The following is a 72,089-nucleotide window of genomic DNA, read 5'->3' as shown; positions in this document are numbered from 1 at the left end:
GGAGGCAAACCCCTACAATAGAGGTTGCTCTGCAATCAATCGATGTCGTGGAGGAGGATAAAGTATAGACATTTTAAAAAACGTTATTCGACTATAGATGTGTAAACGGGGAGACTTGTTTATTGATGGAATGTTACTAATAAGATATGCTAATTATGAAAGCATTTCAAAGAAATATAAGGATAAGTTTTAAAAATAAAGCCTCAATACGTCTCACACAAATCTGTATCAATTTTTCACTACCCATGTCGTGAAAAGGTACGAAGTCATACATAAGGCACTAACTTACAACTGCAACTTTGTATTCGTTCTTTGTTGATTGAGCAAGGTCTCCATGTATAAACGTTTGATAATTAACCTCTTGTGATATGAAATTGATTGAGTTTATAAATACTATTTTGTTAACTATAAGTATTACTTGGAAAAAGTAAGAGAACGACAAACTCATTTGGTTAACGATAAGTACTATTCGGACATTTCATTTAACATAGGCCAAACTTCTTTGTTCTTAATATGTTAAGTTCGATAACAGTAGTGTACTGGAGGTGCTTTATTTAGTTAGAAAATGGTATGAAAAATAATCCATTCAGGACCAATCTTGTCATATTTAAAACATAGATTGTGTAATAGACAAGCAAGACCTAATATAGGATATCTCAGTGATAATATTGATATTCGTTTTTATACAGAAATGACAGAGTTTCATACAAGCTATTTGGATGTTCAAATTTGAGTAAAAGAAAGTAGGCAATCACTACCATCACTACATTATTCTTAACCTTAGCTTGTGGATCTTGATTGACAACAACAGTTCGTAAACAGTAAAGAAAATTTTATTAACTCAATTAACAAAATTGATAATGACTAACTTCCAAAAATTCTCCCAAGTTAACTTACCCAAAATGGGGGTTGAAACAAATTCAACCTTGATTGGAAAAACAAAATTCACAGGATATGTCCTTTAAATTACCCAACTGAAACTTCAAGGAAAAACTCCAGGTTCTATTCATAATAAATTTAATTTTTAGCCCAAAAAGTCACCATTTGATGGCAATACACAAACACAAATGTTCGTTTTTATATCCCCGCCCCATGTAATGAAGAACATCTGTTGTTTACATTGCAGCCTTGATCGCCTTTTGTGCCTTGTACTCGCATCATTTTGGTAGTGACCACCGTAATTTTTCATCGCACGTAGGAGTGAGGCAGTAAAGTGGAGCCATTTTTTGGTCTGTTTTTCGTCCTGTATTGGAGAACTTGTGTACCAATGAACAAATATACCCTTATCTTTGTTTAATAATGAAGCATTATTATTTCTCTCATGTTTGGCTTTCGCGATTAAAATTGTAATCTATGAAGTTGTTGTGCTTACTAGGTGTTCAAAATGTCATTTCACGAGGAGACGCGCGATGAGCGACTAGGCGGCAGGCACGCATCCACTTGGTCGCATGGAGTGATCTTTGGGGCGGGGCGTGACATGAATAACAACTTTTCATTTATACATTAGATAAGCTCTACTCTTTTAACAAATTTCTCTCTTCTTACTAAAAATATAAGGTATCGTTTATAGATTTATATTTAACTAATGACAACAAATTATGATTGTGTGGCTCATATTTTTATATAACTTTTTGACATCAAGACAACTCACAAAAAGTACCTACCTAACCATCTACCTATTGTAGTTCCCCACTTTCCTGCATCATTGTATGTGTTCTCAACCATAATGGAACTTATAAATGTCAGAGAAAACTAATAGAGAAATCATCTAACGAATATACAAAACAATCGCAAGAAGATCTCGTGCCGACAATAAAAAAAGCATGAAGTCGTGGTTGATATGTTTGGCCTTAATAGGCATGTTGGTCGTGGGCCAAGAGGTAGCAGCAGAGACAAAACACCTTAAATTTATCGATCCTTGCAATCAACCTTCTCCACCTCCAACTTGTCCTAATAGGGACAAAGTGGAGGAGGCAAACCCCTACAATAGAGATTGCTCTGCAATCAATCGATGTCGTGGAGGAGGATAAAGTATAGACATTTTAAAAAACGTTATTCGACTATAGATGTGTAAACGGGGAGACTTGTTTATTGATGGAATGTTACTAATAAGATATGCTAATTATGAAAGCATTTCAAAGAAATATAAGGATAAGTTTTAAAAATAAAGCCTCAATACGTCTCACACAAATCTGTATCAATTTTTCATTACCCATGTCGTGAAAAGGTACGAAGTCATACATAAGGCACTAACTTACAACTGCAACTTTGTATTCGTTCTTTGTTGATTGAGCAAGGTCTCCATGTATAAACGTTTGATAATTAACCTCTTGTGATATGAAAGTGATTGAGTTTATAAATACTATTTTGTTAACTATAAGTATTACTTGGAAAAAGTAAGAGAACGACAAACTCATTTGGTTAACGATAAGTACTATTCGGACATTTCATTTAACATAGGCCAAACTTCTTTGTTCTTAATATGTTAAGTTCGATAACACTAGTGTACTCGAGGTGCTTTATTTAGTTAGAAAATGATATGAAAAATAATCCATTTAGGACCAATCTTGTCATATTTAAAACATAGATTGTGTAATAGACAAGCAAGACCTATTATAGGATATCTCAGTGATAATATTGATATTCGTTTTTATACAGAAATGACAGAGTTTCATACAAGCTATTTGGATGTTCAAATTTGAGTAAAAGAAAGTAGGCAATCACTACAATCACTACATTATTCTTAACCTTAGCTTGTGGATCTTAATTGACAACAACAGTTCGTAAACAGTAAAGAAAATTTTATTAACTCAATTAATAAAATTGATAATGATCTATTAGTAACATTTTAAACATATTACAAATATAGTAAAATCTAAAATTTTATGATCTGTTAGTAGATCAATATTTGGAACATAGTCTATCATTGATAGACTTTGATAGATTTTGTTATATTTTCAAATTTTTTTAGACTTCTATCATTGATAGACTTTGATAGATTTTGTTATATTTACAACTTTTTTTAAATGTTGCTATATGCTTAATTATTTTTAATTTAATTTTTATATTTACCGCTATTCCAAGTTTTAAACATAAAGTATAATAGAAATTAAATTCAAAATCGTAAACTTGTGGGATTTTAAAACATAACAATAAAAAAGAAAAAGAAAAACATCCTCAAAGCCTCAAAACCAAAAGAACAAAAATGCGTTGTTTTTAATGAGTTAGACATAGGTACTAATACTCAAAATTTCATCAGAACTCCACAACTAAGGAGAGTTGTTGTACTAAGGACATCATATAGTTTTAATTTAAGTTGTACATCGATAAGCATTCAACAATGATAATAGTACTTCCACAGTTTCTTACAACTACGTTCTAAGCTCAAGATTATATTTGAAATTCAAAGTACGACAATTTACAACTCCATCTTCTCTTTTTGCATGCACTCAAACTCTTAGATCATCTTCACACATCAACACACGAGACAATAACTTTAAACTAAATACATGCACGGCGCAGCATCAACGATTGAAAAGTACGTACGTTCATCTAAACCCTCTGTGAAATATAATCAAAGAGAAATGTAGCATTTCCATTGCTATTTTGATTCAATGCTTTGTATAGAAGCCTTCAACTCCATCTGAACAGAGGGCCTTGAAGATGACAAAACAGTTTCTTTCCATATAGAACTCTTTTCATTTAAAACATTGGTTGCATCTTGGTAAAGCTCATATACTGAATTTGCGTTCTCATTCAACTTACTTGTCACTGAAACACATTTGATTTCTTCTGGATCTACCAATAACTTGTTATCTCCATCTTTCCACCCAATCAACTGCATCCAATCAATTTTTAATTCCATCACTTTAAACACTATAACTAATACATAATTAAATTGAGATTAAACTTTGCATATAGAAGATTCTTGTCCATGTTCAATAAATATATATATATATGTAATCAATTTTTTTTTTTTGTTGTAACAGGAGGTGGGAGAGATTTAATAATAATCTATTTACCTTCGGTGATATCCCCAATACATTGGTGGAATAGAGCCTGGCATTATCAACAAGGTCACAATATCTGGGAAAAGCCTCTGAAAATCTTTTGTGGGACTTCAATTGTGAGTTCACCCTCACAGCCCTCCCAACCATAACTGCCCTCCTTTTTACCATTACAAAAAATGAAAAATAAATAAAATAAAATTCAGAGAGAGAGTGAAAAAAACGGCGACAGACGATCGGTAAATTTATGTTTATTATATAGTGTGGTATCGTACCTTATGCCTCTAATAACAGCCAAATGTGCGTCACAAACAACACCAACCAATTCGATTCTATAAGGCTTTCGATCTTTCTCGACAATCCCGTCGAAATCATATTGTTCTTCTTCTTCTGGACTTACTTGTTCCCAGTAATTTTCAATGACGGTCCCGTCTTCGTTGACTTTGTAGCCAACCCCCATACGATACCGGTGTTTATGAACATTTCTAGCCATCTCAATCGTTTGGTTCACATATGGCTCCCATGCAAGAGTACCGTCCATGATCACGTCTCTACCTTCATTTAGTGCAGTCACCAACAATGACGATGCTGCGTCCGTCGATGATTGGTGTACCTGTGATTGATGTAGTTGAAGTATTAAGTTAAATTTACCAACTTCTTAAAACGTTCTAATAATATATTGATTCTTGAATATTTTTGACAAAATTTATCAACCCTTAACAAAATTTAGTTTTGTTTTCATTACATCTCTCAATTTCAATATTTTACACTGGTTTATCTTGAGACAATTATACTATAATGCTCAATTTTGGTTTTGACGTTAATCTTCAATTTATTAATATAAAATAATTGTGATGTGAAAAAAATTAATTAGTAAAGAAAGAAAAAATAATGAAAATAAAATATTTAATGTGTTGGATGATACATAATTAAATTTACTTTCATCTACTAGTTTAAGGTTTTGGGTGAAGAAAAATTTAATACTCTTAAATAGAGATTAATATTAATCGAAGGGAAACAACAAATACAAGGGTTTGAGCAAGTGAACCAACCTACTTAATACCATCTTAAATTACTCATTGATCAAAAATCTTAAACTAATGGATGAAGACAAATTTAATATAATGAAGATGTAGAGTTTGATACATACGAGTTCCGATGTCTGAAGCATGTCATCAGGGCAGCCCATGGAGTTAATTGCTTTATAAACAACGTCGCTTTCTTTGAAAGCGTCTGCCTCTACCACCACGGCATTTGGTTCCGCGTCCAACCAGAATGGTCTAAAAAATTAGTATAAAGTTGATTTTTGTAAAGTTTTATTCAATTTAATTAAGTTTGTAATCGATACTTTCAACTCAAATTTTCTTCTTTTGTTATTTATGTTTCGACAATAATGGTTTTAAAAAAAATCAAACCAAACTTTAAAATTTTGTTTTTGTTTTTAGAATTTAACAAATGTTCAACAATTGTATTTAAAAGATATGCAAATGAAAATAGACTTAATCTTAAAAAGAAAAAAAGAAGGTAATTGTAATTGTAATGGATGGTTATTTGAGGAATAATAATTAAGTATATAGTAACATTTTAAAAAAATTACAAATATAGCAAAACTATCGTTGATAGACTTGTATCACTAATAGACTCGTATGATCTATCGGTGATAGACCAATTTTTATAATATGATCTATCAGTCATAGACTATATCATTTATAGAATTTGACAAATTTTACTATATTTGTAATTTTTTTTAAAATATTGCTATATACTTAATTATTTTGATTTTAATTGCTAAATTTACAAATATCCCAAAAAAGAATTGGTTATGAAAGGTGGGGTTAAAAATGGTATCTAGATATGAAATGTTTGAACGTACTCTTTGAGGATGTCTTTGGTGACGGTGCTTTTGCCGGCTCCCATTCCGCCGCCCATGAGAAGGAGAACGGGGCTCCTCTTGTTGAGGGCCACCGGCGCCATAACGTCGGTGCATTTAGAGTCAGCTTCCACTCCGTTGCTGCTGCCGCCGATTGCTTTTATTTCTTCCACTAGAGTCGATATAACCCTCGTCACTTTCAAGTCCTTCGTTACCCTTTCGAACCTCCGTTTCCTACACCAATAATAAATAATAATCCTTCATTAACTTAACCTAACCTCAAGTACTGTACAAATTTTAATATACCTACATTACAACTTTTTAGGTTAAAATTACTTTTTATATCATACTCTCTAACTATTTAATTAGTCACCAATATATAGCCTTAGAGTCTGATTGATGTGCTAATTGATGTGTTGGGACGATTCATTGTTTGAAATTATGAGGTTTTCCTTTATTGTTCAATGTGACTTTAAACTTCCTTCTCATTGAAATATGTCAAATTAACTTTAATCATACAAGAAAACAACTCTTTGATAACTATGTTTTGATGTGCTTTTAAAAAAAATCCAATCGAATTAATATTAAAAACATATTATTTATAAGTATATAGTAAAATTATTTAGGGGAATTTACATCATGATTTATTATAGAAGGTAAAATTTATCAATATGTATAAATATTTTCAAACTCATTTAAAACAAATTTCCTATTTTGTTACTCATTAATTAAACAAATTTATTAGCACTCTAATTTAATTCCAACATTTATTGATCATAAAAGGGAAGAATAGGAAAATGAATAACCTTGTGGCGGCCATAATAAAGCTTTTGAGCTTAGTTTTGTGCTCCGATTCATCCGTCAACGCCTGCATTAACCCAACAAATTAAAGATAATTAATTAATATTTGCTTATATGTTTAAAACCTATTTGTTGCTTAGTTAAAGGTATGTTTAGGTTGCAGATGATTAAGTTAGTTTTGGAAAAATTGTGTGACCTATAATAGATTTGGAAAAAAAATGAGTTTATAAAATAAAGTTGTTTATGATTCTTTTTCTATCCCTTCCTTTTCTCTATGGAAATGTATCAAACTTGTGACCAGTGAATAGCACAAAACCAATGCATCTCCGCCCACTTAGCCAACAAGCTATCAACATCGGTTAGTATAACATTTAAAACCAACTTTTTAAAAAATGAATTTTGAGTGTTTAATTCTTAATCTTCCTAATTTATATGAAATACTCCATCCAACACCTTCGACTATCTATACTAACCAATTTTCAACAATTCTCTACTGACTGTCGTCGACCAACATTCGACTACTGTTTTTAATGACGGTCGTTGGTGAACCTTTGACCATTGTATTTTACTCGATTGTTGACAACCAATGTTTGTCGATCGTTTTCCCTATTACTGCTTCTGACCAACTTTCGACCACTGCTTTTTGACAATTATGATTGGTCAAACTTTGGATGATCGTTTTCTAGCTAGCGACATCTATAGGAAAACTATCAACCACTATTAATGGTTGTCGGCAAACCTTGGGTAACCATTATCGATCTACCTTCAACAATTTTTCGTGACAACCATCGTCAATCAACTTTCGAAGAACTTTTTTATGGCAACTATTTTCATTCACTAGCAATTAACTTTCTTGTATCATTTTTCTTGCAACCGCTGTTAGCCAACCTTCGACATCATCGATCATTTTTCAGTGACTGTTGCTAGCCAACTTTTTTAGATCATTGTTCGACGACCATTGTTGGTCAACTTTCATTGGTCATTTTTCAATGAAAATTATTAGTCAACTTTCGTCAACCGTATTTTGGTGATCGTTGTTGGCCAACTTTCATTGATTGTTATTCAGTGACCATTGTCGACCAACTTTCATCGCCTAATTTCAGTGATTGTTGACGGTCAACTTTCGTTGACCATTTTTGTGATCGTTGTCAACCAACTTTCATCGATCATTTTTCAATAATGATTGTTGGCCAACTACGAACGATAGTTTTTCGGTGACCACTGCCGATCAATTTTTGTCGAATGTTGTTTGGTAACCATTGTCGGCCAACTTTTGTTGACCATTTTTCTTGATCGTTGCCTGTTGACTTTTGTTGATCATTTTTCTTAGTAGTTGTTTGTTAACTTTTGTTGATCATTTTTCAGTTGAATGTCGTCAACTTACTTTTGTCGACGATCGTTGTTACCAACTTTTGATTATCTTTTTACAATGAATGTCCCCGACCACCTTCGATCACCATCTTTGATGACCGTTACCGAACTCCTATCAAAGTCTCTATAGACAAATTCTTTTATTATAATTTGAAATTATATATTTATAAAAAAAAACTTTTAGTATATATATAATAAAAGGGAATTTTTAAAAATAGAAAAATTTACAAACTATGCCTATAGCAAAATTTAATCCAAGCCGAAAATGAATAACTCAAATTTTAACTCATGCTTATCCATCTTTTTTTGCTATAGGATGTAAATAGTTTCTATCTTCTCCCTAAATTCTCCTCTAACAAATCCAACGAAATTTTACCTAAAATACTCTTTGACAAAAAATGTTTGTCTTTTAAAAAGTTTGTTTAAATAAAAATGAATTTTTGAAAAAAAAAATCTTAAATCATTTTAAACATGCCCCTAAGAAAGTAAAATAATTACATCAACCCAATTGGATTTAATTTAACATGACATTTTTTTTAAACATGCCCGTAAGGGACTTTCACTATTTCATATTAAATATAACTCAACAATAATTAACATGATATTTTTGTCTATTTGAAAGATTAGTTATCATCCCATAGTTACTGTACTAAAAAAACATATAAAATAACACCTATAAATTTTTAGTTTTTTGAAATTGTATGGGTGTTTCTCTCCATTAGTTTAATCTTACTTTTTATTTTTTATAAGTAAAAGGAGAATTTTTTTACTAAATTCTAAATTGGAAAGTAGATTTTTAAAAGTTAATTTTTTTTTTTTGTTTTGTTTGAAGGTTTGACTTTTGAAATTACTTGTCAAAGGAAGATAATATACCAAAGAAATCTATATATGAATGAAAGAAATTTTTATAAGTTTGATTTGTAAAACGTTTAAGAGAAGGACTATCCAAAAGTTATGATAATCTACCTTTCGCTACTATAATACTATTTCATGCTCTTCAATTAGCTACCTTACCTAACCTACACTTTGTATCATTGATCAAATAATAGTAAATAAATAGAAAATATAAATATAGAATAATGTTTTGGCATAAAATATTAAAGAAAAGAAAGAATATGATTAATATCATGGTTGGCCATATACTAATATTATTTCATACTTTTTCTTTTGTGTGTGGATAACGTGAGGAAATGTAACACATTATTTTATTATTAATACTAATTTAAAAGAATAATGTCACTCAACCACTTCAATAAACTACTACCTATTCATCTCATTCTCATGTTCAAAAGTGGAGTTTTTCTTATAAATGTTTTTGGGGCAAATATCAAATCATTATCTCTTCATTTTGAGATTTATCTAATTTAACTCATAAACCAATAATGATGTTAATTTAAATTCGTTTGAGTGTATCAATTTAAACTTCTTATTTGAAATTTGTATCAATTTTATCGTTTTAATCTCAAAATTTTACAAAAGAATATCTGGTATTTTCAAATAAAATATAATAAAGGATTTGAATTTTTATAAAATTTAACTTTAAAAGTTTAGAGTTTTAAATTAATATAATTATTAATCTGACATTTAATTAAATTCATACAATCTATTTAGAGTTTAAATCAATCACTCCCAAAATTTAAAGATATATACCAATATTTACATTGTGCTTTTTAAATCTTTTTAAAATGATTATTCTGACTTTTTTTAATATAAACTATAGTGTTTATTATTTATATAAAAAAATCATAACAATTAACTCAATTTAGAAAATAAATTTAAAATATAGTACAATAATAAAATATATATAAAAAAAAAAAACAAAGTGTTGGTTAGTAAGCTAGTAAATTTAAAAAAAAAATCAAATATATCCTTCAATGTAACTATCAATGATAGAAGTTATCATCTATAGTCACTATTAATGACAGTAACTTGGTACATTTCTCAAATTAAAAGTTATGGTGATCACATTAATAAATAATAGCAGATATCAAAGATAGATGTTATCAGTGATAGTTTAAGAAACCGATAAGAAACATTTGAAATAATAGTTTGACATGAACTTTTTAGTTTTATACTTATTTTTGAATTTTATATAATATATATTTTGTATTTTTATAACATATATTTTATTACTTTTTTCTAAAATTTATGGACTGGGGCAAAATTTGTTTTAAGTCTTATAATATAAACAAAAGAGTCAACTTCTTAAGCTATTTAATTATATAAACATATTATAAGATTATATCCAACTCATTAAATAATAAAATAAAAAAATAAAAAATATGTTTATATAATCACAATATCAATTACAACAATAATAAATTTATTCCATTGAAATAAGAGATAATTTTAAATATAATTTTTTTAAAATCCATATAGGATGTAAATTTATTTAATTTGTGTAAATGTTTATTGACATTTAAAACAATTTCCGTTAAAAATATATAAAAAGATATATATACCTGTTTGGGTTGAAGAAAAAAAGAAAAGAAAAGACTACTCCTCCCACTCACTCTATTCCCTATCAAAACAAGGTTCCTCGTCCCATCAGACAAAATTGGGCATCCCACGGGACCCGCTAGCACAGAAAAAGAATATGGACAAACCTTATTTATTGCAATACAGATCTGTTTCTGTTATTTTGGAGTTTTAACTATATTATTGTGTAAATATTTTCACAAATTTTGAATTTTGGGGATAAAAAAGTTGTATTGTGGGAGGGTGTGTACCTGAGAAACCATTTGAGGAGCTTTATCCCAATGAAAAGCAAAATAGGTCAAAATACAAGTCTCCAACTCTTGAATGAGCTTCACATATAATGAATCTGCATTATCCTTTTCACGATCAACCAAATAGTCATATATCCATTCTTCACAGCCTTTCTTCTTCTTCAAATAATCATTTATCAGCTTCCCCAACTTTGGACACTCTCCCGCATCCTTAAATCCCAATTGCCTTGCTGCACTCCCAAACACAAATTAACTCCTTTTTTAGCTCCTCCATATTCCAACCACAAATATCTTGTATTTTTGTTTCTACTGACTTACGCTTTTTCAAATTATAAATCCCTAATATATTTAATTCATTATTAGATATTTTCTTTTTATCTTTTTTTTTTTAAAATGTGTAATGAAAAAGAAATTAAATCACTATTTTTTTTCTCTCTCCCGTCCTACATTCATAATTTCGTTCGTAGGTGGAAATTAAAACATAATAAAGTTCCATACCTAACCTACAGACCTGTTACGATTTTAATTAATAGTAATAGAAAATAATATAATATATAATAAAAAAATTTTAAAATGTTGAATAATTCTATTGTTTTTATTGGCACATAATTGTGTGCCTTCTTCTTCGTTCCTCCATCTCTCTCCACAAAATTTGACCATATGACAATTTGATTTAGAAAATTATTTGTGGTACTTATTTTGCAAGAAAAATAATTAAGCAAAGCCCACCTTTAACTATATTTATATGTGATAAACGAATAAAAATTTTAAAGGAAAAAATTGTCTACAACTAGTGCACCATAGTCTTTCTGATCACTTTGCAATACCAAATGAAATTTGTCTCTATAAAAATAAAAAAGGGAAATTTTAATTTGATAGTCAACTCTCTGTCTTGATACAAGTTTTTTCACCCTTTTTTTCAGTTGTCATCGAAAGTTTTAGATTTTAATTATTGCAAAGGTAAAAATACATCAAAATTTTAGATTTCTTCTATATAAACATGGATAAAGTATAAAATTTTATTATAAAAATTCATTTGGGTATATTTAAAAAAAAAAAAAAAGAGGTTATTTTTCTAATGTGGATTAATTTCAAATAATTGAAAGAATCCAGAAAAATAAAAATAAATTAAATAAAGATATTGGGAACTTACCAACATAGTCGGGGAACGCCTCAAAGGTGGCGGCACGGCCGGATTCTGTCCGTCCCATGACCGGTACGATTTTTTGATCCTCAATGAAGCTAGGCGAAGAAGACCTTGACTTCCAGCCCCAGTGATAATGTGTTCCAGCAGCGGCCACAACACCGGCCAACGACACGGCGATCATCCGTGCCTGGTTCACGATTCCTCCACCATTTCCGCCGAGATCTGAACTCAAAAAAGAAAAAGAAAAACACTATTAATCATAAACCCACACTGGAGGGACAAAAAAAAGCATTTCAGCTCAGGGCAGAGAGGAAAAGAAGAAAATTACCGGGGAGCTTCATGTCGGAGAGAAATCTCGGGCGACGGCGAGTGTTGGAGTGTAAGAAGAAGGATTGGGAGAAGAAAACTGCAAGCGAGGAGATGGGTCTGAGTAGGAAAAACAGCTAATTTTAATTTTTCCAAACAAATGGACTAGACTGTCAGCTTTATACTTATCCTTTGTTTTCTTTCTCTATTATGATTTTTTTATGAAAAGTTTAAAGGTTTTCATCTCTAATTTAAACTTAGATGTTTGATTTTTCAATCTTAAATCTAATTAATAAAAAAAGTAAGGATAATTCGCCTAAAGTAAAACTTGTATTAATTATGTAGCTAGAGGGTGTGTGGTTTAAATTCCTCTGTCTTTTATTGTACTAAAAACATTAAATTTTAACTCTTCTTTTTAACTTTTCAAATTCTTCAATAGGTCATTAAATTTTAAAATTGGAAAGAGAATAATATTTGATATACAATGTTATAAAATTCCAAGGAACAAATAATAAGACACAAATAAAAATACAGGAGTTTGGTGGTAGTCCGATTTGGTACAATAACACCTACGTCTAAGGAACAATATATTTAGAGAAGATAATTACAGTTAAATGGTTACAAAGTTGAATTTATTTATAAATAAATGACTATTACCGTGACAAACAAATAGTTAAACTTAGATGTGAATGATCATTTAGACTTTGTTCACGTGTGAGAATCTTCCTCAAACAAAAACACTCCCAAAAGGGTGAAATTCTCTCCCAACAAAAAAAAGTTCTAATACAAATATATTTGATAATTTTCAGTTTTCTTTTTTAGATTTGCATCTAACAGAGCCTTTAACTAACTAGAGCTTAAATTAATTGTTGGTTTTCTTTTCATTTTCCATGTAATGAATTTTGACATGTTTGATTCTTTTTATTTTTTATAAAAAAAATATTAGAATTCATGAATTTTGAAACTGAGTATATATTTGGTTTTCAAATTTCAATTTTTATATCTAAAAAATCTTCTGCACTTAATAAATTCTTAAGTATTTAAATTTTATAGTTAAGTCATTAAAATTTGAAAAACAAATGTGATATAGGTTTGTAAAGAGTTTTAAAAAAATACAACAAATCGACCAAATATTTACACGGCATAAAACAATTTTTAAAACAAAAAAAGCTCACGGACCCACAATGTAAAATACAAAAATTACCTCAGTCAACACGCGATAATTGACCGCACACACTCGATACACGATCATGTAGATTTTGATACACAACATCGGGCATACCATGTCCTGAGATGAAATAATTTTGCCTTTAATTCATTTGATATTAGGCACACAATGCACCAGGATGGCTCGAGATGAAAGACACAAGTGTAGATCTACATGATCTTGTACTTCATTTTAAACAACGACTTTCAAATTTAAATGATTGTGTATCACGATACACGATCTCGAGCCTTAGTGACACCGAGATGAGATGGGATGAAAAATTCTACTTTTATTTTATTTGATCTCAGGCATACATTGTTCCAAGATGTCTCAATATGAAAGATTTTTTGTCTTTAATTATTTGATTTCGAGCCTTAATTGCATCGAAATGGTATGAGAATAATAATCGCAAGGACTTATATGAAATTTATGAAAAAATAATCGCGTGTCATGAAATTTTCTTATTTTGTCGTAATCAACCGTAAATATTTTAAATTTTTGTTACGTTTACGTAAATCTTCTCTAGATTAAAAAGGTTTATCTAGGAATAAGATACATGTGACCACCAATTATATGTAAAGTTAAATTTTTAAAAAGAAAAAGAAAAAAGAAAAAAAGAAACTTATAGACACATTGGCAAAATATCAAGATTTGTGTGATGGAGCATGTGGTGCATTTATTTATTTGGTGTTGGACTCACCTTAATTCATTGTTCTTTCTTAGGTGTCTTCTTTTTTCCTTTGATCTCCTAGAATTGACAAATATAATGACCTAACATAAAAGGGAGGCTGTGACCACTAGTTTCTGTGGAGTTGATCCAGTGTTTGTGTATATACTTTGTTTTAAATATAATATGTGTCCTTTTCCTATATTTATTTTCAACTTTATTTTTTTTTATATAATTATATACATAAAAATTTTTCAAAATAACAATACTTTCACATCAAATGAGTAGAAATATAATTTGCCTTATTATGAATAAGAGGAAATCTATCTCTTTGAATACATCAAGGAGTCACATGATGATATATGTTGTAATAACCAAATATAAACCATTCTAACTAATTACAATTTAATTAACTTTTTAACTGCTATTTGATATAACAGATGTACAATGTAAATTTAAAAAGCCCATCTTGACCAAGAAACAACCATGAAGAATTGAAGCATGTAAACAACCATGAAGAATTGAAGCAGGTAAATCCTTTGTAAACATATCAACTGACTGAAATTGAGACTTTATTTATTGGCAAAAGTCTAGGGTTTAGGGCTTGTCTCTTATACAAAGTGTTAGTCAATTGTTGTATGTTTTGTCCTTTCATGGTCGGTGGGATTAGAAGCAATGGTGATAGTAGCTTGGGTTGTCAAAACTACAGCTCGAGCATGCATGAGATTTGATTTGTAAATCATGCATAAGTCGATACAACTATAAGACCTCACTCGACACCATGACAAGAGCTCCATATCGACTTCAGAGGATGATCGTGATACAATATCTTGTTTTCTAGTCTTCCATGTGATGAATAAGTCTCCCATATAGTTATCAAAGTCTGTTACCAACTTTCTAGTGTGTCTGAACATGAACCTCAATCTGAATCAACAAAGACTTTCAACTGAAAGTTATTTGTTGATTTGAGTAAAACACTTTGTCCAATAGTGCTTTTTGATATCTAATGAGATAGTGTGCACAACATCGGGATATTCAAATTGTGATCAAGCAACATAGTGACTTAGTTTATGCACTATATATAAATCAAATGTCTGGTAGAGAGATTTGTAAAAATAATAGCCTGTCAACACATCTTCTGCTATAAACTGCATCTTCAATAGATAGAAGTTTCTCAGAGGAAGCTGTTAATCTGAGATTGAGCTGATTCGTTGGACAGTGTGTTGGTTTTAATTTGTTGCCATAAAGCCACAATCATCAACAATTTGTAAGATATCTTCATTGAGATATGTATATACCGAACTTTGAATGAGAAAGTTCAAGTACAAGGAAATATTTAGCATTTCCAAGGTCCTTAATTTAATTTGAACTTGGGTTGAAGGAGAGCTTAGTACATGAATGTCATAAGAGGGGCCAATAAACAAGATATCATCAACGTAACGTAGACTTAGAGAACTACAACATGGAAGTAAACTCGAAGAAGCATTGCCTTGAGGCTTGTTTGAGACCATATATTGGTTTATAAATCTTACACATGAAAGGAACTAAATGAGCTTTCTTTTTGTAAATTTAAAATGATGTATACTTCCTCGAATAAATCTTTATTGAAGAATGTGTTATTGGCATCCATTTGGTATAAGGACCATGCAAATGATGCAACAAGGAAAAGAAGGACCTTCACAGATGCAATGTTGGCCACTATTTGAGAAGGTATCAACAAAATTTATCCCTTCTTGTTTGCTATAGCCTTTGGCAAATAAGAAGGCTTTGTAACGTTCCACAGCCTCATCGACTTTATATTTTACTTTATAGAGCCACTTGCATCCCACTACATTATGACTCGGTGGAAGTGGAACACTACAACAAGTCAGGATTTTCTCAACTCAGGAGGGCGTCAGTGAAGGTAAAGAATGGTGTTAGTTAAAGTTCTTATGACGTTATCCTGCACATCGAAACCCACATATGGAGACCCATTCCTGATGAGCAAAGATGAAAGCGTCGCGAATTCTCGTCCCCCGATGCCTATTTTGTCAACGATGGAATCACGTTAGGAAAACTATACTCCAACGTCAGCATGTGACGTTGAGCATAGGACTCTGCCAACGTATCTCCAGACATAAAAGAAAATAGATCTTATATATTTTGTTACCCGACGTAAATATTTTGTTGATTTGTTATATTTATGAAATTAATTAATATGTTATTAACTTATTAGTATAAATTATTGTTGTTGTGATTATTAATATTGATAATGGTAGTGAGAAAAAGGAAAAAGGTTTGGACAAATTATTGTACATCACCTATTTCCCCGTCCATCTATTCATTATTGTCGTTGAAAGATATAATTACACAATCCCACGTTTTCTATTTTTCTTTTCTTCTGTTTTATTATTTGTGGGTTTCTCTTCCCATTATTTGATCTGTCTCTATCTATAATAATAATAAATAACTAAATAAATGGAGTCTTTAATAAACTATTTGTTAAGTTAAAATCAATTTTGGTGAGCTGTAAATAACTCTTTTAAAGTCTATAGCAATTTAATTTTATTTTAGAAATGCGATAAAAGTGATGGATAGTATCAATTAGATATGTGTTTTTTATAAAATTTATTGTTAGAGACATTTTTCTTAATTCCTTCTTTCATAAAGATTGAGGACTCGAGGTCAAGGTCGAAGTCGAGGTCGAGAAAGGAGGAGATATTTAGAGGACCCTACAGAATCCAATTGGTAGATTGACATGTTATTATGATGCATTTATCAAACCAATTCTCCTACAATTTCTTTTTGCTATTTAAAGAAAAACATTTTATCATTCATACATGTGTTTCTAATTTGTTTCAGTTGGATATGATTTGATGGCTTTTATTGGCATTTTCCCCAGAAGATTATAAAAAACAAAAAACAAGAATTTTCTTTTGAGTGTTTCAAAATAGAAGAATTTTATAGCTATACTTAAATAAGTACCCCTTCATTTATTTTAGTGAACAGAAGTTAGTTGGTTAAATCATTATTTACATCTAAAATAGATTATCCATCTATAACTTTCATAAATGAAAATTGTCAAAAATAAGCCAATTTTGGTGGGGTTGATGACTTTCAAAATTGAGTTTGAAAAAAAAAAGTTGAGATTTAGGATAAATTGACGGTGAAAAGTCAATTATGTACTTAAAAAAATATCTCCTGTCTTCAGTCTCGGTCGAACACAACCCAAGATAGCCTCGAGAACTTTTTACTTTTCTTCTATGCCTTCAATCTCGATCGAACTCGGCTTTGGGATTGTTCGAGATCCCTCGATACTTCTTTTTTGTTAGACTATGTCCCGAGATTGCCCGAGAATCATTAAATATTGGAAGATTGTTGGGTTTTATGTTATAAAACTCGTAGATAGTAAATATAATTCATTGACTGTTATTAATAAAGTGTTATCATTTCAATAGATGTTATTGATTATATAATTAGTTTTGTCTTAGTAACCTAAATCTAATAAACTAACATCCTAAGTTGTTTGATGAGTCTTGAATAGTATGTAGAGACATGCAAGGATCAATGTTCGAGATACAACTTAAAAGGTCTATAGTATAGGAATAAAAGTTGGGTACCTTATCCTGGTAACATTATGAATACACCTCATTTTGTATTTGATACAAACGTAATAATTCAACGCGTGTAGATGATATGCAAGTGAGAGTATCCTATACAATGAGTTTTCATAAGACTGGACCACGAAATAGTAACCACTAAATGTAACTCTGTTAGCTAGTTGAGTTTCTATTTCATTATGATGACTTAGGTAACTTAGTCTTAATCCTGAGTGTATTATGAAACTCCTGTTTGCAAAAGATTATCCTTTGATTCGTATGGGTGAGAGTGGTCAGATTGTCAACTCAATATGTTTATCATTTTGGGGACAAGATAAAGTGGGAGCTGGAAACACAAGATAAAGTAGATGAGTGTTCCTTAAATGGTGCTCCGCGACTAGCTTGAATAAAGAGTCCTACCCTCTCTATGACATGAGAGATGTTTCTGTTTATAGGTGAGACCATAAACAGATTGTTCATTAGAGGAGCACTGATATTTAAGAACTAGAAGTAACTCATGGGTAAAATGGTAATTTGACCCAATTGGTGTTAGGAACACTTGCAAATGACTAATTTACTGTTATTGGTCTATATCCAATGAGAAAAGTTGAGTTGTGAGTCTTTAGTGGAGTGTGCACATAGTTAACAAATATTAATTAATGTGGTTAATGAGTTTAGCTAATTAAGCTTATACCATTGTAGTTTTTGATCTATAGGTTCATTAGATCCCCTTCCTAGCTCGTAAAGGGTAATGCGATCTATTTATATTGGTTCTAATTTGAAAATTTTAAATTTACTTTGGGAATTGATGTAATGTATGATAATACATTATAATATAAATTTAGTTGAAATTTATCATATAAATTTAATTTTGGATATGATTCAAAATTAATTTATAAGAGGTAAAATATTTGAATGAGTTCAAATATTAATTTAATGTGAATTAAATTCATATTAGGACTATAGGTTAAAATTTAATGCGTATATGATACACATTAAAACTATATGTCATGAGATAAATTTATATTTGAATATGATTCAAATTTGGATTAAATTAAATATATAATATATAATTTAACAATTAATTAATTAGAGAGTTAATTAGTGGCATTTTTAAAAATAGCAAAATAAATTAAAATATTTACAAACTATAGCAAAATTTTGGATTCTATCACTTAGTCTTATATCACTGTAGCATATCAATGACCATCAGTGATAGAATTTGCTATAAGTTGTAAAATATTTTGTAAAATCTACTATTTTTCAAAATTCTCCAATTAATTAATAGTTTAATTTAATTAAAACTATAGGTTATACGAGAGATATTCAATTAAATATAATTTAAATGAAATATTATATTAATGATTAATTAATTAAATATTTTTATTAATTTAATTTAATTTTAAATTAATAGGGAATGTGGTTTTCCATGCTACCATTATTCTTTCAACTTTCCTCTTGTTTAGACCGAAGAATAGTGAGTTTTACGTATGCGTTATGAAAAATAGAACAGTACTAGAAGATTTTTTTCTGCGTACTGATATTCTCTCAAGAAACAAATTCTCCCTCTCAAAGAATTTGTCTTTCCCAATTTTGGTTCCTACAAACCTATCTCATCTGAGAGTAAGAATGTATTCAAGTGGTGGTGCTACAATTTGGTGTTTGACATATTCAGAGTCGAGAACGGTGTAAGTTCTTCTTCTCTGTAATTTTGTATAATTTGTACAAAGCATGCTTAGCCTTTAGGTTATAGAAATTGTTTCCAAATTAATTTGAGTTTGAGGTCTCTATTAAATTTACCACTGTGAAGAGCTTTAATCCCTTAAAAAGAAATTTTCGGGCAATCACGGGACCTAATCTAGTTGAGATTGGAAGAAAAAAAGAAAGTATTGAAGGATCTCGGGCAATCCTGAGGTCGAGTCCAGTCAAGATTCTTCTCTATTTCAGTCTCGCTTGGCTCGAGTTTCATCTCAAAAATCACTTTGTCCTTCAACTCGGCCAAGAAAGCTCAAAGGTGTTCTCCGAGATCGATCTCCTTAAGCTTTCCTGTTGTAACGCTTGAGATTAAGAGGGAGACATGAATGAATCAGTATCACATTTGAATTAGAGGAATCCTAAGGACATGAAAGTAATGTTAAGAAATACTTAAAAAAATTAAAAGTTAATACATATACCAACAAGGTGTACCTTCCTTTTCGGTAGCTCGATCATAGGAACTCTGAAGTTAAGCGTGCTTGAGCTTGGACCAATCCTATGTCAGTTGACCTATTGGAAAAAATATTCCTAGGATGCATGTTAGTGAGGACAAAGCATGTTGAAAGGACTCGTGTTGGTTTGTGGGGAGAACTTTCACTCTAATAAATCTTTAAAAATAGTAAGGATGATGTTGCCAGGTTGCAAGGATGCGGGAGAATGTCGGAGATCCGAATCCTAAACCTGTGGCGTGTTAGAATAGTAAGGATGATGTTGCCAGGTTGCAAGGATGCAGAAGAATGTCGGGGATCTGAATCCTAAACCTAGGTTGTTACACTTGTCCTTGATCTCAGCTAGTCATCACTGGGATTAGACTCAAGACTACATGATTTAAACCGAAAACTCTCAAAATTGCCCAAGATTTCCTTACTCAACTCCATTATGTCTTCCCTTCTCAATCTTTCAATCTCCTCGTTAACATTTTTCTTTCCTTTACTTAGTTCTTATAAGTCCTAAGAGTCCTTAAAGTTTAAGGTTTTACATGGGGTGAAAATATGTTTTTCTAAATTTTGTTGTAAAAAAGGTTTTGCGATAGTACAAGAAAAAATGTTTGGCTATCTTTTCAAATTTTCATGAAACTGGAATGGATGTAGATAAAAAAAAAATACACATATAACTTGTGGTCTTCTTTCAAAAATTATAGCCTCAATTAATATTGAATCTGTGTACATAAATTGGAACATGCATTCCATAGAAACATAAATTGGAACTTGTTCACAAATTCGAAACATGTATTCCAAATACATAAATGCATAATATGTTCTCCAAATTCATAAGCCCAAAAATTACAATGATATTCATTCCATGATATTCATTACAAAATCAATACATAAATCGAGTGTTGGTCCATAATTGGAATGCCAATTGTTTTCTAAAGCATGACATGTTTTCCTGACATATTGAAACTAAATCAGAACTAAAAGCTACATATTCAAAATACTTAAGGGTGAATATGCCACTAAGAGTGCATTCGAACAATCTCACCTCAATCATAATTATCAAATGTATCATGTAATCATGAGCAATTTAAAAAAAATCGTGGTCCACTTTAGTTCTCCCATCTCTTCCTAATAGGACTGAAACAAAAAAGAAATAAATATGATTTAATTAGAAAGTTGCACCAAAAGGAACAAATGTGACCAATATGGAAAACAAGAAGAAATTACAAATGAAAAACATACAAAGGTCTCTATGTCATGTGGGAAAACACTTTAAATCACCCTAAGTCATATGGGATTGTGTAATTAAAGTTTGGAATGTGTGAGATAAAACATAAGTACCTAAAAGGCTTCCTAAACATCATAAAAGCACTTCAAAGGACTTAAGAGAGGTAGAAATTTGATTTGGAAACGTATAGTGAAATTTGGAATGTGTGATATGTGTGCTAGATAATGCATATATGTATCTAAAAGGCTTTTTAAACATGCGTAAAAGCATTCTAAAGAACTTAAGAGAGGTAGAAATTCGATTTTGGAATGCATAATTAATGTTTGGAATGTGCGAGATGTGTGTGAGATAGTACATTTGCACTTAAAAGACTTCCTAGGCATGCGTAAAAGCACTCCAAAGGACTTAAAAGAAACTTAAATTCGATTTTGGAACACACAGTAAAGGTTTGAAATGTGCGAGACATGTGCGAGATAATACATGAGTACCTAAAAGGCTTTTCAAACATGCAAAAAAGCACTTCAAAGGATGTAAGAGGCATAATTTTGATTTCAAAACCCATAGTGAAAATTTGAAATGTGCAAGATGTGTGCGAGATAAAACATAAGTACCTAAAAGTGACAATAGCATGATTGTAGTCCAAAAGTGTTCCAAATGAGTGACAACACTTTAAACAAACACATGGTGTCCACAACAAATTATTGAAGTCATTCACCAATATTTAACAAACACATTATGACTGTTGCCTAAACCACATAAGCCAGAAATGAAAAATCTACAAATGCCAAACAACTGTTTCTTTCAAGACTTTTAACGAACATATGGTGTTTACAACAAATTATTCTATCGTTCGATAGCACCACCACAACCGATCAACATAGCTTCAAAACTTCATAATAAACACATCCTCATTCACCAATGTTTAGAGGAAAGGGAATGAGAAGGTGGAGAAAATGGTAGGTGAAAATGATGGGTTTTTGTATGTAAAAATTTGAAATGGAGGTCGTTGGAGATGGAGAAAACGACAAGAAGAAAGTGAACAAAGGATAAATTAATTAAAATGTGTAAAATAGAAAATTTTCTCAATATTATCGACGTTTTCATCATTGTCGTTGCCTCACTATTGATGTTGTAGATGTGTTGAAGGACAAGGGTTCGCGGACGGGAGAGCAAGAATAAAATGATTTTGGTTTTTTTTTTTTACATTGTGTTTTAGGTTAAGGAGAGGGGAAAATTTTTCATTAAGGGAAAAATTAACCTTTCGGTCTCAATTTGTCCTAAAATTCAACCTTTTTTCAAACCTAATCCTAAAAGTTATCAACGCCCCTCCAAAATTGACCTATTTTGACATTTTTCCAACTATTATGAGGGTTATTTGTATATTTGGTCCAATTAGACTAAAATATTGTATTTAAAATAGCAAAACATAAAATTCATTGTAAATCTAACAAAATTTACTGTCAATTCATCACAAACAATGTCCAAAGAGCCCACCATTAAAGACATGAAAATTGTTTGGAGGGACAAAAATTTTCACTTTTGAAGTTGATAAGTAGATGATAAACTCGATCAATGATAGAAATCTATGAATAATAGAGATTCATAACTTGTCGTTCTAGAATTTGACGACACGAAATAATAGGAGAATTACAATCTCAAAGTACTAAAAATTTCATTAATTGAGATGGACGTCAAAATTGTAATTACACACCTCGATTTTATTGCAACGCCAACATGATTTTAGTTTTTTTAATATTATCACCTATATCAATACTTTAGATGAATGATAGGATCTTTTATCTTATTAGATGTTAGTTTAATATTACACTCCATTTGATGCAATCACACTCTTATCTCACTTGATATTCAATTAAAAAAAGTCAAACTTGTCGATTCGTAACTCTACTAAACAAAAAGTTTATAATGTAGAGAGCTCTCATCTTATATGGCCTATTTGGTATTTCTTTATACCACAAATCACTTCCACAATACTTTGCATTCTATTTTTATGCTGTTGTTCCCAAACTGAGATCATGAATGAATTTCATGAAGAAAACATTGATAACGTTTTTCCAATCCAACAAACTTGTGTGATTTTGAATTTGTCTTTTATTAGTTTAGATTTGATTTAACCTAACAAACATACAAAAAATATTTTGGTCTATTTTAATTTATTTTGATGAACTCCAAATATATTTGTTTATTGAGTGAACATTAATTTCATTTGATTTAAACAAAAATATTCCATTAACCAATTTGAACTTTTTTTTTTTTAAGAGAAAAATATAAAAATATCTCGTTTACAAGCTTTTATTAAGAAAAATTATAAATTTGGTATTTTCAACATTGCAAAAAAAAAAGTGTGGATTTGGTTTTCCACATTTCCGTTTATTTTGTTTTACCAAAACTTTTTTTCCATTAACCTAAAAAATTAGTTTTACCAAATAGAAGATTTAATTTGTTTCCTTTGTTTTACTATTTAGTTGTTTTCCGAAAATATCAAAATATTTCATTAATCATATTTTGTTTCTTTTTTAAATCGTTTTATTAGATTTAGTTTAATTTATCTAAAAAAAATTAAAATAACTTTTTCATTAATCTAAATTTTTCATTTCTTTTTTTTATGAAAAACATCTTTCTTCACTAAAGTTCAAACTAGTAGCAGAACAAGTGTATACTTCCCCATTTTTACAAACTTAAGATATTATTTGCTTTTTCAAAATTTTCTTGTTTGCTATAGCTATACGACAAATAATGATAGTTTTTTTTTTTTTTATGATAAATGAATTGAAAGTTCACACCATCACAGGTATCATGCTGCTGAGATTTACATTCTATTTGATTCTTGGTTTAATTCAACAATTTATCAATTGTATTAAAGGTAAACTTTTTCCCTCCTCTTTACCGGGTTGACTCCAGCAGTTTTAATCTAATTTGAATTGTTGAAGAAAATGATGTTTCGTGGCTTATGTTGGTTTTATCAAAATTCACTCAAAATGATTTGTGTTGTTGTTGACATTGTGATGTAGCATTTTGAAAAATACAAGTGTATTTGAATTGTGGATTAATAGGAAAAGAACATTGTGTCCAACAAACAGATTTGGATTCCAAAATAATTTATTTGAAGTTTTTAAATCCCATAATATGATATCCTCGTTAAAAAAGGTGCACTTTTAGGAGCAAATCTATTTTTTCAAAAAGCTATTTATTTGCTTACTCTCAATAATAGTTTTGAACTTACTATGATTAGGTTAAATCGTACTTCGTTTGATATTTGTGGTAAGGATTTATCTTGTGGTTGGTGTTTACGTGCATTGGTCTACAAGAAAAGTGGTGTGTGTCATTCGTGAACCCACCAATGTGTTGTTGACATTGTCAAGGTTTACTATAGGCAAGCAACATCTTGGATGATTGTTGGGTGTACAAAGTTCCTTTTTAAATTGAATGACAAGGTTCTATTACATCCACGTGATGCTATTAGCTATATGAAAAGGCATCACAGTATGAATGTAAGTTACAACAGGGCGTCGAGAGGCCATAAGATTGGTTTGAATTCTATTAGAGGTACTCCTGAGTCATCCTATGCTCTTCTGTCAGCGCATTTTCACATACACTTATTGAAAAAAAAACTCAGGTACCTTAGTTTGACAAATGCGCTGTAATTTATCTGTGATACATTTTAAATTGATAAGATGTTTAATTTTAACTTTATTCATGTGAGAAACATATACATGAGAAGAAGTTGATGAAGAAGACAGGTTTAAGTATTATTTTGTGGCTCCTACTGCTTCTTGTTTACCTATAATATCAACTAATGGTGCTTCCATAAAAAATAAACATTTTAGTACTTTACTTAATGTTTGCTCGCTTGATGGTAATTCAAAACTCTCTTTGGCTTTTGCAATTGTTGATTCAGGTTTAGCTCCATGTATCATTCAGCAGAACATGGTTTACATGTATTTCATTTGTATAAAAATCTAAGAAAGAACTACAAGTCACGTCCAATTGAAAATTCGTTTCATAAATGTGCTACTATGTACCACTATTATGTTTGAATATCACGTAAGAAAATTGAACTATATTTCTTCATCTATTTTATTATGAGTTAGAAGAGATTGATTAATTTATAGCGCATATAGTATAGATACTATTTTGTACATATGATTACATATTAATGCATTCCAATCAAATTTGTTGTCATTAAAGTGACAAATAAAGGTTCAATTATAAGTTAAATACCTAGAATTCATAGTCAGAAATACCAAATTCCAAGTAAATATCAAACGGAAAAACTTATATATGAAAATAAAGTTTATGTTTTAATTTTCAACAACTAAAAACTAATAATTAAAACTATGTTTGGTAGCCATTTTTTTTATTTTTGAAAATTGAGTCTAATCTAATTTTCTTTCGATAAACCTTAACCAAATTTCAAAAGTAAAAACAAGTTTTTAGAAACTAAAATCCCATTTGATGACCCTTTTATTTTCGTTTTTGAAAATCATGCCTATAACCACTATTTCTACCGACGGCTTGTTTATTAATAAGTGTTTCCAAAACAAAAGTTGCAAATCATTGAAAATTATAGAAAAGAAATAAACTTTATTGAAAAAAAAAAAAAGTAAGTGATTAGACAAAGTCAATTTGTTTAGCATTCAAATTTGACTTGATCACTTAAATCATCAATAAAAAAATAAATAACAACAAAAAAAAAGTTTGGATGCAGAAGTATTGTATTTAATTTTAAATTTAAAAAATATATATAAAAAAAAAAACAAATTAGTAACCTAACAAGGTTTAAATAATTACCAAACATGTCCAAACGTGTACACAAAAATAAAATTGAAATTGAGTCTTCAAACCCATCACAAAGGTATAAAATTATATATAGTTTGTTGGTCAAGGTGATGATTCTGTATATAAAACCAATAAAATTTTGTTAAATAAGAAAGAGCGTTGCACTAGTAAAGTTTCGAACCTTGAGACCAAGATATATGACCAATGAACCAAGTGCTAAGGTTTATTCTAAACGGGCAGTCAGGCACGTATGTTTTATATTTAAATATAAGTACATCTTATTGCATATTTAATAATAATAATAAAAGAAAAGTATATTACACATACACAATCCGTCCTTATGTGTATAATTGTAACAAACTCCATAGTCTAGCAATGGTTTGTGCAATTTTATCCACATTGAAAAATATGGTACTAACTTAATTTAACTAATTAAATATATTCAAGATATCATTAGCTAAATTTGTGTAAATAATAATTACATTTACTTAATAAATTTTTATTGGACAAAACAAGTCAGGTAAATATTTTAATAAATTAGTCAATTTATAAAAACATATAATTATAAGGTTATCTAAATACAGCAAACTAAGTCAAATAATTTCCCCTAATCATAATTATATTAATGTTTTTAGAATTAATATCAATTAGTTAATTTAATTATTAACTATATTAAAGTTTGAAACTCAAAGTATGAGAAAAGAAAACCCCACCTCAACCTAAAAAGTTAAACAAAAGTAGCAGAAAATTATAATGCATAGAATAGTACTTTGAAGTAAACTCCATGAAACAAAGTATGACTTTGCCTTCTTCGGCCTATACATCATTCCCTCCGACACAATCACCAGAAAAAACTTTAAAATGGAGAGGGAGATGTAAACTTACTCCTTAGTCGTCATGCACTAGATAACTGAAGAGCTGGCGAGAATGAAGCCTGGTCCGAGATCATTCGGATGAAAGATTCTCTTTTTAAGCTCATTCATACAAACGTTCTCGAACCAGTTTCCATTCTCCTCAACAAATCTAGAGAAATAAATAAATGAGAGCATGCCAATGGTTCTTCGTGCAGTTATATATATATCGAGAGATTCAAACTTACAAATTTGAAGGTCAATGATTCAGTTGTACACTCCAAGGGGTTGTACTTTTTCCACATCTACCAAATCAAGATCTTCAATTTTTAACTAAAAAGACAATCAAAACAAAACGACAGAAATAGTAAGACCGTGTTTGTTGAAATTGCAAGGGAGAGGCTGTGGTAGTTCAACAAAAAGCTTAGAAGGGTGGGCTAACATAGATAGCTATAACTAACAAGAAGATTGTTTAGTAATTAAACGTACCTAGTTGTGATCCAAACACGTAAACAAACTTTAGATAAATGTTATTAAAACAGCAAGATAGATACAGTAAAAGAAGAAAGCAAAACAGAAAATATGTGGAGCAAAGGAAAAAAAAAGAACATGTTCTAATACAGAAGTGTAGACTGGAAATTATTTAGTATAAGTTGAAATTTGCGTACTACTATTTACTAAGAAGTATTTACAATTTGTGTGCGTATTTATATGTAAACTCAGGCCTATTAACATAATCTCTTGATGCCGCTCATTTCTCATGTCAGGGCATAAAGAACGAATGGAGAATTGTCAATCATAAGAATTTGGGAAAGATATCAGTCGCAATTTGGCTGCATGCAATCAAGACAATACACTTCTGGAAGGCTAAACACCCAAAAGCCAAGGAACGGAATATTTATTTAGGAGAAAACGAGTAACAGTTCAAATACAAACATATGGACGAACAGGAAAGCACAGCCCAAGAAATTTGGGTTTGCTTGATCTATATTTGAATTTTTTTTAAAAATGAGTAATAAAAAATAAAAAACTTATGTAATGTATTAAAGTTTGCAGGTTTTGTGATTTGTAAATTTAGATCCTTACAATTCTAAACGTCAGGGTGGTAAAAAAGATCTAGTCCTGATATTCTTAAATCAAACGCATAAACAGCATCAAATCCAAGTGGAAAAGGTTACCTTGAAGTCGTCGCAAATTTTGGCATTGTAGAAGGATGATCACGACAGCTGCATCTTTTTCTTTATGAGGCCCCTCTTCTTTTTTTAACTATAGAAACTTTAGCTGTAAGGACAGACATTGAGTTCACAATTCAGATTAATGCGAGTCCCCCACTAGTGGAGAAAAGATAAGCCTTCAACCTATAAATAACACATTTTGAGAGAGATTCAGACATCTTAATGGTTGCCCAAGATCTTAAGCATGTTATACGCTATAGAAGCAAGGGCAAAAGGATTCTCTTTTACCTTAGAAAAGGGAGCCAAGCAACTCTTCAGCTGGCTGCATCGTCAAAGACAGTTGAGAGTCCAGACGATAGACTAAATGTTTTTCTTGGCTGTGGGAAAGAAGACCCGTGAGAAACTGGTTTCTCAGCTTCTGATGTTTGTGTCAAAGTGAGATTACTTCAAGTTTGTTTCAACGTTTTGCATTTATATGTATTCCCTGTCAAAATTATTATTAGGAAAAGAAAAGCAACAAAGAAGGCAAAAATGTTTACACTTACATGTCAACAATAAGTTCCTTCTTAATCTTGAATTACTCGGAAGTTAACAAACCCAACTCATGAACTAAAACGCCCAATACTTCTCAAGTACTTTGCATTTTGAGGATCCAACACCTAAATTTCAAACATTTTTTGTTCTAGCCCTTTTAGCTATTCTCTCTTAATTAGCTGAAGCAAAAATATTTTCCAGACAGGGAACCAGGACTTCTATGCAACGCACCTCGTTTTGCTTCGTCAACCATGCATGTCAATAACTGAAGTCGATACTCCTATCTCTTCTAATAGAAAGCAAAAATTAGATTAACAAACAATGGAAGTCATGTAACATAAAGCAATAAATCCACAGGAACATTATCCACTTTTATTCTCAAATTGAAGTCTAGAGAAACAAGAATGGTCAATGTATAATTTACGTACAAGAGGAAGTAACAAAGGAAACAATAGACCGAACCACATCTTAGTAGATCTCCTTCTCTCTGTTTTCCATTTTTCCTTTCAGAGGGAGGGCCCTTATAAGATAAATATTTCATCTGGAAGTAAGATACTTCCGCTTAATCAAACGATATAAATTACAGAAATTTACATCATAAATTACATAAACCACCGCAATGAACTCTTGAAAAATGCTAGATATAGTAAGCATGATAAAAGAGACTTGGAAGTTTGTCACAAACTCAAGACTGGACAGAAATATTCATATTCTTTGGACCATTTACATCAGTAGGAATCACCTCGGAAAAGGCTCCGCCTTGCTTCAGCTTGTTTTCTACAAAGCGAAAGACATCGCTCTGGTCCCCAATAACATTCAATGCAATGATATCTTTGTTGCAACTCTCTATACGGCGACCAGTTCCCTTGCCACAACTGACTTTTATCTTGTCTCCGTACGATGAATGAACAACATTGTTGCAACTCTTACGTCGGCCAAGTTTAGGTGACTTTGCACGAGTTGGTGGGAGCTGGCACTCAAACAGAGTATTATTAATGATAACTTAAGCAGACAATGAATTCATATATTCCCAATAATATGTTCTCTGTTTGTCAAGATACTGTAGGGGCCACATAAATTTGTGACAAGTACCTTTTTCAGCTCAGCCTTGGGAGGAGGCCCGTCGTGGTAGAAGCTTGGCATTGGATTTGCTTTGAATAATAAACTCTTTCTCAGTTGTTTGATAGCCGCCTCAGTCTCTTCCTTAAAATTTGGGAAGATTGGTGAAGATGTAAAAGAAGGAAAGATGACAACTTCAAAATTATATTCAGAAAGAAAAGAAAATATTTGAAAAAGAAAAAGAAAATGAGGTAGCAACAAACATCCTCCTCCACCAGAGAGAGAACATATTTTACCTTGGACCTCGTCTCACACTCTGTCTTCTCAGCCACCAGAGCCTGGAGTTTTTCCTCCAATTTCGAATTAAACTAGATAAATGAGAAAAAAAATGTAGTAAGAATGCAGGATAAAGATTAGTATGGAAATAGTTGAGTACAAAGAACGATAGGATAAACTGGGAATGGTCATACCTCCTTCCTTTTCTCTGCACGCTCTGTGCATCTAAATGAAGGAGCTGATGCAACAGTAATTCTGGTCTTGATAGCCCGAGATGATGCTGCACTGCTACCAATCAATAAGCAAAAATCAATTTTAGAGCAAATGGAGAAGATTATATCTATTAGCAAATAAAAAAGTATAAAGATAAGAAAGATACATGGAAACTACCGAGCAGGAATCTTCCTCATCAGCATGCTTCTTGTTAGTAGGTTGCAGTGGTTTCCTCAGCACCCGGGGTGATGCGGGCTGCAGGAAGTAAAAGCAAATTCTTTGAGCCATATATAGGCGTACAACTAAAACCAGTATTTCCTGAGCCACAAGGCACTACACTCTAATTTATACAAACCAAAATAGTTATTTAGGATTATAATTAATAACCATCCCTTAAAGTGAAGGCAGTGGATAAAGTAAGAAGCTTTTTGACCATGAGGAGTTGAATTAAACACATCCTGGGAACTACGTTGAACACTAGTAGAATTATGTTCCATTAGAAGGCACCTGATTTGATTTGGTCTTTGCAGGCCGAACATTGTTTTTGGTAGATTTTTCAGTGGTGATAGCATTGGGAGATCGAGTACCACATGAAGCACGCTTTTCTGTTGCTAAGGCAAAGGGCTGCGGAACAGTGTGTCTTGTACGAACATTTCCAGCAGAAGATTTCGATGAGTTCACAGTTAAAAGAGATTTTTCATCATTCTTTCCTTCTTGTAGTACCTTCTCCTCCAGTCTCTCTTTCTCATTCTTCGAGCTGACCACATTTTGTTGTTGGTCAGGTTTCTCTGAAAGGTGCAGTTCAGGAATCTTGATTGATTTTTCATTTGTGCATTCCTTCACTTCATATTCCTTTGCTTCGCTTCCCTCTTCTGAATTGTTGATATCATGATCTCCATTTATTTCCCCAAACGACTCCATGACATCTTGATGACTGAGGCTGTCCTCACAAGATGAAACATGAGAAACTCCTCCAGTGGAATATGTTATTACAAGATCTGGCTCTTTGTCCATGCAAACATCTGTACCATCCATCTCCATAATACTGCAATGATGAAATTTGTGACTATGGATTCTATAGGATCACAATTTGAATTAGTACACAAACTACAATAAAATTAAACACATCAATGCACATCCCTACTGCATATATGAGAAAATCCAAGGTTGTTCTTATCGAAAACAATATTTTGAGAGAGAGGGAAGGAAAATTGGAGCTACACTAATTTGTCAGTTGTATAAAAATGAACTATATGATGTTAAATCACTACTCCCCCCAAAAATTTAAATGGATAGGTACCGATAAATTATCAATATTTTAATACTCTCCCTCACTACTCACTACTGGGATTGAAAATTCGTAAAAGACCAAACAACTACAAATCAATATTGATTAGGGTGGAAATGGCATTACCCTCCCGCTCTCCCACACCAATACCATCTTATATCACCATTCAACTCGAAAGCTTAAACAGATTTAAACCTATGATAGCAAGTCACTAGATTATTTTCTATAGTAACTATAATTATCAAATATCTCATCATGCCATAAAAATATATTTAGCTTCATAAAATGCACAAATAGGTAGTGGGCATTACCTTAATTAACATTTATCTAACCAATACCGTAACCATATATACAACTTCCCAAACGAAAGCAGTCTTTATGAATGAACTAAATATATACATATATATAGATTATGATGATCGACAACACAACCTCTCAATCATAAAGAAATCATATATGTCTCCCGTATCAACAAATCATTTTGAATATTTAGCAGCAGATTAAGCAACAAAATGTAGCGACAAGAAATCAAGAGAACATCAACACATTGTGATAGTAAAAAAAGTGGATCGAGAGACAGCAACCAGATCTAACTATTACATCAATAGAAAGAACCATTGTGCAAAATGTAGAAGAAGAATGGAAACGATACCTGTGGATTGCTTGGGATTGTACTAAAGCATCAGAGTGAAGTCGCGATTCCAAGAACGGTGTCGAAGTGCGTCCTGTTTCTGTTCCTTGTTTATATAAACCCATTGCCGCGTCGGTGCCGACTCTCGTTTTTTAACGGCGCCATTACCCGTTTTTTTTTCATAATTATTATTTATCTCATTTAGAAAGGAAAAGGATGAAATTTTTAAAAACTTATACTTATTTAAATTGTACTTTAAAAAAAACGAAAAGCGAAAAAAAAAAAACTATATAATTTAATATTTCCATTGTTTTAAAATAGACCATCTAAATTTGAATCCTATGGGAAAGATTAAAGTGAAACTTTCACTTTGCAATCAATGTGAAAATTTGAAAATTAACATTTTAAATTGTTGAAGCCTTTCAAGATAGTACTATTCTCCAAACAAACTTACTTAGTTTAACTCTTTTTAAATATAGCACAATATAACAAAATATAGTTGATTATCTATAATAAACTATGATAAACTACTATGTCTATTTGTATAATGAAATACACAAATAATATCTATCTTAGCTTAATAAATTGTAATATTTTGTTATATGATAAACTCATTTAAAATATTTTTTTTTCTATTAGGGTTATTTAATTTCACTAAACATACTTTTTAAGAAATAATTAGTATTGAATTTAAATAAATGGTAAAACTAATGAATTTTTTATCTAATTGAAGACAGAATTAAATAAAAAATATGTAGAAGTTTTGTTTGAAAACATCTAAAGCTTAGCTCACGAACCATAAATAAAGAAGATTTTATTGTACTAATTTTTTTTTTCTTTTTTCTTTTGTCTAATTGTAAACCAATTAGTTTCTAAGAAAATGTGAACACCATCCCCAAATCCATGTAAAAAATATGAAAGGTAGGTGCTAAACATAATTTAAATTATTAAATCATATGTCTTCAATTAAGAGACAAGAAACTTAAAGTACTAAGAGAATTGGACTTTCTAGTTCATTGTCTTGGTGCTGGTAGGCTCTTTTTTTTTTTTTTTTATGTTCATGATAGTTTGTAATCTTTTAATTTGTTTGATTCTTTATTGAGGAAGGGCCTTGCAACTTATCAATATGGTATATATGATTCTTAATTATGAATACTATATGGTTTGATTCTTAATTGTCAATATCATATTGTTAACAATTTAGTACAATAGTTATCTTAGATGTAGATGACTTTTTATGTTCTAAAATGCTTGTTTTTCTCCTTCAAATGGTTCTTTGATTATGGCCATTTGTCTTTTAGGAATCTAAAAAAAACTATCTAGATTGGCGTATTATGTGATTGTAGAGATCGAAAAAAAAACTGTTGGGAAGTCTTTTTTGTCATAATACCCATTGAATTTTGTATCTTAAGAAATGAATGGTATCTTCGTTGGGTCTTCTTTAATTTAGAGTTATTATTTGTAGATATTTTTATAGTATGGTTGGTAGCATGGGACAAGTTACAGGTGCAACCACATATATACCATTTGTATATTGTTGTTATATTGTTTTGTGTTCTTTATAGATGACTAGTCTTGTAACTATTTATTCTTTGGATTATTCAACTAATCGGATGATATTTAGGAAAAAAGTGCTCTAGTATAGATCAGGATTGTTTTCCTTGGAGTTTTTAACATGTCATGAATTCAAACTGAAACATTCATCTTATCTGCCAGTAAGAAAGTTTTGGAGAATGACTAGCTTGGTGTGTACAATCACCTACTTTAATTAGCAGCCATGTCAAGTTATTTTTCAAGTCATTAGCTTTGATATGCGTTCCACCTGCCCTAGTGAGTTCTTTGTGGGTTCTCTTATTGGAATTTCTTTTTAGTGAATTGTTTTTGTTAGCGTTTGTGTTTTTTGTTTGCCTTAACCTTAAATAAATAAAAGACTAGAATCTTCTATTCTCACTAACAAATTTTATTAAATTATTAATTACATTGGAGCTAGTGATCAATAATTATTGAGATGTATTGTCAACAATGCATATGAACAACTAGTATGTAAGATTACAAACAAATCACATCATTTTAATTATTTATATGTAAAATTCCCAACCTTTCATTAAGCTAGTTTGTACACCAACCAATGAAAGAAAACACTAATTAACACAATATTTTATATTGGTTATGAACAAAACATGTCATTAAATAAGATATAGAAGGTATCCAAACAATATTATTCAATTGTTACACCTAAAACACAATAATATAAATGTAATGCAACATAATTTAAGTAGAAATATTCCCTAAAGAGAAATTTGGTAGTGAAGAATAATATTATATAAAATCTCTAAATGAATATAGTATTATGGATGAATTTCTAAAAATAATTGAAGGATTAGTTGAATTATGAGTCATTTAAATGGAAAAATAAAGAGGGTTAGGGTTAAATTAGTAGATGAGAAAGGGGCATGTGTGTGTAAAAAGAGGTCCATGTCTTAACTAAAAAGTAAAGAAAGAGAAAGATGTTGCATCTAAAATAATTGATTAGGCCCCATATTTGATTATTGCTTCTTAACCCTTTTGATAATGTCTCATCAACCTCCAAATTAATTAATTTTTTTTCAAACCCACTTCCCTACCTTATACCACATTTATAATTATCTATTTATCTCTCTCATTAAAATAAATTAAAATGGAAAAACAAACTATTAAAAGTTATGTAACTAATAGTTATATATATGGAATATATTATATGAGTAATTTCATTGCTTTTTATATTCATTCTTTTTTTAATGTTGGAAATAAGTTCTTTGTTGACTTCAATTGCTCAGCTTTATTGTTTGGAGTCTGTCCCTTATAAATCATCGTTTTTAAAAATTATGCACATATTTTTTCTTCTATCTTTTTAGTTAAATTCTAATCTTCCAAACGTTATCCAATATAAATCAAAATATTTACAAAATACAGTAAATCGATACTAAATATTACTATATTTATAAATATTTTAAACATTTTTGTTGTTTAAGACAATTTTTCTTTTCTTAATTTTAAATTTTGGCATAAATTTTTAAAATTTTAATAAAAAGATTAGATAACGAAACAAAAGAAAATGTTTACAAACTTCCTTTTTTTTTTTTTTTTATCAAATGAAGCTTTAAAGTGACTACTGCAACCTAAAGAAGAAAGAAGAAAAAAGGTTGGAATATCAAGAAATTGATTATTGAAAGTTAAAATAAAACTAGTCCTACCCACATTAATAATTAAAAAGAATGCATTTGATTTTCTCTTTCTTTGAAAAGGAATTGTTATGCTCCCATATAATAATAACAATGAAAGCAAATCCAGGAGAGAAAGCAAATAAAAAAGGTTGGGAATGATTATACCATATTATATATAAAATAATATAATGTTTAATTAGGTGAGGACAATAAAAAAGAATTGACACATATGATTGAAGTATATAATTTGATGCCAACTCTTATGTCTTATCTTAAATGGGATGACATATTTAGGAATTAGGATCCGATACTTAATTGAGATAAAATAAAAATAACAAATGTTTGTTATTGGAAAGAAGGAGGGTGGAGGCGGCGGACGGTGGCTCAACCGCAAGCGGAAGGTTCAAAAGGAAAAGCCAACCACCGCACTGCTCCGGATTAAAGAGAAGTAAAGAGATATATATTGCAATGATTAATTTTAACCCTAGTTGAAATTGATGAAGTATAGAAGATTTAAGATTTAATTAGTTAGGAAATTAAAGTTTGTGTTACATAAAAGATGCTTATTAATTTATTAGACACACTATAAAGTTGAAGTAGTAAATAGAAACAAAAATAAATTAATTTTAAAAATAGTTAAATTATTATTATGGATGCGATTGGTTTGGTTTGGTTGAAGGAATGAGTTGAAATAGAGTCGCATTAAAGGCAAAGTGGGCCATTGTGGAACCACACTATTTGATGCTAAAAGACTCTACAAATGAGTTTGATCCTTCCAATTTCCATACTCTTATTTCAATATTTCAACTTTTAATTGTCTTTAACCACAACTCTATATATATCTTTAATAAATTTCAAATTTCAAATTTCAAATTTTCTTTTAAAAAAAATCATTTTTGTTTAAATATCAAGAGTTTTAAAATTCACTTTAAAATAGTTTTGAGTGAAAGTTTTTAAATTAAACCATTATCTTACCTAGTTTATTTATTATTATTTTTTAATGTTTTCAACTTATACTCAAACAGACATCTATCATTTTTGTAATATATATATTAATAAATATTTATCTGAATCTATAATTGATATAAAGTAAAATTCTCATATATCTGTAAATATTGTTTTAAATAGAAAAAAGTTTAATAATTTTTCTAATAAATCTTAAAATTTTAAATTTAGTTAAAAGAGACATTTTTAAATATGTTAAAATAATTATAAAATATAGGAAAATTTTAAATTCTATTAATGGATGTGTAACATCATTTATCATGAAATTTTTAGAAAAATGTATTGAATAGTTTTATCATTTTAAATTAAAAAAAAAGGGAGAGAGAAATAATTTAACATATTATTTATTGTGCATTAATTTTGACACAAAATCCCCACGGACGTTTCAATTCTGATGATTAAATGGCAGTATGTGGATTGTAGGTGATCATTTGGATTTATCCATTGGTAATAGCTGGGTTTTTCTTTTCTTTTTCAAGCCTTGTTTATTATATATATATTTATTATTATCATTATTATTATTATTATTATTATTATTCAGAACTTTGAAGGGTTGTTTGAATTGTTTAAAATATATTTGTTTTAATAATTATGTTTATCCTATTAGGGCACCAAACCCCCTAACCTCCCTTTTTAAGTTTGAATATATATATATATATATAATTTTGATTTTAGAAATAAAATAAGGTTTGTTATGGGTCTAAAGATTGAATGAATTGTCATTCTTAACTTTTGTGGCTTTAGACCAAAGAACAATAATGGTTCCTCCTAGATGAAGGAATTTTGTTTCTTTCCTTTTTTTAATTATTTTTTAAAAGTTGTGATATGGTGAATATGTACGAAGTTTGGAGCATTATGAATAATAATATATTAAAAATAGTTATATACTTTAGGATGGTGCCCAATAATTTTGTAGAAAACGATGTCACATTCCTGTTAGGAGTTTCCTTTTAATACACTGGTTTTTTTATTTTGAAAATATACCCAGTACAGTTATAATAGATTACTAAACTATCATTAAAGTTTGTCAACATATAACACTTTATTTGTTACTCAAATATATATGTGAAATTTAATATTTCGAGCATAATTTTAAAATATTTACAAATAGAGCAAATATTAATCACTCAATTGGTAAAACTTTTTAAATTACGAGTTTACCTTTCAATGCATGCGTTATCTATCATAGATAGCAATTGATAGCATGTTATTCCCTCTTATTTGAATCAACTATAAACAATACTAATATTCAAGCACATGATACGAAAAAAAATAAGATTGAAAAACTTAAACGAGGTGAGATGAGTAAAAGTCCACAAATCAAAGTAAAAATCTCACCCAAATAAGTGTGTATATATATACTATATGTAAATAATCTTGTCAGCAAATGACAACAATATAGATATCTAACTAAGGCAACTCTAAAAGAAATATATACTTATTAGATTGAAGATCATTGTAAACAATAACATTTTAGCTTCATCAAACTACAAATTGACCTACAAATAATGTTGAAAAACACTACCATACGATATGGGAATTCAATCCGTATGAAATGGGCTTCTTTTCTTTTAAATTATACACTAGTTGGCTGCTTTAGGTTTTTAATAATAATAAATAAATAAAATTGATGGTTGGTCTTTACACTACTTGAATAAAAGACCCAACGAAAATCTTTTATTGGAACGGGTACTACGAATAATTCGTTGAAACATAGATTAAGTGTTTGAATCTGGACGCCTAGGACCAAATGTCTGGACAAGTTGAACGATTGGATAAAACGCTTGAAATTTTGTTGCCTGGTGGAAATTTATGTTGTTAACTTCAATGTTTGGAGTAGGAATACGTTTATAAGTGAATGATTGGTGATGAAACACATAGATCTTGTCGTCTGAGTTTGGATGCTTAAGTTATGCGACCTAAAATTGTAAACAAAAACATATTAGGAATAAGGTTGAGTCGTGAATCACACTTTCTTTTCAACGTTTCACGGCCCTACTCGGAGTGCAAACAATATTCTAATAATGCCACGAGAGAAAAATATAAAGGAAAGTTGAAAAGAAAAGGAGATGAAGACATAGGGCACAAGGCAATATTCTTCGCTATGTATTAACCAAACAACATATACAGGCATCACAAACTTTGACAAGAAAGGAAATAAAAATACAAAAGGGAAGAGAAAAGGAAATCATTATAGATCTAATATCTACGGAAAAAGGAAGACCAAAATAAATGAGTTTCTATATTTTTACAAATATCAAAAATAAAACAAGTGGAGAATGCCAAAAGTTTTATGTTCTAACATCCTTCCTCAAACAAGAGGGTGATGAAAGATCACACGAAGTTTGGATCGAATGTCATAAAACTGTGTCTCAGCTAAAGGCTTAGTGAGGTTGTCGGCAAGCTGGTGTAGAGAAGGCACATACGTACATCCAACTCCTTAGCGAGAACTTTATCTTGAATAAAAGGAATATCCAATTCAACATGTTTACTTCTAGAGTGAAACACAGGATTGGCAGCAAGAGAAAGGACACTTACACTATCACACCAGATGATAGGAGTTTTGGATGGACTAAAACCAATTTCAGATAAAAGAGACATGACCCAACTTAACTTATGAGCAAGGGACCAGTACTAAAATTCAATACAAGAACGAGCAACAATATGTTGTTTATTAGACTAAGAGATAAGAGACGAGCCAAGAAAAATACAATGTGCAACAATAGACTTATGATCATTAGGACTGCATGCCCAATCAACATCAGTGTAGGCAATAAGAGATAAATTATCTGATTTTTGTAAAAACATGCCATAATATAAAGTACCCTTAAGATAACGAAGAACTCGTTAAATGGCTTGCCAATGTACATAAGTGAGATTTTGAAGAAATTGACTTAGCTTGTTAACAATATATGCAATGTCAGGTCGAGAATGGGTCAAATACTGAAGGGAACCTAAAACAGTGCGATAAATTGTCAAATTTTCCATAGGAGTTCCATTATATAGTGATAACTGCTTACCAGTAATAGTTGGTGTGGGGCATGGTTTAATATGAGCAAGGTCAACATGTTCAAGAAGATCAAGGATGTACTTGGTTTGGGTGAGATGGATGCATTGCTCTGTTAGGTGAACTTCAACACCAAGGTAGTAGTGCAAGTCTCCCATGTCTTTGAGGACAAATGTGTGACTGAGCTTAACTATAAATTTATTAATTAGAGTGTTATTGGAATATGTCACAAGAAAGGTAGTGAGAAAAAACAAGAGTTATATGCTCTTGAATTTGGAAAACCCCACTGAAAAAATGTTGATCGAAGCTTATCAAACCAGGCACGTAGAGCTTGTTTAAGACCATACAAATCACGATTTAATTTGTAGACATAATTTTGTCAATTTGGATCCACAAAACCTCTTGGTTGTTTCATAAACACAGTTTTTTCAAGATGCCCATTAAGAAAGGTATTATTGATCTCAAGTTGACGAATATCCCATTGTTTTGAGGCAGCAAGAGCCAAACTGAGATGAATAGTTGTTGATGAAAACCCTTGGTAACTAGTTGTGCCTTGCATTTATGGACAGTTCCATCATGATGACGTTTCACCTTAAACACCCATTTATTTCCAATCAGATTGTATTTGGCAAAAGAAGGAACAAGAATCCAAGTGTCAATTTTGGATATGACACTCATTTCTTCATTCATAGCAGCACGACAATGGCTATATTGAAGAGCTTGAGAGGTAGAACGTGGTTCAACATTAAGTAGAGATGCACCCTCAGGAGAAACATGATAGACATATTTGGGGTTAGGCTTAAAAACGCCACTTTTGGATCGTGTGAGATTGGGATGCTTGAGGAAGTTCATCAAAGAGCAAACTATCAGGAGGAAACAATGTGAAAACATTAACAGTTTCACATGAAGCTATACGAGGTTCTAGATTTACCACTTCCTGAGAGGTAGATGGTTAGGTAGGTACTTTTGTGAGTTATCTTGATGTCAAAATGTTGTATAAAAATAAGAACCACACAATCATAATTTGTTGTCATAAGTTAAATATAAATCTATAAAAGATACCTTACATTTTTAGTAAGAAGAGAGAAATTTGTTAAAAGAGTAGAGTTTATCTAATGTATAAATGAAAAGTTATTCACGTCACGCCCCGCCCCAAAGGTCACTTCATACGACCAAGTGGAGGCGTGCCGCCTAGTCGCTCATCGTGCGTTCCCTTGTGAAATGACATTGTGAACACCTAGTAAGCACAACAACTTCATAGATTACAATTTTAATCGTGAAAGCCAAACATGAGAGAAATAATAAAACTTCATTATTAAAAAAAGATAAGGGTATATTTTTTCATTGGTACACAAGTCCTCCAATATGGGATGAAAAACAGACCAAAAAATGACTCCACTTTACTGCCTAACTCCTACATGCGATGCAGAATTACAGTGGCCACTACCAAAATGATGAGAGTACAAGGCACAAAAGGCGATCAAGGTTGGAATGTAAACAGCAGATGTCCTTCATTACATGGGGCGGGGATATAAAAACAAACATTTGTGTTTGTGTATAGCCATCAAATCAAATGGTGATTTTTTGGGCAAAAATTAAATTTATTATGAATTGAACTTGGAGTTTTTCCTTGAAGTTTCAGTTGGGTAATTTGAAGGACATATCCTGTGATTTTTTTTTTTTCCAATCAAGGTTGAATTCGTTTCAACCCCCATTTTGGGTAAGTTAACTTGGGAGAATATTTGGAAGTTAGTCATTATCAATTTTATTAATTGAGTTAATAAAATTTTCTTTACTGTTTAGGAACTGTTGTTGTCAATCAAGATCCACAAGCTAAGGTTAAGAATAATGTAGTGATTGCCTACTTCTTTTTACTCAAATTTGAACATCCAAATAGCTTGTATGAAACTCTGTCATTTCTGTATAAAAACGAATATCAATATTATCACTAAGATATCCTATATTAGGTCTTGCTTGTCTATTACACAATCTATGTTTTAAATATGACAACATTGGTCCTGAATGGATTATTTTTCGTACCAATTTCTAACTAAATAAAGCACCTCGAGTACACTAGTGTTATCGAACTTAACATATTAAGAACAAAGAAGTTTGGCATATGTTCAATGAAATATCCAAATAGTACTTATCATTAACCAAATGAGTTTGTCGTTCTCTTACTTTTTCCAAGTAATATTTATAGTTAACAAAATAGTATTTATAAACTCAATCAATTTCATATCACAAGAGGTTAATTATCAAACGTTTATACATGAGGACCTTGCTCAATCAATAAAGAACAAATACAAAGTTTCAGTTGTAAGTTAGCGCCTTATATATGACTTCGTACCTTTTCACGACATGGATAATGGAAAATTGATACAGATTTGTGTGAGACGTAATGAAGCTTTATTTTTAAAACTTATCCTTATATTTCTTTAAAATGTTTTCATAATTAGCATATCTTATTAGTAACATTCCATCAATAAACAAGTCTCCCCGTTTACACATCTATAGTCGAATAACGTTTTTTAAAATGTCTATACTTTATCCTCCTCCACGACATCGATTGATTGCAGAGCAACCTCTATTGTAGGGGTTTGCCTCCTCCACTTTATCCCTTTTAGGACAAGTTGGAGGTGGAGAAGGTTGATTGCAAGGATCGATAAATTTAAGGTGTTTTGTCTCTGCTGCTACCTCTTGGCCCACGACCAACATGCTTATTAAGGCCAAACATATCAACCACGATTTCATGCTTTTTTTATTGTCGGCACGAGATGTTCTTGCGATTGTTTTGTATATTCATTAGATGATTTCTCTATTAGTTTTCTCTGACATTTATAAGTTCCATTATGGTTGAGAACACATAGAATGATGCAGGAAAGTGGGGACCTATAATAGGTAGATGGTTAGGTAGGTACTTTTTGTGAGTTGTCTTGATGTCAAAATGTTATATAAAAATATGAACCACACAATCATAATTTGTTGTCATGAGTTAAATATAAATCTATAAACAATACCTTACATTTTTAGTAAGAAGAGAGAAATTTGTTAAAAGGAGTAGAGCTTATCTAATGTATAAATGAAAAGTTGTTATTCATGTCCCACCCCGCCCCAAAGATCACTCCATGCGACCAAGTGGAGGCGTGCCTGCCGCCTAGTCGCTCATCATGCGTCTCCTCGTGAAATGACATTGTGAACACCTAGTAAGCACAACAACTTCATAGATTACAATTTTAATCGTGAAAGCAAAACATGAGAGAAATAATAAAACTTCATTATTAAACAAAGCTAAGGGTATATTTGTTCATTGGTACACAAGTCCTCCAATACGGGATGAAAAATAGACCAAAAATGACTCCACTTTACTGCCTAACTCCTACGTGCGATGCGGAATTACAGTGGCCAATACCAAAATGATGGGAGTACAAGGCACAAAAGGCGATCAAGGCTGGAATGTAAACAACATATGTCCTTCATAACATGGGGCGGGGATATAAAAACAAACATTTGTGTTTGTGTATAGCCATCAAATGGGAATCTTTTGGGCTAAAAATTAAATTTATTATGAATCGAACTTGAAGTTTTTCCTTGAAGTTTCAGTTGGGTAATTTGAAGGACATATCCTGTGAATTTTTTTTTTCCAATCAAGGTTGAATTCGTTTCAACTCCCATTTTGGGTAAGTTAACTTGGGAGAATTTTTGGAAGTTAGTCATTATCAATTTTATTAATTGAATAAAATTTTCTTTACTGTTTAGGAACTGTTGTTGTCAATCAAGATCCACAAGCTAAGGTTAAGAATAATGTAGTGATTGTAGTGATTTCCTACTTTTTTTATTCAAATTTGAACATCCAAATATCTTGTCATTCAAGACCAATCTTGTCATTTTTAAAACATAGATTGTGTAATAGACAAGCAAGACCTAATATAGGATGTCTTAGTGATAATATTGATATTCATTTTTATACAGAAATGACAATTTGGATCTTTCACAATTTCACGAGTAGTAATAAAGGTTGTTGTATTATTGTTCACTTGACTATTGTTTGCTCTTGAATTGTTAAATTCCTCTTTAAAATGATGGTAACAAACAATAGCTCATGACCAAATTTTCCACAGATCTGACAAGTGGGTTTATAATTATTACTTCTATGACTATTATTGAACCTACATATGCCTCGTCGATTTTGAAATGTGCCACCATTAACACTCTTACCTCTTCCTTGAGATTGATTGTTGTGAAAGGTAGGGTTGTTACTCTGATTTCGAGAGTTATATCCTGGAAAACGACGTTATTGCTCATTCTTAACATTTCTGGTTTGCCGGCTATAAACATAATTGATACTAGCATCTCCATTAGTATTAACAACATTTAAGCAAACTATTTTGGTTTCAAATGTTACCAAGGTTGAATAAACATCAAACATTGGAGTAACGAGGGGTAGAATAAAACATTAGTTTAAAAATAAATTAAAAAGTATTTTCAATTTAAGATTTGAAATTTGGCCACCGTTTTTTAAATGGGTGTTGTGAGGTGCTAATACCTTTCCCACACTCAAATGACTCCCGAACTCAACTCAATTTTTTCGCAGACCATTTTTTTTGTTTACTTTATTTCAGTGTCCAATCACACCGTAAAAAAGATTGGTGGCGACTCCTGTTTTATTTTAAAATTAGCTCTTTTGAGGACGTCGGCCACTCCGCATCGTCTCGGGCACGTGGCGACATATATTATTTAATTAATAAAAGTAAAGTTAGAAGTATTTTGTTATAGGTTCGTGTAGGAAGTTAATTGATCGTATGGAAAGTTAGCCAATGGTTGAAGGAGTAGACAATCGTTTGAAGGTAGAAAGCTAAACAGTAGTCAAGTTAGAAATGAAAAAGAAAAAACAATACAATCTGACAACTCGATCCATATTTTTCGAGTTGGGTTTGAAAATTAATATGAGTTATTTAGGTTGTCAACCGAACCAACCCAAAAATATAGATTGAGTTGAGAATGCCTTATAGTCCAACTTACATATACCAGCCATAAAGGTACAATTGGACAACCGTGTTATTATCCAAATTTTATGGACTAAAAATGTAATTTAGCCTTTTAACTATAAACACAGTACTTTGGTACTAATCCTTTAATTTGCCACCCAACTTCATTTCTTCTCTTGCTTTTTCTTAGTAATGCAAATTTGACATAATTAATTAGGATGTCTCAAATTAGATAAGTAATTTGACCTAAAGTGAAGATAAAAGATTTTCATGGCTATCGAAATCAACTATAAGATATGAGAATGTAAAACGAAACAAATATGGAAAATCCACTAGCGCGCTTAGATGAGCACTTGTTTTAAACTTCCAAGTTCCTCAGCACAGGTGAAGAAGGAGGAGTCTGATTTGCATGAATGAACTCAGGTAACCTTCTGAATTCAACCTTCACATTTCTTCATCTTAACTAGATGCCTTGTATTGCACTTTACATTTGCTTTCGTTACTACTTAGAGTGAAGCAATTATGGAGATAGGAAGAGTAGGAAACTTGTTTTGGTTAATTTGAGTAGTCCTAGCCTTTGCAAATGGATGAGCGACTTTCAGTTTGTACCAATGATTCTTCAACGTGATTATTAGGGAAATTGGAAGCTTAAGCCTTAATACAGTCTTCATTTGCGGTAGGTTTTGAATTATTTGTGCTGGAGTGTAATAGTCATTAGAAACATATTTGCGAATTAGCTGTGTTTCGATCACTGTGTTCGTTGAGGAGGTAAAACCGATAAAAGAAACATAGATTTGGTGGTGGATGTGAATTGATTTTCTTAATTGGTTGTCTTGAACCGTAACCAACTATTTCTGTAATTGTTCCCTCTCCTTATCTGCAACCAACTGGAGTGTTCTTCTTGTGTAATCTGATTTGGGTTTCAGGTGGAATAGTTCGTCACGTACTCACCCCATTTCGACAGTGTCAATATTCTTTTTCTCATATCTAACAGGAAGAAAAGAAAATGCGCGAAGCTAAGGGTTCTAACGTTGGTGACCACCTATTTAAAATATTAGTTCATCAGTTTAATTTCATGGGAATCTTGTAGGATTATTTGATTGTCTCATAGAACTAGCCATAAAACGTTTGAACAAATACAAACAGAGATAGTTATTTAAAATTTTAAAACAAAAAAACCTAGGTTATGGCTGTTTAATACTTGTAATCCAGTGCAATATTTTATATCGGATTTTAAAGCATATCTATAGCTAGGTTGCTTGCTTTACATGGCTATGGCTCCCTACTTCCTTGGTATCATGAATGCAAGTGATGAGCTAGATGAAAGTTATGCTTTCAATTGTTCGTCTGTTTTGTTTTGTTTTGAGTTATGTATTATCTAGTTTTTGTTTTGGCTTAAGTTATGTATTATCTAGTTTTTCAAGTTGCAAGTTTTTTCCTACAGATGCATGCTATTTTGTCAAATGATATGGAAAGAAAGTTATCTTTTGAAGTTGGGCATCTGATAGAATACCGTTGCTTTCTCATTGGTTATCGGGGTGCTTGGTTCCGATGTAAGGTAGAATCATATTTTCACTTGGAAAGGCTAATTATTGAAGCTCTAGAATGTTAAATAATATCTATGCGACTTAACAACATGTACATGGTATGTTTATAGAGTAAAACAAGCACTGAAAATTGGGTTGTTGTATGGGTAAAGTTGTATTCAGTTATACATATTGACAAGTTTTCGGATTTTGTTTTTGCACACTCTGTAAGCTTAGGTTGGATTTCTTTCCTAAAGGATTAATGTTTGAGAACAAGTGTGGACATACCTCTAGCCTCTAACCTATGTATATAAAGATGGTTCTGCTTTCAGTAGTTAATTGGTTTATAGGACTTCATCGTTTCTCTTTCAATTTTTTTGCCAATCAATGAAGTATAGTGTCCACCGTCTAGTAACTGATGAGGAGATAGATAGATAAAAAAGATGAAACCTACTTTGTAATTCCATCAGCTCCGGTATTATTATTATTGCTTTGTAATTAAACGACTGAAAATTTTGTGCTTTACCATAATAAAAAATGAATCTTATTCCTAAAGGCTTCAGAATTTTCATTGAAAATGCTGATTGACGAACCTCTAGGTCATTGGTTTGAAATGTCTTGGATCACATACTTTAGACTATTTTCATTCTTCAAATGTGTGTTATGCAAATCACTGGGGAGTTTTTATCACAAAAAAGTTTTTATTGATTTTCATCGATATATTTAAATAATTATCTATATCAATATAATTATATATCTATATAATAAAGGGGGGAGATAAAGAAGGGCTTTTTTCAAGCCTTTATTTTCTATTTTTTATACAATGTATCATAGTAATTATCCGTTTTCCATTTGGGGAGAGATGGCTGAGTGGACTAAAGCGTCGGATTGCTAATCCGTTGTACGATTTTTTTGTACCGAGGGTTCGAATCCCTCTCTTTCCGTTTCTGTCAATTACTTGGTATTTTTTTATAGTTGAGGAAAGGTGTGGAATAGATAAAATGTTAAGAACATTTCAAAATCAAGCAAGGAAAAAAAATCTGATTTTTTTATTCTTCACGCCCCGGATTACGTCCCGGGTCATTAGATAGGAATCCGAAAATGAAGAGAGAAACAAAGAATATTACTACTGTATAAACAAATAGTTTGAGAGTGAAGTTACTTTTAGAAATAGGAAAAAATTTAAAGAGTTGAGTCCATTTTTCAATTTCTTCATAGAATATGGATTCACGAGTTTCACACTTCTTCGAGTATCAAGGACTCATAAGATAATACTAAAGATTGGAGCTATAGAATTTTTCAATTCTGACACAAGGTATTTATTAGATCTAATGTACTTTTTAGATATAAGAGAATTATTTTGTTGTATCCATACTAATATCAATCCAACCGATTTCATGAATACCAATTAACTAACCAACAAAACTACTTGTTACAAATAACATCTTGTTGTTGCATCGAAACATAGAAATGTTGACTAATCTGACTAACATTGAACTTGGTAAAATGAAATGCATTGTGTGAAGATTTAGCATTGTACTAGAGTGAACAAAGAAACATTGTATAATGATTTAGCATTTTACTTGGTATATAGTGAGACTGTGTTTTAGTCTATACTTGTGTTTGTCTTAGCATATACTAAATACAAATAAAAGAAATACAAATGTTACGCAACTCTCCCTTCTCTTCTTCGTACATATTTTGATTTAAAATGTTTTTGTTAGGGAATTGATTTAAAGTGGTTAGTGATTAATTTTCTCCTTAAAACTGTATTTATCTCGAACTACTTTAACGGTCGATGAAGAGAAAGAAAGGAGGAGTTACGGTGTAAGGGTTTCATTGAATAACTTTGTTGGGATGTGAGAGAAGTGAAGTGAAAGGTGAGATGGTAATTAAAGGTGTCACTAGAATTTAGGAAATAGAACCTTAAAAAAATGAGAGCTCTATTTAGTAATATATAGAGTCAGCTAATTGGCTACAAATCTTAATTATACCTCTAAATTTAATGAACACAATAATCTTTTGTGTGTTGTTCTTCTCTGATGGATTTTTTCCTTCTTCAGTACATTAATTAATGACATGATCTTCTTCTTTTTTCCTTTCTCAATCTTGTCTATATGATCTATATATTCTCATAGCTTCAATTGTTTTTGTTTTTGATTTTTAAATACTAAACCAATTATATCATTATTTCATTTCTTTTCTGAGATCCTATTGTGACCTAATTATTTTCTACTTTCTGGGGTTTTAAACTATCATTTGGCTTTTCGTTTGTTTTATACTTTGTTTGTGAGTGTAGGTTACTATTTTAACCTAAGCTAAATGTTTGTTCCAATCTGATCATCAATACATCCTGTGTTAGAGTTGATTACATTTTTGTAAATGTATATTTCTAATGTTTTAAAAAATACTTCCCTAAAAAATGTGTGTATGTGACAAACAACAATATTATTTATAAAAGAGAGCAAACCAATTTAGAGCCATAATAGTTGAATAGCTGAAACCTGAAGATTAAGAGAGCATCTTTACCATTCTCATGACTCTCATTAGACCCTTATTGCAAGTGAGATTGAAGTAGTTGTGAAAGTGAATGACTCCAACTAAAAGCGTCCGGTCCATGTCCTCAGATGTGGATAGAGTAATATATATTGATGTACTCACCTTTATACATCTTACTTTTATTATACTTGAATCAACATATTTTTAGAAAAAGAAGTACGAAGAATGTCCAATGTGACAAGTTAAGATTAGATACAATTTGATAAGAAATGCTCAGATATATGTATTTTTGTCTCCAAGATAATGTACCTATATAGTTATTTTTCCTCACACAATATCCTCTTTCTTAAAATAAAAAAAATAAAAAAAAAGATCAATTAATTAAGTTAAGATGTTGAAAGAAACATTTACAGAAGTTATTTGGCTAGAAACTAGGGTCCAAGTATATTAATAACACCATTTGAATATATTCTATATTTGGACACATAAAAAGCGTAACCTTAGCCTATCACTTCAGATTTTATGAAGAAAATAATTTATATCTAACAAATATATATGCATACTTTTCTTGCACCCTTTTCTCTATTTATATATCTCCAAAGCTTAACATTATATATGCATCCACTCCAAAGTTATAACTTTGCTCAGTATAAGAATCTCAATACTTATCTCCTATCTTTTAAGTAAATTTTTTCCATCTCTTTCCAAAATGGAGAGTAATAATTGTTTGGGCATCACCATGAGCAGCAGCTCACAAGGCGTTCAAGAGCTTAGAATTATAACCAAACCCAAAATGAAGCCACAACTTAAAGCTAAAGCCTCAAGAAAACATAACAACAAAAGAGAAGGAAATCAAGAAGAAGAAGAGGAAAAAGAGATTATTGTTGAATTTCCATGGGCTTCTTCAAGAGCTTCTTATACATGTGGCTTTTGCAAAAGGCAATTTCAATCTGCACAAGCCCTTGGTGGCCACATGAATGTTCATCGACGAGACCGAGCAAAGCTCCGAAGATCTCTGCCGTTGGATTCGGCCACTAATGATGATCATCATCATGATTTTCATGGATCCTCATCTCAGCCCATTAAGTTTCTTAAACTGTATGATTTTTCAAGCTTTCATGGCGAACAAGCTGATGATCAATCAGATGGTGGGTGTCAGATCTGGAAGAAGGTCAATAAGTTTGTGAAGAAGGAGACTGCTTTGCTTGCTACTTCAAATGACATAGATTTGGAACTCAGATTAGGGTTTTAATTTACCTAACATTTTGGCTCTAACTATATATTTATGAACTTATGATCATTTTCCCTAAATGAGTGTTATAATATATTTTGTTGTTAACGCTATGGTAATTTTGCTTAATGTTTTCCTCTAATAAAGGTTCTAATGTTCTAATTATATTGTATCAGTTCCATGGTAGAGAGTGTTGGTAAATATATAGAATTTGTCGATATCATCAAAGATAACTTTAGTATATTTGCAAATTTTTAAAAATGTTTAGTAATTAATTATTAGTCTAAAAGTGCTATCTATTACAATATTATTCTAAATATTTAAATTTATAATTAAATTTTTTGAAAAAATAGGATCTAAACATATTTTTTCAAGATTTATAAAAAAAGGACAACTAGAGATCTCAAAAATTTGCTTAAGAAAAAACTAAAAAGAAGATGACTTAAATGGAGTATATATTGTAACTATATTATTTTCTATCGTTATCCCTAGTTTAAATCTATTTACACGTTTTACACATATGAGAAAATAAAATTAAAAAGAAATCATTAAACTAAAAAACACAAGAATTTACACGAAAAATACAAGACTTGAAGAAAAATCACGACTCGTCCAAAAGAAATTCACTGTATGTAATTACCATCATCACCGAGAAAATAATTCTCTTTTCTCTAATTTTAATTAAAGAAGCACTCTTCTCAAAAGTTTATATATATATATCCATACTATTTAACGGGACTGTCAAACTAAAGAATATAAAAAGAATTATTTAACTAGAGTTAACTTGAACTATGAAGATTAGAAATGAAAGGGATAAACTGTTATATATATATATATATATATATATGGTGAGAGAGAATTTGTGGGAAGAAGTACTTAGGGTTTGTATTGGACGCCACTATTTGATATCCATTTGTGTTAATTGTAATGCATGATAAGAGAGACAAGACATTGGCATTTGAAAATGACATACAAAGGCAGCCTCATTACCTATGTGTTTCTTAACCAAAATCCCATGTTTTTGCATCTTCCCAATGATATTGGCTTTCAATTAAGCATCATTCTTTCCCTTCTTTGCTTTTTTATGGCTTTGGGTTTTTTATGCTCAATATTTATAACCAACTTCTCACTCCAAATCACACCAACTACTACCCTTTCTTTTCCTATTTCCCCTCTCCATGCCCTCTGCTTCATAAATTTAATTTCCTACATTATTCTATATATTCTTTCGATTGTGTTTGGATTGTGCCATATGTACGTAACTGGTGTGTTTATTTTGTTAGTTCATGAGATGTAAAATCAAACATTAGAGTAAGAACTTTAGTTAGTAACAATTTTAGTTCCAATACTTTTATAGTTTGTAAATATCTATAGCCCTTATCAATATAGTTTTCACTAAAATTAAGTGTTAATTTTGTTACTTAATAACTTCTCTTTATAGACTATCTATAAATAAATTTAATTTTCCAGTAATTTACCAATTCTATGTTTAGCATAAATTTAATTAATTAATAATTATTTTTTGAATGTTGAATTGTTGTAAATTATAAAATATATAGACTAAATTGTTGCTCAATCAAATTGAGAGACTAAATTGTAATAAAATATTTTTTAACATACATTAACCGTGTTTAGATTAATTTTTCAAGTGTTTAATTTTAGTAATATAAAAAGTGATTTGAGAGAAAAATGAACTGTTTTACGACCACTTGCAAAAAGTTTAATTTAGAGTTTAAATAAATATATACTTTTTTAAAATTAGAATATCCCAAAAGTTATTGACAACCATATAGCAGTTCATATATATGCTACCATATAATTCTTTATATATATGTATGTGTAATTTTAATACGTTAGGATGTAATCAATGTAGCTTAAATCTGCAATAACCTATAATATCATTATCCTATGGGTTGAAAAATCAGCTGCAAATATGTATATATATACATACTTACATTCGGCAATATGACAAAATCAAGAAATAGTTGCATTTGAGAAAGTTGTTTACTCAAACTGTTGGCCCTTTGCTGTGAGATGATGAATTTGTCATTTACCAACGCTTTTAGATTTGTTTAAATTGGTTTAAAGGAAATTATATGAAATTAGAATTCCTTTTCTTCTTAGAAGACTTTTCAATTTTGATTTTCAAACCACATTATTATGGTTGTAATGTTTTTAAAAAGAAAACGTATACCAAGTCCATGCTTATTTCAAATCACCTCTAATTTAGGCTCCACAAATACTACATTGCATTCAAAATTATGTCATATAGAAATCATGATATATACCAAAATAAGTAGTGTACTACCATTTTAATTTTAACCTAATTTCTTTCAATACACCCTTTTAAATATTTGGCCAGCAATTTAGGGATATGAAACCAATGGGTTTTGAACTCCTAAAATTACTATCAGTTTGAAAAGTATCATAAGTCACTATCTCCCAATTTTGAACGAATAAGTACTTTTTGTAGACCGTCAAAACCTACATGATATCTCGAAAGTCATTCGGCACAAAAAACATAAATTTATCAATGTTAAGCACATCCACTTTAATTTTAGGCATTATGATATGATCCAAACACAAAATAGGTGAGAACCTTCAATTCTATGCATTTCTTTCTCATAAAGAAAAAAAAACCTTGTTAACTTTTCATCTCATATTTTGGTCTACTTTTTAAAGTTTTACTTCTAACGGAACTAAATTCCGCAACATATTGTTTGAAACGTATGTATTTTCCTTCACATGTGACTAATAAAATTGACTTGTCCTCTACTTTAGGTCAAGTCCCAAGACTCAACCTTTCCCATACAATACTAGCTAGCCAAGGTCATCATCATGCAATATTACATCTCTCTTCATCATCTTGTATAAATCAAAATAATCAAATTTTAAATTTTAAAAATTTTCAACTAAACATATTTTTTAAATTTTATTATTAATCTTTTGTAAATTTGAATCAAGTCAAAATTTTACTATATATAAATTTTATTCACTAAAACGTTCACTAGCTTCACTTTAATATTTGAATTTACAACTATGATATTTACCTCCTATACTGTAACTGAGTTGACTTCATTTAAATGAATTTTAGGGAGAAATAACAATTATATTATCTTTTTACCTTTTGCATTTAGTTTTTTCATCATAAACTATTCTATATTCAGTAATGTAAAATATTTATAATTTTTTAAATATTTTAATTCATGTTGCATATATATTTTTTTAATTTTACATAATAATTACATTATTATTTACGTATAAAATAAATATAAAAGAAAAAAGAAAAAAAATAGTAAAAACAAGAAATAGTTTATTTTCTTTGTTTTTGTTATCTTTTTTCAAGTTATCAAACATATCTTTGTTTCTGATATTTACAAAATAAAAAAACAAGGAACAGAATGACATCAAACAATTAAGTTTGAAATTTGAGTGTAATTAAAACAAGATTGATAAAATAAGACATTTGCAAATAAAAAGGGAATGGCTCCATTTGTCAGAAGAGAATATAAGAATTGAAGAAGTGTATTGTACTGTTGTTGTTGGAGGTTTTTGCATGGACAATGAAGAATGAGATCACTTCTCCTTTATATTTTATAAACACATTGACTTTGTCAACAATTAAATTACAACCACCACACACCAATGCCATTCAAATATATACATTTTTAAGAACTGCACCTCTTTATTATACTAAATCCTAACAAAACAAGAACAAAAAGGTATACATGGTTAACTACTGCACATTCACGTTTGTATTATTTGATATCTAATAATAATATAAAACATAACCCACATATTTGGATCGAGCACATTTTGGATCAGGCTGTATTATAATATATAAAATTCATTTTTGTTCCGACAGTTTTCAATTCAATTTTTTTTTCTCGTTGTTTTTTCGATTTACAGTTTCATTTTCATTCAATCTTTGGTTATCTACGCCTTCCAATGCTCCTCTTATTAGTGAGGGGTTCTTATGGTTTGAAATAACTAATTTTTATTATTATTGAAATCAATTTATATTTAAGTACCTATAGAATAATTTAAGGTTAGCTTATTGAGTAATTTTACATAAACAAAAGTAAGTTTTCTAAAATTTAGGAAACTTTTCCAGAGGCTTTTGTATCAATTTAAACTATAAATTAATAATTATATCAATTTAAACTTTGAACTTTGAAAGTTCTATCAATTTAAACTCTAAACTTATACAAATTTATCCATTTAAATCATCTAACCATTTATTATTATTCTTTACTAGATATACTTATAAAATTTAAAGGTTTAAATTAATACATGTACGAAAATTCAGAGTTTAGATGGATGCATTTATGAAAGCTAAGATTTATATTTATACAACTCTCAAAATTTAAGATTTAAATTAATACAATTATTAGTTTAGAATTTAAATTGATACAACCAAAACCAAAACCAAAAATTGAAAAGTGCATATTCATATTTTTGTGAAGCTTATTTACCATTTTTATTACTTCAAAATTTATGTTTCAAAGAGGACGGTTGAGAGTTTGACTCCCAAAAATAACAATTAAATTAATTAATATTTTCAAAGTGTATTCTGATTAATAATTTTTTATAATTCAGAATTATTCAAGAATCCTATCTACCAAACACATTTTGTGTTTAAATTGAAAATTTCTCTTCGATAGAAAAAAAATTGAAACTATTTAGGAAAACAACGTTTATCATTTTAAATACTTTTGTGAGAGATAGTTTTATATATTGTTTAGAATAAGGTGGGTTTAGAAATAGAAAATAATGAATATTTGGTATTGAGAAAAGAAAGGAAAGATTGAGAGAGCAATCCAAATGACACAGCCGAAAGCAACTTGAGCAGTTGAATTCACATCACAAACACACACATGTCCTTTCCATACACATCATTCTAAAGCCGGCTTTCACTAAACACCTATTCACTAACTCCCAAAAACCACTCCTCATTTTCTTCCCTATTATTATTTTAAATATGTAACACCCATCCTTCAATCTCTAACTTTCAAGTTATCATACATATTCAAAAACCACCTTCATAATCTTCGACCTCTAACGATGAAGGTCATGTTAACACTATCAAACTAAATTCACTTTAATGTCACTTGAGGCGTGCATACTTAAGTCATTTTTTCTTGTATCAAATAAGAGAAATTCCAAAATAATATTAATATAGGATGATATTTTAGTATTTTTCAAGGGCACATCTCCAAAATTCTAACCTTCCTTATTAATTAGTTTCTTGTAGTCATTAGTTTCTTGTAGTCATCTCAAACAATGAAATTAAACATAGAATCTTGATCATGTTGGGTGAAAGTTTTGAAGTCTAAATTTAATGGAAATGTTTAAATTTCTGCTATAGAATATCAATAAAAGGCCTATATATATATATTGATAGATATTTCTAAAAAATTAGAAGACTAACATTTGGATGCATTTTTAGATCATCTTTGAATATCATATTTTAATTACAATAAAAAAAGAAATAATTCTTTTTATAAAGAAGTAAGAAGAGTTTCTCAAGTTACAAACAATAATATGATAACCATTGCATAAAATGTAGGTGTTGTCTAAATCAATACACCAAAGTATTTTTCATTTACATAAATATCAACAAGGATTTTTTAAATAAAAAAAAATTATTTACCTTCCATAAAAAAAAACACTAACCATTTTTCTATTTTTGACAATTTTTAAATAAACAATTAAAAATATTAAATTTTACAGACTATATATATAAGTATTTAATCATTTAAAAATGTAAAAAATGTCTCATGAAAATTTAAAATGATAAATTAGATACCAATGTTGACCAGATAGATTATGATATATATTTAATATAATATATGTTTGAATAACACACTTTCTTAGCAACTTCCTTTCCCTTTAATTTCATTTTCCCCTTCATCTCCATAAAAACCCTAGTTTCTTTCAATTCCCAAATATCCATTTCCATGACCCATCTCTTTCTCTCTTCAAATAACGGAACTCTCTTTAATTAACCACCCTCACACTTTCATTTCTTGATGGATTCAGATCAAAAACTAGAAATCAGCAATTGCTCACAGAGTTCAAGTGATGATCAATTAGAACAATTAGAAGCAACAACAAAGGAAGATCATGATCATGATCATCATAATTATTCAGATAATTTCAACGATATTATTATCAAACGTTCATATGAGTGTATTTTTTGCAAACGTGGATTTACCAACGCTCAAGCTCTTGGAGGTCATATGAATATTCATAGAAAAGATAGACCAAATAAACCTCCAAAAACCTCTTTTTCTTTTTCTTCTTCTTCTTCCTCTTCATCACTTCAAAGCAATAATCAAATAATTGGTCCATCCACTTTCAACAATATCCCCTACTTTGGGCCTCTTTTGGGTGAGTCTCAAGTGAATTATCAAGCATCAACTTCTAACCTACATGGAGATCATTTTAATATGAACCTTTGGGGGTCAGATTTGAGCTTACAGATTGGATCGACCAACGGGAGGAGGCGACTTTGGAATAATGGTGATGGTGTTGATTTGGAGCTTCGACTTGGTCATCATCATCTGTAATCCCGACTCAAGCTCAACTACTTATTAAGCGTATGTTCTTGACGGCCTAACATATATCAAAGGTTTGAATCTCTATTCTTATATGAATGTTATTGAATAATCAAACTCTAAAATATGTCTTTCGAGTATCGATTTTCTCTTTAATCTTTATATGGATTCATAGCTGACTTTTTTGGTTTAGGGTAATTTGAGTTTCTTCATTAAGATCTCTTTAATAATTGAGTAGCAGGTTATGATGATATAGATCATATTTCATTGCTTTGGATGTGTTCTTTGTATTTCGTAGTTTTTTTTTTTTTTGGACAGTTAACTAATACAGAATTAATATTTATTTTTTAGTGATTCTTTATAACATTAATGCATCATAATTTGGTTAGTTCTAACAAATCCATAGTTATTAAAAAAATTCTGTTTCCTTCCATTATCTTTTTGTTTTTTTTTTTCACCAAAAAAATCCATAATTTATTATTGCTTTTGATCAAGAAATTGTGATATAGGGAAAAAATGAGATTTCATTTACTCACACTTCTTCCAATAGGGATGGATTAATTTCTACCGAATGGAGTTTGATAATTTGTTTTTCTTTTTTTCTTTATTAGATTGGGAAATGGAAAGAAATTTGAGAATGTAGGGTTGATTTATACTTATAGTTACATGACCTCCGACTTCAAACCTCAAAGAAATGAGTTCAAGCAAAGAACTGAGTTCATATCTAAGATAGTACTATCGAGCTCACACAAGAATAGTTCTAACTTGTAAAATAAATAGATTGTAAAAAATTGTGTATGAAATATTTAAATTATTCTTAGAAATGATGTATAACTAGTACATATGTATAACTCGAATGATATGCTTGGAAGTAATTATGTAAAAGTATCAAGATCCTCACTTTTCTTATGTTCAAAAGTGTCTCGTGAAATCTGAGTTTAGTAATTCAGAATCAATTATGATGGCATGAAAAACTATTTAAAAGTATAACCTAAAATCATTGTGAGGGAATAAAAATGTGTTTCTGTCCAGATTTTGAATATAACTGAAGTAGTCTTAATTATTTCAAAATCACTTTCAAACATAGATTGAAACAATTAGATTCAACATTAGTTTTTCAAATATGAACATTAATTTATATATACTGTGAATTAATTTATATATACATGTTGGTCCTCACAGTGAATTCAAGCTACAAAATCAACCTGAGAACTAAAATACTTTTTCCCCTGGTGATTATCATTTTATCCTTTAAACCTTAATTAGTTTGAAGAGTGTATAAAATAGGATTGATGAACTTTCAAATTTTTGTACACACTAACTCATTCGTTAAAAAAAAAAGTCTAATAAGTATTTAAACTCTTGATTTTGTATCAAAAGAATTTTCAACTTTACTTTTAGTAATTACTTTATCTAGATAATTTAATTCCATGGACTAATAAACATTTTTGAAGTTTTCAAAAACTTGCAAGACATAGAAAGTTAAAATATCTATATTAAACCCTCTTAAAGTTTTAGAAACTTTAATTTTGAAAATTTGACATCTAAGCTGGTGAGTTCAAGGACCAGTCTAAGTTATTTATGCATAAAAAATTCAAGAAATAATTAGAAAAATATTATTGATTGAGCATATGTTAGATGGATGTTCACAGTCATAAAAGTTAAATTTTCGGGTACAAACATGTATAAGGAATATGTGAATGAATTGATTGTGAACAAAGTTATATACAAAATAATTGTCCATATATCTCCCTGAATTTTGAAGACAATAATTAACTATCATATAATTTTGTTTTATTATTTGTTCTGCATTGTTTATCAAACGAGAAGATAATGAATGATTGTAATATGAGAGTGGTGAGAGTTTATGAACCCAAATCTGTTTAAAAAAAGTTGTAAAATAAATAGGCATTAGATTCACATACATTTTGTTTAGAATAATTTCTAATCGATACACATTAGTTCTGCGGTATGTTAATTACTTATTCATTTCAAGATATTAAATACACATTTAAATTGAAATGTTATGTGTTTCTGAATGATGATATGTTTAGCCCAACTTCAAATGAATACAGTCCGCTAATCTTATAATATATTCAACTTTTGCATGACTCTAATTGTTCACATTTTACAATTATTATTATTTATCATTAATTAACTATAATATTAGTATTTCAAATTATTCTTCTTTTTTTTTTAATGTCTTTTGGTTCCTAAATTCTGTGTTTTGTGATTTTATTTTGATCCCTAATAAACTTTTAAAAACGTATAATTTAGTCGTCTTTAATCTCTTGATTCTTGTAATTAGGATTTTATAAACTTGATTATCTAGATAACTAAACTCTATATTTATCCTATTAATTAAATTGACAAATAACCAAGAAGAGAGTTTGTTAATTTATTCTGTAAAACCAAAACATAGTTAATCCATTTGAATCAAAAGCTAAAAACTCATTTTGTTCTTTTTTTTTTTTCTCCAAACCTTAACTGTCTCACTGACACATTTCTATTTTTATTTTTAAATTGAAACCTTGAAGCATATGTTATGAATATTCAGTAGAATTTAAAAAAAAAAAATTGAACTTGCATATATTGGTGTTAACATTCATATGACAAAGTGAGATAAAACTAAAAAAAAAAAAATTAAGAATAACAACCAGTAAGTTGGAGTTAAATATTTTCACAAAATGAATTTAATTAATATGATAAATCTATAATTTAGTCATTTAAATATGAAAGCTACATTTTACATTTTCATTTCGTTAAGAAGTTAACAAAATCTTAATGACAAAATAAGTATTTTAAAAAAATTCACAAACTAAAACAAACTGATATATAAAAGTTACTAAAATAGGATTTAATCCTTATAAATATTTACTACTATGACTCGAACCATAATAATTCTCAGTCTATGAACTATTGTAAGAGTTTTTTTTCTTTTTTTTTTTTCTTTTTCATGAACTCATTTAAACTCAAATGCGATTTAAAGTGTAAGAAAGATAAGAAGACGTAAACATCGTATTACAATCTCAAACCAATTCATAAGCATCCACTATGTAGGACATTTATCTTTTAAATTTGAATAAAACTAAAGCATAAAAAGGGAGAAAACTACTCAAAATTGAGTTGTGTATATTTAGTGCAAATATGGGGAAAATTAGATATTCATAACAAAATTCAATGCGTAATTAACTAAAATATGATATTTAAAATGAAAGAAAATTAAAAAACCACTCTTATTTTATATTATTAGATGGAACATTAAAATTATTTATTATAAAAATTCTCTTCAACTTAAAGATTAAATGGTTGAACATGATCTATATAATTTTTCATCTCTAACATTATTCAAAGAATGCACATTTTGTTATTGGGTTGAGCTCCCCGTTTAAAGATTGAGAAAATTAGGCCCAATTTGAAAAATAATCTCCAATAACTCTTATTCGATCCAAGAAGTCATTATCAATTTAGTATTATTTAAGCTATACAAAATAAAATGAAAATTTTGGACATATCATCCACAAACCATCGCCACGTGTTTGAGACAACCTGGAGGGATCGATATTGCAAATTTGACAAATATAACGGTAAATCTGATTTTAAATTTGTTATTTTTAAAATTTTGAAAATGTAAATAACATGAGCTTTTTATCATACATTTTTGTACTTTTTGTAAACTCCACAATTAAAGAACTTTTTTTAATAAAGAGATTTTTTTAAAAAAATATTAATTAAAATAATTTTTTCACAATCAAATCTCGTACTCTCAAACATGCGATCATTTACCTCAAAATTTTAGAAAATCGAGCTTCCAAATGTCCTATAAAATCATAACAATTCATAGATTAAATTTTGAATGTTTGAAAAAATATAAAAAAAATTATGACTTTAAATAAAAAAAATTCTAAATGATTTAAAAAGAAAAGAGTTAGTGTGAAAATTTTAAAGCATAGAAAAATTTAAATTAGAAGAATTTTAAAACATTGGAAACTTAATTTTATAAATTTTAAATAAAATCAAAATGAGAATTAGTAAAAAAACTAGATAAGTAAAAACAGAACTAAAGAAAGACTGGTAAAGAATCGATTTCTTCACCTCAAAAATTCTAGAAAATTAGATTTTTAAATAATCGATTTCTTCAAATCCTAGAAAATCGAACTCTTAAATTTTTTTGATTTTGTAGTCGGAAATTTTATAAAAATAATAGGCTTGATAAAAAAGAATTTAAAAGTTTTGAATTGATAATTAGTTTTTTATTAATAATTATAAAATATATAGAACTTTCAAATATTTTAAGAAGAAATTTAACGAGCAAACAAATATTGAATTGAAAATCAAACTAAAATATTATATAAAGAATCAATATTGAAAATCAAACTAAAATATTATATAAAGATTCAATATTGATAGAAGTATAAAGATAGATCAATAAACATAAGAAAACAAATTAACAATTTAGAGAAAAATTATTGGTGATCGATCTCAAACAACTCGAGAATCAACTTCTAGTCCTAAAGATTCTAGAAAATCGAACTCTCAAAATTTCTAGGTGATTTTTTAGGTTTCATCAGTGTTCTTTTATAAAAAAATAATTTAAAATGTTAACCAATTTAAACAGTATTAATAATAACATAATAAATGGATAAAAAATATATATATAGTATTAAATAACGCATAAAAAGATGAGAAAAACTCCGGAAACAATAATCGATGTTATGAAAATAAGGAAAAAAAGAATTAAATAAAGTTGCTAATGATAAAATTATATAAAGAATAAAGTTTAAGAATAATTAATTAACGAAGGAAAGACAATAATAACAATAAACAATAGATGCGCAGCTATGTATATAAATAAATAAATATATAAAAGGGAAGCTCTCAAGTTAATAAAGAAATGATTATAAAAGAAAGAAAAGTAGAGACATAACAACAAAAACCATAAGAAAATGTTTAATCATTTTAGTACTTTTTAAGTTTCATTTTTGTTATGGATGTTTGAAGAAAAATAAATAAAATAAGAAGAAGATAAAAAAAAAAAAAAAAAAAAGCAAACCCCTAATAAACTCACTTGTTATTTAAAGTGTAGATCATTAAGACTAAAGTTCTACGAGACATCTCCAATTAAAGTAGAGTTTTTTCTATATTCTAGATTTTTGGCATTGTAGAGAGTTTTTGTGAGAAAGATGGAGATTTACGAAGTTGCTAAGAAGAGAATACAAAATTGATGTTGTAGATCTCATAGTCGTTTCTAAGAAGTGAAGGCTTATAAATAGTGCTACGGAGGCGAGAGGTTTGGTTGAAGAAAGGGGGACTTCGAGATTGTGAAGAGATTTTTTGTGTGGTTTTTTAGTTTGTGTTTTGTCCTCTCACGGAGTTGATAAAGAGCGAGAGATTATTTATAATGAGTTGCTTATTCTTCAAATGTCTAAAAATTCAAATCGAAGATTTTTTAAATTTAAAATAATACCACATTTGGCCTATCTCTCAAAATGACACGAAACCTTCGCTAACCAAAATCAATTTTAAAAAATTAATCTAACAATTAAATTAAGTTTGGGAGAAAAATAGATGGATACAAATTCTTTTACTAATATAATTGATTCTACCAATACCAAACTATCCAAAGTGGTAATAAATTGATTTCATAAATCACATTACATTTGTTGTATGAAAAATTAATACACCATTCAAAGTTGATTTTGGTTTATTAATCGTCCCCTAAGTTACACAAATATTCAATTGTACGTTAAAAGAAAAAAAGAAATCATTGCTTCAACAAAACTATTAGGGTATTTCGTTTTTTATTTTCTCTCCTTTGTATATAAATTTTGAGATATTCGATTAATAAAAGGAAGCAAAACCATTTTTATACCAATTAATGAGGTACTTTAGACAAAGAGATATTAACAAACTTTGCACGAGTTTGAGCGCTCGTTTCTTTTATTTTATTATACAAATATATTTGATTTGTGTAATAAGAAGCACCAGTGGTCTAGTGGTAGAATAGTACCCTGCCACGGTACAGACCCGGGTTCGATTCCCGGCTGGTGCAAACCTTTTTTAATTATTGTATCTTCTTTCTTAATATAAAAGAAGATGAAGAAGACGTGTTTGACGGAGTAACTAAGAAACGACAAAGTAGTAGGGATACCATTTCCAAGACACGTGTCGGTTTCTATGTCGGCAAATTTTAAGTTGATTTTCCCACCTCCATTCTCCTTCTTCTTTCTCTTTTTCTTAAATTCCTCCATATTCTGATTCATTTTTCAATTACACATTTCAACTTTTTCATCCTTTTATTTCAATTAATTAAACAAATTAATAAAAAAGATAACATATGATTATTATTAAAGTAAATTTATATATATAATCCTATTGAATTGTATGCCATTTTCTACGAAATTGATCCATTTATACTTTTCAAAATATTTAATATCATAGGATAGATAATCAACACACAATTATTAGATAGTCGGAAAATATGTATTAAAAAGTAATAATAACTTAAAGAATTAATTTTAACTCAACTCTCTTAAATAACAACTTGTGTTGTAAAAGTATGCAGAGAGAGAGAGAGAGAGATTGTTAATTCAAATAAACAATACACCTAATCATAGATTAGAATGGTATTTTGGGAATAGTTTTTAGGGTTAATGATTAAAGAGAAATTTTGATATACATTGCACTTGGAGTTGGGACATCAAACCACATTCTAGGGTTTACTTTTAATTAACTCAATCTTCCATAGTTCTTTCTTTATCTTCTTCCTCAAGTTGGCGTTGTTAGTTCCATATGGTGTCCCATCAATGGACAAAAGCTCCTTTCTAATTCCCCACTTGAATGAATTAATTAATTCAAAGAGTTAAAAATTGTGAGTGGTGCTTTCAACAACAAAAATGGGCAATGGGCGGATTTGGTTGGATTCTTTTTCTTTCCCAACTTAATTCATCATTCAAAGTGAAAATTAATGGCTTTTTTCATACACCAAATAGGGAAATAGGAAGAAGAGAGAAGAAGAAGAAGAAGAAGAAGAAGAAGAAGAATCCAAATGCAACTAGTACTTAAACTGTGGGTTTATGTAGATTGATTAAACAAACGAATAATATAATTCATATAATGGCTTCTCCATCAATCTTATTGAGGGCCCTTTTTTTCCATTTATGTTGTCAAACAAGAATAATAATCATAAAATTAGAACTTTACTTGTGTTAAGTATATGTAGACTAAAACTATAAAAGATACCCTAGAACTTGGCTTATAATTATTAATTAATATTCACTTTGGTCAAGGTTTTAAAAACACCTATTGCAATAAAATTTTGTTAGGAGGATATGGTGACTTTTTTTAAAAAAAAAAAAATTACAAAACACGAAGTTGAATGTATTTTTTTTAATTTAGCTAAATACACGTGCTAAATGTCATTCTTCTTCTCTCATTTCCTTTATAATCAAGAGATTTTGGTTGGTTGAAAATTAAATAATTAACCTTTAAAACGATAGTTGATAGATTATGTTTGATATGAAATAAGAATATATTTTCTTTTAGTATAACAACTATAACGATAAGGGCTCGAATCTTCAATCTTTAAGAAAAATAAAATCAATTATGACTCAGCTAAGTTATATTAAGAAAGATTTAAGGTTTGATATTGATGAATGATTTAATAAAAATGAATTTTTTAAGTTTGGAGGGATATAGTAGTACCATTTTGTGCAGCTAGTAACATAAAACAATGGATATTATGAACTTCTCTCAATTTTAGAATCAATTTTATGGATTAGTTAGAGAGTGTTGGAAATCTCAATTAATTATTTTCTTTTATGGAGATGGAAGTCAATTTATCTATCAATTTGGCCTAAAAGTATGCAAGACCTTTCATCTCTTGCTTGTGTCGTTTTTCCTCTTTTGTATCAGAAATTAAGGGTTGTTTTGTCCATTCTGTTGTCACAAAGACACCTCGAATATGTGGCTCCACTCCATAACATGACTTTCAACTTGAGCTTCTATTTGTCTATAATTTTGATAATGAAGGGGGACAAGAAACTCTTTCTTTTTTCAGTAAGACAAAATCCCCATAACTTTTCATTGAGGCTCTTTTAGGTATTTAACCTATTAATCCATTGCATCTGAAATTCAACATTAATACTTTTTTTCTCAATCCAATTAACTTAAAACAGTTTTGGGTGTTAGATCACCTATTATCTAATCAACTTTTAACTCACTACATACATTATATGCAAAAGTTTTTACCTCTTTAGTCTCAATATGTGTCATTTTTAGTCTACCTAATATGTTTTTAACAATAAATCCATTTGGTTTCTAAATTTTCAAAATGTGCACATTTTATCTCCAACTTCTTTAAAATGTGTTTAAAAGATCCCTCAAGTATTTTTTGTTTGATTTTTAAAAAATAATTATATTATTATATTTAAAATTAGAAGAAAAATGGTTTTAAATGTCACGATGTGATTTTTAGAAATTCTTCTTCTAATTTAAAATGTTATATAATTATTTAAAATAAAAGTTTAAAGTTATTTGAGCATTTTTTAAACCTATTTTAGAAAACTTGGAAACTGCGTTTTGAAAATTCGATGATCAAGTAGGTATGTTCTTATAAGTTATAAAGCTAGGAATTAATAAGATATATTTTTAAACTCAAGAATCAAACGTACATATTCTTCCAAACTTAAGGATCGAAAAGATAATTTTTTGTAGATTTAATTATATCAATATTTCTACACTCTTGATTGTGACTTGTGAATGTGATATATACACATCAAATGACCTATAGAAAGCATAATATAATATTGGGGTATAGAAACAGACGGTGTTTAAATGATTGATACATTTTTTTATCAGACCAGTACATTCACAAAGCCAATAGTTTTTAGTTTCATTATTAATGATGATGATCTTTTGTAGTGTAGTTTGAAGGCACTTCAAAACAACTTGATCAAGAAAAGATGTGAAATTGTTTCAATAGTAACTAATATAATTATGGAGGGCTGCAACTAGGGATAAGAAGAGACACCCCCTTTTAATTTAATCAATGTCATTTCCTTTGTAATACATTGATTAATTATGCTTTGTTTGCATGCATGATGGGAAAACCCTAAGTAGTACTTAATAGAGACTTTCTTTTTTGTGTAATAATTAGAATAGAATGAATAGGCATTTTGAAATATGACACAAGGTTGATTTTGCTTTTCCTTCTAAAAAAACATAAGGTATATATGATCAAAGATTAAATTAAATTAAAAGAAATATAATTATATGCTAAATTTAAATGAAAAAAAAATATCAAATACATCTTTAGTTATTTATTTATTTTCTTGGTAAAGAAAACATATATAGTGATTCTCTCCCCCATCCTTTATTGGTAGAATATGATTGTATATATATATTGATCTTGTCAATCGGAATTTGTTGGAGTGGTTTTGTTGTGTTTAATTGACCTAATGGGACAACTATTCTCAGTTATTTCTCAAACATTTGTGTTATTTTACTTGTTGAGTAGTGAATTGTTTCATTAAAAAAAATGAAGAATCACTTAGACAAGTTTAAGAAGTATATATAATATATATGTTACTTAGGCAAGTTTGTTTGTAATGTAATGATATATTTGGAGAGAATGACAACAAAAGAAAGTTGAGAGAGCCAAAAAGGTGGAAATAGGTGAATGTGTGGAATAAACCTATTCTCAGTTTTGCTAATTACACAAAAACCTAATACAGTGGTTTTAACTAGAAAGCATAAATTTAAAAATAAAATAGTGTATGAAAGTAATCATTTTTTTGTGCCTTTTTATATACAGAAAAATGCTAACTATTTTAATGTTCACACTTTTCTGCTTTTCCTTAATGTGATTTTTAATGTATCGACTTTCTGTCGCGAATAAAACAAATACAAATCTATTATTATAAAAGCTGATAATAATCTATCAATGATATGAATCTAATAAAAGCGTATCGATGATAGAAATTGATATAAATAATATCACAATACTATTAGGAATAGAAATTGATACATATCTATTATTGATAAAGGTGGATACAAGTTTATCGATATTTTTTATTTATTTATTTTGGTAAATAGTTTGTCATTTTCTATTTATAAATTTTTTTTTTCTACATATTTTCAATGTTTTACACTAAAATAATATAAGATTCAAATTGTGTGTGAGAGTAATAAATAGCAAGAATAATTGTAGTAAGAATCATTTCAACTATAAAATTTAATGTAACTTATAGATAAACATGTTTTTATTAATTTACATTTTTTTATTTAAAAAATTATAAAAAATAACAAAATGGACAAAATATTTTTCACAAAAATAAAAAATCAAACACAATTGGTAGTTTTTTTATGTGAATTGTAAATAGGTTGTTTTTTTATTATTTAGAAAAATCTTATTATAGTCTATAACATGTCATTTTATACCTGTTTTAATTTTAAAATTATAATAAATTTTTAGCTTGAAATATTTATGAAGAAAATTTATTAAAAATAATAAAATATTTACAGAATATAGAGAACTTTCAGATTTTGTTAAAATTGTAAAAGGAAAAATTAAAGAAATTTGTAGATATTGTGCGAATAAATTTGAGCTTTAAATGAATATTTTTATCTCAAAAGAACTTGAGCTTTAAACGAGTGATTAAGTTTTCAGTAGGGAAATTTTTTTAACCCCACGAATAAAATAGAACTCATTTATTTATAGAGTTCTCAAGTGGGACTTGTGAGCTTAGGCTTCGTTCATCCATGAATCTGGCCCGTTAGGCCTAACTATATGTATTTGGGTATTATTTAGCATTTTGGCTAATTTAAGCCTTTTTTTTTTGTTTGCTCCATTAAACTTTAGCCCAAATAATAATATTTAATTTGACCAAAATAGTAAATTTGATCCAATGAGAACATGTCATGTCATCAGAATTTGTCAAATTTATGTCTTCAATTTAATTTGGAACTCTTATCAACTTTTAATTAGTTCTAAATTTAAACATTTAGAATTTTGTCATTAATTTGAGAAATGACGTGACAATATGTGATTGGTCCAAAATTTCTCATCAAATAATATTCAATAAATTTTCTTGAACTCTAAATACACCGTGATTGTATGTAAAAGTTAGGTCATAAACGTAACCAAGGAAGTTTATTGTTCATATTTTATATATTCAAAATAATACTTGTTGTCTAATGAGTTTGAGACTTTTTGGTTCCACTACCCTATTCTTTGATAATCTAATTCTCCTATCCAGCTCATCACTGATAATACTTAGTCATATCAATATTTCATAATAGAATACCAAAAAAAGGCATTGATAATATATCTATACTTTAACATAAGGATGTTAATTGTACAAAAAGAAAATATAATTAAAATATTATATTATTCACGGACAATATCATTAGTTATGTGATTGAACCTGAGACGGTGTTAAATACAATTTGAGTTTAATATGAATGAGGTCATAAGTATAATTAACATAGTACTCACCTTAAACATGTAGTGGTTAGATGGAGACAAATTATAAATTATAAGGAAGAGTGAGGATTAGTGGTTAGAATGGAAAAGAAGGGGGAAAGGTAACTAGTTATAAAAATGAAGTTTTAAAATTGAAATACAGAGCGGTGTAGATACACAACAGCGGTAGTGGGGGCATGTGGGAGGAGAGACTTAACTTACCACTCTATTGACTATTGACTTTTTTGAAGGTTCCGTAAACAGATCTTATATTCATACTCACTATCTTCTAATGTGTGGAACAACTAACAGGTGCCTACCTCTCCCCCATCTAAACACTTCATCTTTCTCATACCCCCAATTCCCTCATCTAACTCATCCAAAAAATTCTCAATCCAAATTTTTCATTCCTGGATTATTAATTTGAAAAGAAATAAATAACTCTTTGTTGAAAAAAATAGTTAGTCAAACTATTTCCTATTTTAATATTCTCATTAGTTGTCTTCTTTTCACATTTTTACATGAATTTTTTATCATATAATATAATATAATATCTATTTACTTTATTATGTCAACGTGGAACTCATACAAGATGTATTAATGATATGAATGTATTGAAATAGAGATAATAGAACTAAACATTTTGTAAAATTTAAAAAAAAAATAAAGAAAAAAAAAAGAGCATGAAAATTCATAAGAGAAATTTCAAAATACAGTAGAGTGAAATTAAACAAGAGATGGTCTGTCATGAGTCCAAGCATAGCCATCGAGTGCATGATTATTATTATTATTCGGTGGAATCAAGTCGTAAATTGAAGTTTCGATCCGAGGATAAGGCAGGGGCTCCTCCAGTTCTCCGGCACTCGTGGTGGCGGGAGAAACCTCTCTTTCTTCATAATTATGATGGTGTTGTAAGGGAAGTCTCTCATAAGTTGCATTAGCAAAGGTAGCAGCAATCAATATTACAGGCCCACCGGCCAATAGTGGACCCACTACCGTCCCTCCAATCACCTGCCCCTGGCCGCCAGCCAAGTATACGGTCAGCCCGGTTGAACAGGGAGGGTCTCGACCGGGAAGAAAAGACCCACTCACAGACAAAATCTCGAACCGGCCACGAAGTTGGATCACTGCGCCGGAACCCGCCGATTGCCTGACTGTTACGTCCACAACCGTACCGCTGCCACTGAGAACACAAACTCCACGTTGCCGTCGGCAGCAGAATTGGTTTATGCTGTCCGCGACGTCGGCTCCTCCCACGATCTCTATCACGTGGGTGCTAAGCGTGTGAGGGCTGTCGCGGGTGACGATGATTGGAGATTTTCGTTTGTTTTTTGATCCCGGTGGCCGCCCTCTCGATCTGCGGTTTCCGACCTCCACACCCCCACCCTTTGCCTCATCTTCTTCCTCATCTTTATCTCTTCCACTGCCGTCGACGGTGGTTGATATCGGGGCGGTGGTCGGAAACCCCACCGGACTGACCCACCACGGATTAGAATTAGCCAGATTAGCGAAAATTGAGAAAGGGAGCCTAATTGTACAAATAAATGGAGGATTAATTTTTCACAAAAATTGAGGGAGGGAGAGAGAAAATAATTGTAATTAATAATGAAAAAAGTATTAATTGGGAAAGAAAAAATGAGGTTATTTATACACAAAATAGTGTACGGCAATCGGAAGTTTGATTTGGAAGTGTGATAAGTTTTAAACATATTTTGAGGAATTTTGGGTTGAACAATTATTTTGGTGAGAGTGAGACAATCCTCATTCCTCAAGGTTAGTTTTTTGTTTCATATCATCTAATTAATTCATAACAATTCATTATTACTATTTTTTTAATTATATAAATATATTATTTACAGTTAATATATCTCATTTTGTACCATTTTTTCAATTAAACTTACTTTGATCAACGTAAAGTGATAGATTCTTTTTTTTTTTTTTTTTTTTTGAGAAATAAGTGATCAAATATTAATTAATCAATGAAATAATACAAAATTCAATTCAAACTCTTACCTTACTTAATTTGTGTTGTCATATATAAAATTGATACATTAATTATTTTATATATTTAAAAAGAGTTTTCTAAAAAATATACACAGCAGGAAAACAAAAAAAAAGGACACAAATCCACGGTAAAAAATACCAAAAATGTCCTTATCGACAAGTGATTAATTTGCCGTTCTTGCACATAATATATTTGATACACGATCTTGTACCAAGATCTTTTTTCTTCAAGATTTCTTTGCTACACAATCGTTTAGATTTAGCTATTTGTTAGAACATGATCGTTTTCAAATTTTTCAAAAATATTTTTGGTATACAATCGTTTTGATTTGGCTATTTTTTTTATACACGATCATTTATATTTGATACATGATAGTTAATTTGATACACTATGTTTTTTAAAAAAGTTGTATACGCATTTAGATTTAACTATTCAAATTCCAACAATTTTGTTTTCAAAATCTTTTATATTTGGTAAATGATCTTGAACAAACAAATAACAGTTTGAAAAAAAATAAAAGAAAAATTGCAAAATAGAGAAAAGGACAAGAAAAGAAAAAGAAAAACAATAGAAGGAAGAAAATGAAAAGAAGGGCAAAATTGAAATATTTTACAAAAATGGAATATTTAAAAAAATAGAAGAAATTGGAAGTTTTGTTATATTCATCCAAATTTTCATATTTAAAACTCAACCGACATTTAAATCTTCAATATTTAATATATGGTGTAAAAATATGGATTTGATCTCTACATTGATTTACAAAGTTGGGAGAGATCACGTTGGAGATGCATCTCCGACGCACCCATTTGAAGAGGGCAAATGTGAGAAAACTCTCAACTCATTACTTAATGCATCAAATGATAGTGGAGAACTTTCGACGCTTTATTAAAGCATCGACACTGGTTGGATATAACTCCCGACTCAAATTTTAGCACCGTGGGAAATTATCCTTTAAAATTCTAATTCCATCCAATATTTTCTCTTCTTTCTTTTCTTCTTTCTTTTCTTCTATGTTTTCCTCAAACGTCTCTCTCCCTTCTTCTTCTCTTCTTTTCTTCTCTTCTTGCTTCTCCTTCTTCTTTTCTCTTCTTTTTCTATTCTCTTCTTCCTTCTCCTTTTCCTTTTTATCCTTGTTTTTTTTGTTTTGATCTCTCTTTATTCACAAATCTGAAAATAATCTGAAAAGAATGGAAAGAGGACACCGCATGCTATCGTTACGAATGTTGTAGGGATCACAGGTCATGGCAAACCAGGTGGTACATTTTTTTTTTCATTTAACTTTGTATTGTTTGTTCTTTATTTTATGATTTTGTGATGAATCTGCATTTTGGTTCATATAAAATGGTCTTCTAAGACAGTTTTGCAATTTTAAACTTTAAATGAATTTTTTTAAAAGTAATATTGATTTAATTTTTTTGGTAAGGCTCTTTATGGATATATAATGCATTCCATTTAATAATGGAAGGTATTTTTTTTAAAAAAAAAAATAAGAACTTCCGATAAGATTAAGCGTCAGAACATCCAACACACATCTTCAGACGTCGTAATCTTGTAGATCGAGAAAATATAAATATTTACAACTCGTGTAACCAAATAAAAAAGTTTGACTATTCTTTTTTAAATATTTCATGTTTATACTTCATTTTTATCATCTTTTTTCTCTTTTTCTGCCATTTTTATTTTGTATTTTTGAAATAATGATTTTTTTTAATCTATAAATCTAGTATTATTTGGTTCAAACTCGGGTAACAAATATAAAAGATGTTAAAAAAGATTATTAAAGCTCAAATTAGGCGAGTGATAAATTAATGGTGCAAGCAAATATTTTTTTGTTGTGGGGTTGTAGTTTTTTTATTTTCAAAATTGTTTAAATATTTTGCTTATATATATTTAAAAAGAAAGAAAAAAAAAACCCTTGAAAGCATAAATTTGAGACCAAAATAAAATGAACATAAAAATTGGGAAAGCAAAATACTTAAATTGAAAAAGAATAAAATATCAAAATGGGATGAAAAGAAAAATGATATATTAAAATTGAAGAAAAGAGTTGTACTCTTCTTAACCCAGCCATTGTTACTTAATTTTGAGTGCAATAATTACTATTACAAAAACTGAGGCTTTCATTATTAGGGATTCAATAAATTTGGATATTCATCCAATCAAACTTAACTTTGTTTTTTAATTTTGTAGTGTTCAAGAAAAGGATATAATATGTGGATTTGTAACTCAAACAAACCATTAACCAAACTCTGTTCCCTTTGGTCAAATATCAGAAATCTTTACTGCCCTTTCCAAGACCACTGAATAGCTATGCCTCTATGCCTATATGTTTGAGTTACCCATTTTAGCCCATTTTTTATGGGCCCAGTGTGAGATGTAGCCCAATATATGAACTGGCCCAACATGTCATTTATTAGTATTAATAATGGACACTTACTTTTAAGTTTATAAAATATTGAAAAATATCATATAATCTATATACCATGATGGACCAAGATTGACTGCTTTCTGTATAAATAGAGATCATTAGTGTTTCATTTTGTAATTGTTTTAAAAAATTGATATATTTTGTCGCAAGAATTTAATGGAAATAGTTGTGAATGTAATCCTTATACTATGATAGACCATAGTAATCTACCAACAATAAAAGTTTATAGTTATATTTACAAATTTT

The 72,089-nt window shown here is 29.6% G+C and overlaps 4 protein-coding genes, 1 long non-coding RNA gene and 2 other non-coding genes across 12 annotated transcripts; 4 read left to right on the top strand and 3 right to left on the bottom strand.

The window, feature by feature from the left end:
* Positions 1 to 3,250: 3,250 nt before the first annotated feature.
* LOC101217539 (hypothetical protein) lies at positions 3,251 to 12,449 on the bottom strand. The gene is made up of 9 exons (XM_011650860.2): positions 12,254 to 12,449; positions 11,932 to 12,147; positions 10,779 to 11,008; positions 6,684 to 6,745; positions 5,881 to 6,111; positions 5,158 to 5,287; positions 4,283 to 4,620; positions 4,023 to 4,167; positions 3,251 to 3,838 (listed from the first exon to the last, which is right to left on the bottom strand). Exons 1-9 carry the CDS (start codon positions 12,264 to 12,266, stop codon positions 3,602 to 3,604), a joined length of 1,602 nt encoding a protein of 533 aa, XP_011649162.1. The 5' UTR covers positions 12,267 to 12,449; the 3' UTR covers positions 3,251 to 3,601.
* Positions 12,450 to 26,627: 14,178 nt separating this feature from the next.
* On the bottom strand, positions 26,628 to 32,100 carry LOC101216353 (protein WVD2-like 3). 6 transcript variants are annotated; one of them, XM_031881294.1, is made up of 11 exons: positions 31,949 to 32,100; positions 30,516 to 31,053; positions 30,175 to 30,263; positions 29,990 to 30,083; positions 29,816 to 29,887; positions 29,553 to 29,663; positions 29,203 to 29,430; positions 28,692 to 28,749; positions 28,215 to 28,410; positions 27,930 to 28,109; positions 26,628 to 27,084 (listed from the first exon to the last, which is right to left on the bottom strand). In XM_031881294.1, the coding sequence occupies exons 1-8, from the start codon at positions 32,050 to 32,052 to the stop codon at positions 28,741 to 28,743; spliced, it is 1,245 nt and encodes a 414-aa protein (XP_031737154.1). In that variant the 5' UTR covers positions 32,053 to 32,100; the 3' UTR covers positions 26,628 to 27,084; positions 27,930 to 28,109; positions 28,215 to 28,410; positions 28,692 to 28,740. The 6 variants fall into 6 exon arrangements, with proteins under 6 accessions (XP_031737154.1, XP_031737153.1, XP_031737151.1 ...); XM_031881293.1 differs by lacking the exon at positions 28,692 to 28,749 and having other exon boundaries at positions 26,628 to 26,923; positions 27,000 to 27,084; XM_031881291.1 differs by lacking the exon at positions 28,692 to 28,749.
* Positions 32,101 to 46,512: 14,412 nt separating this feature from the next.
* TRNAS-GCU lies at positions 46,513 to 46,600 on the top strand. Its single transcript has one exon. It is a non-coding gene; the product is annotated as a tRNA-Ser (tRNA).
* Positions 46,601 to 48,864: 2,264 nt separating this feature from the next.
* On the top strand, positions 48,865 to 49,407 carry LOC105434732 (zinc finger protein 3). The gene has a single exon (XM_011651843.1). It carries the CDS (start codon positions 48,865 to 48,867, stop codon positions 49,405 to 49,407), a length of 543 nt encoding a protein of 180 aa, XP_011650145.1.
* A 5,866-nt stretch (positions 49,408 to 55,273) lies between these two features.
* LOC116402176 lies at positions 55,274 to 56,864 on the top strand. The gene is made up of 2 exons (XR_004214624.1): positions 55,274 to 56,020; positions 56,558 to 56,864. It is a non-coding gene; the product is annotated as an uncharacterized LOC116402176 (long non-coding RNA).
* A 5,063-nt stretch (positions 56,865 to 61,927) lies between these two features.
* On the top strand, positions 61,928 to 61,998 carry TRNAG-GCC. The gene has a single exon. It is a non-coding gene; the product is annotated as a tRNA-Gly (tRNA).
* Positions 61,999 to 68,003: 6,005 nt separating this feature from the next.
* LOC101221494 (AT-hook motif nuclear-localized protein 20) lies at positions 68,004 to 68,970 on the bottom strand (the record flags this gene model as incomplete). The annotated part of the gene is made up of 1 exon (XM_011650858.2): positions 68,004 to 68,970. A coding segment is annotated over one exon (834 nt), but the record flags the coding sequence as incomplete, so codon positions are not given.
* Between the last annotated feature and the right edge of the window lie 3,119 nt (positions 68,971 to 72,089).

This window comes from Cucumis sativus, chromosome 2, assembly GCF_000004075.3.
Source record: "Cucumis sativus cultivar 9930 chromosome 2, Cucumber_9930_V3, whole genome shotgun sequence".
Lineage (NCBI taxonomy): Eukaryota > Viridiplantae > Streptophyta > Magnoliopsida > Cucurbitales > Cucurbitaceae > Cucumis > Cucumis sativus.
The sequence above is the reverse complement of the archived record's forward strand: the minus strand, read 5'-3'. Positions and strand labels throughout refer to the sequence as shown.

Coding starts and splice junctions, on each gene's coding strand:
- LOC101217539 (XM_011650860.2), bottom strand. Junction 6,746..10,778: donor CTCCTCAAATGGTTTCTCAG/GTACACACCCTC, acceptor GGGTTAATGCAG/GCGTTGACGGATGAATCGGA. Junction 6,112..6,683: donor TTTATTATGGCCGCCACAAG/GTTATTCATTTT, acceptor TTATTGGTGTAG/GAAACGGAGGTTCGAAAGGG.
- LOC101216353 (XM_011650859.2), bottom strand. CDS start 32,052: ATGGGTTTATATAAACAAGGAACAGAAACAGGACGCACTTCGACACCG. Junction 29,664..29,815: donor AGTGTGAGACGAGGTCCAAG/GTAAAATATGTT, acceptor CCAAATTTTAAG/GAAGAGACTGAGGCGGCTAT. Junction 29,431..29,552: donor CCAAGGCTGAGCTGAAAAAG/GTACTTGTCACA, acceptor TTTGAGTGCCAG/CTCCCACCAACTCGTGCAAA.
- LOC105434732 (XM_011651843.1), top strand. CDS start 48,865: ATGGAGAGTAATAATTGTTTGGGCATCACCATGAGCAGCAGCTCACAA.